Source organism: Neolamprologus multifasciatus, chromosome 18 (assembly GCF_963576455.1).
Source record: "Neolamprologus multifasciatus chromosome 18, fNeoMul1.2, whole genome shotgun sequence".
NCBI classification, from domain to species: domain Eukaryota; kingdom Metazoa; phylum Chordata; class Actinopteri; order Cichliformes; family Cichlidae; genus Neolamprologus; species Neolamprologus multifasciatus.
In genome coordinates, this window is record NC_140456.1 from 13,721,104 (window position 1) to 13,779,326 (window position 58,223).

The 58,223-nt window shown below is 39.0% G+C and overlaps 5 protein-coding genes and 1 long non-coding RNA gene across 12 annotated transcripts; 2 read left to right on the plus strand and 4 right to left on the minus strand.

Moving 5' to 3' along the window:
• Positions 1–369: 369 nt before the first annotated feature.
• LOC146497506 (uncharacterized) lies at positions 370–10,157 on the minus strand. The gene is made up of 5 exons (XM_085141627.1): positions 9,980–10,157; positions 7,644–7,982; positions 6,403–6,528; positions 4,111–4,443; positions 370–3,458 (listed from the first exon to the last, which is right to left on the minus strand). The coding sequence occupies exons 1-5, from the start codon at positions 10,014–10,016 to the stop codon at positions 3,394–3,396; spliced, it is 900 nt and encodes a 299-aa protein (XP_084997753.1). The 5' UTR covers positions 10,017–10,157; the 3' UTR covers positions 370–3,393.
• A 10,347-nt stretch (positions 10,158–20,504) lies between these two features.
• Positions 20,505–27,892, plus strand: LOC146497507 (uncharacterized). Its single transcript, XM_085141637.1, has 6 exons — positions 20,505–21,135; positions 23,042–23,083; positions 23,166–23,435; positions 23,536–23,775; positions 23,965–24,180; positions 24,263–27,892. The coding sequence occupies exons 1-5, from the start codon at positions 21,105–21,107 to the stop codon at positions 24,177–24,179; spliced, it is 798 nt and encodes a 265-aa protein (XP_084997763.1). The 5' UTR covers positions 20,505–21,104; the 3' UTR covers position 24,180; positions 24,263–27,892.
• A 339-nt stretch (positions 27,893–28,231) lies between these two features.
• LOC146497508 (tumor necrosis factor receptor superfamily member 5-like) lies at positions 28,232–37,057 on the minus strand. Its single transcript, XM_085141638.1, has 7 exons — positions 36,905–37,057; positions 33,584–33,676; positions 30,411–30,536; positions 30,136–30,294; positions 29,944–30,028; positions 29,057–29,212; positions 28,232–28,971 (listed from the first exon to the last, which is right to left on the minus strand). The coding sequence occupies exons 1-7, from the start codon at positions 36,927–36,929 to the stop codon at positions 28,920–28,922; spliced, it is 696 nt and encodes a 231-aa protein (XP_084997764.1). The 5' UTR covers positions 36,930–37,057; the 3' UTR covers positions 28,232–28,919.
• Positions 31,779–38,993, plus strand: LOC146497509 (uncharacterized). The gene is made up of 2 exons (XR_014870907.1): positions 31,779–32,867; positions 32,933–38,993. It is a non-coding gene; the product is annotated as an uncharacterized LOC146497509 (long non-coding RNA).
• A 1,924-nt stretch (positions 38,994–40,917) lies between these two features.
• Positions 40,918–45,241, minus strand: LOC146497510 (tumor necrosis factor receptor superfamily member 14-like). Of its 2 annotated transcripts, XM_085141639.1 has the most exons (6): positions 44,908–45,241; positions 44,687–44,779; positions 43,536–43,661; positions 43,264–43,422; positions 43,094–43,178; positions 40,918–41,250 (listed from the first exon to the last, which is right to left on the minus strand). In XM_085141639.1, exons 1-6 carry the CDS (start codon positions 44,957–44,959, stop codon positions 41,112–41,114), a joined length of 654 nt encoding a protein of 217 aa, XP_084997765.1. In that variant the 5' UTR covers positions 44,960–45,241; the 3' UTR covers positions 40,918–41,111. The 2 variants fall into 2 exon arrangements, with proteins under 2 accessions (XP_084997765.1, XP_084997766.1); XM_085141640.1 differs by lacking the exon at positions 40,918–41,250 and having other exon boundaries at positions 43,089–43,178; positions 44,908–45,240.
• LOC146497511 (tumor necrosis factor receptor superfamily member 14-like) lies at positions 44,687–52,684 on the minus strand. Of its 6 annotated transcripts, none has more exons than XM_085141632.1 (8): positions 52,391–52,667; positions 52,177–52,269; positions 50,765–50,890; positions 50,524–50,682; positions 50,352–50,436; positions 47,769–47,902; positions 46,273–46,345; positions 44,687–44,779 (listed from the first exon to the last, which is right to left on the minus strand). In XM_085141632.1, the coding sequence occupies exons 1-8, from the start codon at positions 52,431–52,433 to the stop codon at positions 44,731–44,733; spliced, it is 762 nt and encodes a 253-aa protein (XP_084997758.1). In that variant the 5' UTR covers positions 52,434–52,667; the 3' UTR covers positions 44,687–44,730. The 6 variants fall into 6 exon arrangements, with proteins under 6 accessions (XP_084997758.1, XP_084997761.1, XP_084997756.1 ...); XM_085141630.1 differs by lacking the exon at positions 44,687–44,779 and adding an exon at positions 46,002–46,185 and having other exon boundaries at positions 52,391–52,669; XM_085141635.1 differs by lacking the exon at positions 47,769–47,902 and having other exon boundaries at positions 52,391–52,684.
• Between the last annotated feature and the right edge of the window lie 5,539 nt (positions 52,685–58,223).

A 58,223-nucleotide genomic window follows, 5' to 3' on the forward strand; every position in this document is an offset into this window, starting at 1 on the left:
GAATTCATATCAATGGGAACTCATATCAATTCAATTGGCAGTCCTGAGTTGAGGTAATAGTCATATTAGTTATGTAGTAATAGGTATGTAATAGTTATATATAATAATATAATTGCTATTCGAAGATCAAAATAAGGAAATAATTTTGAAAATGAGGAGTGGAATCACCATTTTAAATAAATCTTTGATTTTTGAAATAATTTACTTACGTTGCTTTTTTAAAATGTATTTTAAAACAAAATTATGAACATTTCTTTTTTAAAAATGTGATTTTAATAGAAAGTTTAATTAATAATCATTAATGGATTAATAATTTATTTTGAAATATTTATTTATAAATATTTATTTTAAATTAAATTATTAAAGGTGAAGGAAAATCTTAACCTTGTTCAGGAAATCTAAAATAAATTGAAATGCGCACAAACAATTTGACTTTGTGGGGTTTTATTTTCCTTTGCAAAGGTTTCAATCAATACAGAGTAATACAGAGTCAGAAAGGCTTTTGACCAAGAAGAAGTACAAACAGAAATACCCACTATGGTCACAGAGTACAATCAGAACATTTCGTACAAAAGATAACTTGTACAGTTGAGGATATTCTGTATTAAAAGAGTATATAGAGATTGTTGTAAATAAACATTGTGCAAGAGTCTTAAATCACACTTATTTCTTCATATTTTGCTACCCAGGAGAAAGACTGTCGTATAGTTTTATAAAGTAGTTTGGAGCAATACTTCTCTAGGCTCTGTGTAGCTCTTTCATTGCCTTGGAAATGAATGCATGGCCTTATATTGGCATTTTCGTGCACTTTCAATCCAGTTATTGTACCTGACTGCTTTCAGAATTATGTTTTTCATTTGTTTAAAACTTAACACTGACCTATGAATCAACTTAGCAAATCTGTATCTTTAGGCACTTTACTACAATGGCAGCATGTTGCAAAAGTACACAATTTGTTCCCATTTCTGAATCTATATTACGAAACCTAACAATACAACTGGACTGACATAAAATATTTTTTGCACCTAAAATGTTATTCTCAAGGAGCTATTAGCTGAAAACCAATAAGAGCACAATACACACCATGCACGTTGCAAATAAAGGTCATGGTCCCGGTTCCGACGCCATTACCGCAAGCACTTTTGCAGTGTTGTGTTACATATTTTTACTTAAAGGTCAACAAGAGCCCATGTGAATTTAATGAAGAACTAGATGCATCTGATGCAGGGACATGAGTGGGGTGTTCACAGTTTTTTGTAAAATTCCATATTCTTGTGCCTTTTTTCAATCACTGTCTAAACTAATCAGAGTGTAACTAGTAAATGGGATTCCCAAGTGCAGCATCATCTTCAACACTACCATAGACACTGGTCTGTGGTAGTGTTGATACTTGAATAGCTCTACTCAGGACTGCAGACCAAAGCAAACATCACCTTAGGACCATGGCCTGTACCTATGACTCTGGTAATAGAGTTTGGTTGTCCTCAAAAGATATTCCATTAAAAATGGAATACACTGTGCACAACATGGGATCTGTCAATGTCTGGGATACACGTTACTGTTTCAGTTTAAGTATCATGCCACAGCTGATAGCAAATGTTAACATAAAAAGCTAGCTAGTAAGTGAGGATGAGCAGACTTAGGATTAAAGAAAGGTGAGATAGAGTCAACATTACATTGTTATAGTTTTTTTCTGTAACAGTTCCTCTCATTGAATTCACAGAGTTGGTTTCAGTTTCCTGTTTATACCACTGTTATGGCACAAATAATCAGAATCAACAGGGACAACTTCAGCTCTACAAAAACATACTTGTAACAGGCACTTTTAGTTACTTTGTTGTGACTGCTGAAAAATGAAAGAAGGAACTCTACCAGTTCTCTTTTTAAGGAATGACAATAAAATCCACACCAAGACCTAATGCGTGCGAGCATCGGCAGAGAGCACTGCATTGTTCCTGACAACAAATAAAGGTACAATCCTGGTTTCAAATTCAACGTTTTGCAGGCTCAGACAGGCACATACTTTTCTGCCACTCCTTACTTCCTCATTCATTAGTTCCTCAGTTAGCACATGTTTTCTGTAGATCCACCACAGCACAGTGCAACAGTCCTGGGTTTCAGGAGTTGCACAAATTGGACATACAAATTGGACTCTCTATAGAAAGCAGAGTCCAATTTGTATGTTTCCCTGAGAGTCTCCCCATTGACAAACAGTCTGAACACACACAAGCATATTTTATGTATGATCTACAACAGCTCTGAAACTCCAGAACAGCTTCAAACATCTGTTATACACAGAGTACCCTAACTAACCCTAACATACATCTTTTGTTTTCTAGGAAAACAAAACCAAAGTCAAAAATAACAAAAACAACCAAGAGATGCTATAACAATAAATAAATGACAAAAAATGAACTGAACTGGAGATTTTAGTCTTAAAGCTGAAAGCTGAAGCTCTAGCATGTTCCAACTACACTTTTCACATGCAGTATATTCTAAATAAACGAAACTAAGACCAAAGGAAAACATAATAAAAAAAAAAAGTAAAATAATTTTGAAAGAATAAATAACAATAAACATACAGAAATAAAATATTCTTTTTTTTTTATAAACAATGAAAGTCTTGATTCACTTTCATATTTTTTAGCACCATGTTTTTAAAATTTACATAGTGATACACACTCTTAATAATTTATAACAGCTGCTATTGACTAGTTACTAATTATTATACATTTTACTTTGCTGTAATTTAGTGATGATGTATCTGTCGCAACATTTTTTTCCACTGCATTCAGGCACTGTTCTAAACTTTTCCCAGAGAGAAATAAATGACTATAACTGATGATACATTACAGCAAATAAGGTTTTAGTAATTTAGATACGATTCATGCATGCCCAGTATAAACTGTTTGGGGTCCAGCACTGAACCCTGTTGAACCCCACAGGTAACCTTCAGTAAATCGAAATCAAAGTTAAAATAGTTAAATACTACAGTATCAATTAGTACAGACATCTGTCATCAAAGTAACTGTTTACCTTTGTAAATGTTAGATAGCTAACATTTTTTGAATTTTTCTATTTTATTCCTAAATAAATGAAATAAATCTTGAATTTATTTACAAATGTACTAAAAAACACTTTACTGCTATGCAGAACTTTAGTTTCAAGTGTGCACAGACGATCTGAATATTAGTTCAGGTTGTGCTGAGTGCATGTGTCAAGTGTTCAAACTGACTGAAACAGACATTTGAGAGCTCACAAACACACAGTAGTTGTAATGTGACTTTTCATTTGGTAATGACACTAATTACTGTGAGTTTCATTTGGAAAAGCTTCATCAAGAGATGAATCACATTGACTGAACAGTGAACAGATTCACCTTTGCCTTTTCATTCAGATCACCCCATTGTTCTTTCTGGCACACGGGAAGAAGCTTCTGATGGTTTTCAGCCAGCCCTCTGTAAAAGAGAAACACAGCATCAGGTCAGATCGCAGTCCTGACCAAGACCAAGATCACGTGACTGCGTATAGTTAGTATGAAGGACAGAGGATAATAGACACTCACATTCAGAGCTGTTCTTCCTGTTTCCTGAAAACATCTTTGCTGAAAACAATTACTTTGTACTAAATATAGTTATTACTTAGGACTGTAGTTTTATTCTCTATGATTTCATCTGCAAAAAAAAAAACTTCCCACTTCATGACTATTACTGGAGATTAATGCTTCAGTGGGAAATCTGCACAATTGCAACTGCATACCATTCTGAAATGCTATGAGGTAACCCATTTTGTAACCTGATGTGCTCTTCCCTACAAATGTAACTGCCTGTTGCATCAACACAGCTCACAACTGCTGTCACTTGCCATTTTTGTAGTTTACTACACAGGTTCTAAGATTCGTGATAGCCTGCATCCTTCTGTCTCTCACACTGCTTTTCATTTCCTGTATAACTCATCAGTTCTTCAGAGTTTTTTTTATGTGAAGACAGACCTTCATAGACAACTTAGTAATATGCTTAAATGTGACTGTAGATGTTTCTTTGAAACAAAGCAAGTTAACACACTAAGACATCATCAGGATCTTACAAGCTCACATCCTCTAATACTGACCTTTGACCCAGAGTGCCACTACTTTCTGTTTCAGGGCCTTTCCATGCGTGTCATACATGGTGCATATGTAAACACCTCCATCTTCAGAGCAAGGACCTAACAAAGTTAGGCTGGCGTTTCCTGTCTTCCATGGATCTTTTCTCATCTCTGTGCGGTCTGTGTGAGTTGTGTCTGTACTTTTCTGATCCTTCTCATACACGACCTTTATTTCGTCTTCTTGGATATGTTTCCACTCCACTTTGGCGGTCTCCGTACTCCTCAGTTTTTTGGATATGAAGGGTAGCAGGACAGACTCTGCTCCCTCTGTCACATCAACAACTTTCAGCTGGCAGACTGAGGGAACAGAGCAGAACATGAGCTGTGCCAAACAGAAACTGTTAATCACATTAAAAACAAACATTTGAAGTATAGTTGAGACGAAAATCAGTGTTTAAAATGTTTTTAAAAATCTGATTGAGGAATGGCTTGATGCATTTTCAATTATCCAGGAAAGTAACTCTCCAAAAGTTGATTCTGTTCATCTGGATGTAGCGTTTTGTGGGAGAAACGTTTCGTCACTCATCCAAGTGACTTCTTCAGTCTCAGCTGACTACAGGTTTCCCCAAATCTTATATACAGTACGTTTCCATAATGACCATTGATCAACAACCACTGACCAAAACCCACTGATCAATGGCCATGAGTACCATTCACAGAGAGTTTTTTAGAGAGAGTTGTCTTTTATCAGAGTTTCTGTATTGTCCTCCTCGGGTTTCTAATCCTTGTTTTGTTCATTGTTTTTTTTTTTACCCTCGTGTTCTTTTGGACTTCTTTTGGATTTTTGGATTTCAATGCTCTTTGAATTTGACTTTAATAAAGGTTACAATACCTTTCTTTTTGTTCTTTTGACATGAGGTTTAAATCTTGCATTCGGGGTCTTCATTGAGAGAAATGTGATTTAATGACACTGAGAGGTCAGTAGCTTTTTTCTGGTTGATTGCACACACGTTTTGGGTCTTTACGGGGAGCTGATGGAGGAGAAGTGTTTGAGGCAACCTGGCTCTTTCACTTCTCTGTTACCGTCTCAGCAACACTGTTTAATAAAACTGGTAAGTTGAACCGATGCAGGCTCCATCTTTCAAAAAAACATCTATTAGGAATCACTTATTTCCATGATGTACAGAGTTTAAGCCATAGTACATTTACTTTTGATAATTGATGTCCTTTTTATATAATTTTATGTGTATTGGGGTGTTTTCATGGTGTTTTATTGTTACTTTTCCGAAAGAAATGGTTTTAAATAAATCAAAATTAAATAAATAATTACATGACAACTATAAAGGTAATAATATTTTACAATTCTGCAGCCAAGAAGAAGTGCAGAAAGCATCATTTCTGGCAATCTTCCTATAAGTGTCACCACACACCGCTGCTGGACAGGCAGAAGGAATGCTGCTCAGGCTGATTCAGCTCTGCTGCCGAAGGACAGATACAGATACCACACATTTTTATAACACACCTGTCCAACAGAGACAGGTGTGTTATAGGTTTACTCTGTCAAGTTATCAATAATAATTTTCCAAAAGTATTTCTGGGGAAAACAGAAAAAAATTTATCTTATTTTTTATATCCAGTCAGAACATGTAGTAGTTGTGTTATGGAATGGCTGTGTGCAGGCAGGAATGGTGGACCCAAAGTGCAGACGCTCGGAGGCACAATGTAAACTCAAAAACAGCTTTAATGCTAAACTCAAAAAAGGTAACAAAACTAAGACTCCAAATAAACTCAGGCAAGCAGACAGAACACACAGCCTAGAAACCGGTAGATCACGACACAGACAAACTGAAACACAGGGCTTAAATACACAGAGGGAGCAATCAGGGAATGGGTAACAGGAGGGAAACACAGCTGGGGCAAATCAGGCCTAACGAAACAGGGGAAGCAAAACCAGATACATTAACATCAGACATGGACCTTCAAAATAAAACAGGAAACAACACAGACTGAACTAAAGACACAGACTCACACGCAGGCACTGCAACAGAGGGAACTGAGACATAAACCATAAGACAGAACACAGACAAAGAAACCAAAGACTAGAAATTATAAATAATATAATAAACTCAAACCTCTGGGTCAACAACCCAGGCATCCTAACAAGTTGGGGCTTCTGTAGAAACTTTGCTCGGTGACATCAAATGTAAAACTGAAACTGTAAGCACCGTTCCTTTAGGAGCAGGCCAGGTATGCAGCATTTGTTACTATGGTGATCTATAAAGGGCCACCCACCCACTCACACACTGCTACACCCACCTGCTGTTTTCTTCATCCTTTGATATACAAGACACATGAAAATACTAATGCCAATAGCCAGGACAAGCACCGGAACCAGGACCGCTGGGAGAACTTTGGGCCAGATTGGAGGAGGAGGAGGACGCTCTGTAATGAACACAAACACAACCTGAACATGATGCTGAATGTTTTGAAGAATTCATTTATAATTAATATAAATTAATTTGCAGAGGTCATACTAAAATTCATTTCAATTAGCATTGTTATTAATAACAATGCTAATTGAAATGAATAGTATGACTTCTGCTTCAAATGGATTTAAGATTTTTAAATCTTATTTTGATTGTTTTTATAATGATTTCTGCTGATGAAATCACAGTTATATGTTGGTTTATCCTTTTTAAACAGAAGTCTGACTTTGGCTGTGTTCACACTGCAGGCGAAAGCGCATCAAATTAGACTTTTCTGACCTCATGCGACCAATGTCTGATCATGGTATGACAGTTTGAACAACAAAAATTCGATATTTTCAAATCCGATCTGGGTCACTTTCATATGTGGTACTGAATCCGATACATATCTGATGTTTTAGAAAGTGACTGCTGTTTGAATGGTCATGTCGCATTAAATTCGCCTTTTACATCACTGACACAAGACAGACGCCAATTATCTGCGCCTGGCAAGACATCATGAACGCTTCCTGGCCATCCAGTGTAGCTGTTAGTGAAACTGTTTGGAAGACAACATTGGAGAAAAGTGAACATTTTATTTGTACTGTATAATCTGCAGATTCTGACAGAAATCTGCAACTATCCTTTGAAGCACTGCTCCTCTCTAAAACAGCAATAAGGATAATTATTAGGCCATATGTAAATAACAAAATAACTTTATTACTTAAAGCAAAATTGGGAAACATAAAGTCCGAAACAAGTCTTTATATCAAGGGCCATCAGTCAAACAATACTGTTTGGTCTGGGTCTAAACAGAGCACGTTGTGTGTGACGTCTTCTTTTGCGCTTTGAGGGCCGTGAATGGTTCACACTAGAGCGTGTTTGCTGTCACATTTTATTTGTAGTGTGAACAACCAGACAAAAAAATCGGATTTGATCAAAAAATTGGAATTGAGCATTAAGACCTGCATTGGGAACGTAGCCTTTGATCTTCTCTGGTTATGTTGACCGTTCCTGAAAGCCTTTCATCTTTGTAATGTTGGATGGTCACTTTGGTCTGGTCACTCTCTAAGGGGAATCTACAGCACTGACCTTTGACCTTTAGTTGCACTTCAGTCTGGTTCTGTTTTTGTCCATGCTTGCGTACGGTGCAGGTGTAGATTCCGCTGTCAGAGAATGTAGGTTTTCTCAGAGTGAGGCTGAGGTCTCCGGTCTTCAGGGCGTCCTTTTGAATGGATGTTCTGTCGACGTATTGTTTATTTTGCTCTGTAGGATCATCACCTTCCTCTGTGCGAACATGGATGATTGAAGGATTCAGGTCATCGCGTCCCCACACAACTACACCCTCTTCAGCTGGAACGGGAAGCTGGCAGAGCAGAACGACAGACTCCTCCCCCTCATACACCTCGACTCCTGAGACATACTGGGAAACTGAGGACGCAGAAAAAGGTTAAATCAATCTGAGTTCCATACTAAACAAACAATGTGAGCCGGTGTAGAATTATCTGTAGCTCAATTGTGCAAACACATGAAAAGAAAGTCCAGCTTTCCTGTTTCTATTCTGAAATTTAAGAAACTACAAAACGAAAACGGTAGTGGGTGAACTTCTGTCCTGAGTTCCTGAGGCTAAAAAACAGACTGGAGATCAGTTTCTGAAAGCAGATCTGAGTTTTGTCATAGTTAGGGGTGGATCAGGTGACACTGACTCATTCCTTAGTTATGAGGTCAGGCTGCTGGAGGCTTCCCATGATGCATTTTTCCTCCTTTCCCATTATTTTCATTCCCCGTGCATTTATACACCACTACAGGATGTCATTACCCTTGTCTTTTCTCTCCCTTTTTTGTTGTTGTTTTTCTTCCTTCACACAGTCACCAAGTGCTGGTCATAGGGGATCATCTGACTGTTGAGGTTTTGATTCTAATACTGTAGGTTCTTTACAATATTAAGCTCCTTGACGTGACTGTTGTTCTGAACTAGTGCTATATAAATAGGACAGAATTTAAATGAATTATCTTAATGTTTAAAAAACAAGTGGAAAAGTAGATACAGCCGAACTGAACCAGAATTGCAAAACTAGATTACAAAACTAAGACAGAACCTATAGAAATAAGCTAGAAAATATCTACTAAAAACAAAACTGAAAAAACATAACAATATACTAACTATGAATCAAGCAGGAATTAGTCAACAACAAACAGAACTCTTAGGTCCATAACTCAAAGATGGAGGACCATGACAATGTCACTTATTCAATATAACTATAGTATAAATCCTCAGAGATATACACACTGTGTGAAAACTCTGTCAGCACATGTAAAAACATGCAGGAGGAGCACAGGTGTGTAAATCGAGTAAAATAAGGAAATTTCCTGCCTCAGAGCCGCAGCGTGACATGACAGTAAGTACTATTAGTCAATATACAGCGATTCTCTGATGTTCATGCATTTTCTTTTGTGACCTTTAGATGAACAGAAATGTTAGTTATTGATTATCAATATAAATACAATTAATTTAATAAACATTAATAAACTAATGCTATGCTTTATACTGACATATAGAGAACACAGTCTGTTCAGGACCAAGTCTTCTGCCTAATATCATAATGTTCCACATGCATTGTAATTTAATGAAATATATTTTCAAGTAGCCTAATAAATGTGTCACTGCATGCACATCATCATCATCTGTCAAGTAAGAGAAGCAAAGTACAATTCAGTAGGCCAGGTTTCAACAGCATTGATGCTTATTGATGACCTGGGGTCGCCAGTTTCACAACGGCAGGGGAAGCCCAGTACAAAATGCATGCACGCAGTCAAGCAGTGGACTGGCAGGATTTTAATAGGCTACCGACTTTAATAAATACCCAGTATGACGCTGCACAATACCAGTACATTGGCATGTGCGTATTTACCCAAATGACACAGTTACCGTGTAATGCGGATGTGTGCGATGCAGATCATGTTTTGTTCTTCTGCACTCTGCGCCAGTAAACAACCCATATTTGAACGCAGAGCAGTCCTGCTTCCACCTGAGCTATCAGTTATATCTGTGTTGATATCTCTGTGAAAATTTGAATTTTCTGAATTTAAATATTTACCCAACTGTAAGTGAGGGAGAGGGATGACAGAGAGACAGAGAGGTTTTGAGGAAAGAATGAAAAACGTAAGAAAACACGCACACGGGAGAGAGCCGAAAGCAGCGATTAAGAACTGATACAGATGCTCACACAGACGACTTCATGTTCTTAACTTCATACTGGCATTTTAACAAGTTATATCTGAGTAATCTTAAGTTGTTACTGTGGTGAAATAACGTGAACTGGACGTGAAGAATCGCCACACTCGGTGCGTGTGTGCGCCAAGTGAGTATTTCAACTGTTGACTGATCAAACTGACAGAAACAGAAAGAGGAATAAAGGTGATGTTACCGAGCAGAAGGGAGACAAGCAGCACGGTTATCCTCATCCTCCTGGACGACTCCAGTTTAATCTGACAGACCGAAGAACCAGATTAAAGTGACCGAGAGGAAGAAAACAGATAAACAGACCTCCCTCACCTTGCACTAGTTTATCGCCCTTCCCACAATGAATCCACCTTTACTTTCGGATGGAACCGGAAGTCTGATGCTTTCACAATACAATACATTTTTTAAATTATGTATTAAGTAATTTCACTAAAGAATGTTCTGGGCTTTTATAAAGCCAGTGAATTCACCGCATCATTATATTTGACCGATTCTTAGTATTGTTATTCTAACTGTTTGATGTTTAGTAAAGACGCTGGATTCGTGATTCTTTGTAAGCATTTACTGTAACCGAGGAGACATTGCATGCAAACAGCATGACTCAGGGCTGGGGACCCAGCACAGTCCTGTCTTAGACATTGTTACTGGTGCATGCGCAGTGCACTATTTGCTTCGAACAGGTATGGGAAACCCCCGTTTTACAATAACACTGGTGAGATGTTCTTTCTTTAGCTAGGACTGTATAAATGACTAACAACATCTTCAGCATAATGCATTAACAATAGATTCTAGTTTATAGCATTATAGCTTGAAAATAATCATTCACTTCAAACCTGAAACTCTTTCACTGGTAAGAACATAATCAGCATTTCACTTTGTCATCATCAAGTTACATGTAGTTTCCATGAATAGCAATAGCATTTTTAAACAGTCCATCTTCTACGCCTTAGTGTTCATATGTGAAGTTTTGGCTTGCAAACTCTCCCAGATCATCTAATGTAAGAACTGCCAGCCAGCTGACAGGACTGTTCAGCCATCTACAAGCCTTTTTTGTACACCATCTGGAAGTTGTACCTTTGCAGTCTCAGCATCATACGCTGCAGTCTGGCTGGAGCTGACTGTATGGGCTTGTTTAGGATTGTGACTTATGGCTGATGATCAGTTTAGATTTGGAGCTGTGACGTTTTCTAATGTGTGGGCATCTCATTAATTGCTTTGGTCTTCGCTGGATCAGGCTTTAAGCCTTTGCCTGTGAAAACGTGTCCAACATAACAGACTTCTTTGAGTAGGATTTGCACTTTAGGGGTTTAAGTCCCAGTTTGACTTCCCTCGCACGGTTGAGTACCATTCTGAGATTCTGTTAATGCTCTTTCATATCTCTTCCACCAGTGATTACGTTGTCAACGATGACAGCACAGGGGTATCCAGCAAAGATCTGCTCTACTGCACTCTGGAACACCTCACTGGCTGAGTTGATTCCATACGGCATTCTGAGAAAGCAGAATCTGCCAAATGGAGAGTTGAAAGTTGTGAGCATGGATGACTTGAAGTCAAGCATTATCTGCCAAGAGGAGCATTTCACATCCAGGACAGAAAAGACTGTGAAGTTAGGCTTTTGTGCGCCCACTGCCTCTATGGTACGCATAGGGTGATGCAGGCGTTTCAGAGCTTTATTAAAATCTCTTTGATCAATGCAGTCTAATGTCATCTGAATTTTAGAGTAGAGGTTGTACAGCTTGATCCACTACAAAGAATTGCAGAGGGTATTCCTTGCCTCCAGAGTGACACGAGCGTTTAGCTGTGCCAGCTGTGTCAGCTGTTGGTTTTCTGTGATGGCAGGAGTTTTCCATCTTGTTTCAGTTGTACAAAAAGAACGGCTGGAATGTCATTACATTTAGCGCCGCTCTATTGGTTTTCTATTAATATGCACAGCAGTGAATATGTCATTCCTATACAGAAAACAGGGATTCACAGAGTCTTCATTGACCCCATTCACAAAGAACATTTCCTCATCACTGCTGGGTGCTTGCATCTCAACACTGTTTACAGATCTCTTTTTAAATCCCCTTGTTTGTGATGACTTGCAGCATTTCTGGAAGTGATGCCATTTTTTGCATTTATGACATTACTGTCATATGCTGAGCATTTATCTCTTTTTGCCATGTGGCTTCCTCCACAGTTGTTACAGTTAGTTATTGCATGTGCAGCACTCTGTTCTGATTGTGTTGAATGCTATTCCTTTCCTTACACAGTTTCCGGGTCTACACTAACCATACATTTACTTACATACAGAAATACATCTTTATCGTATGTATTTCTCCTCTTTGTTATTTATTCCTGCACAGTTGGCTTGGATCACCCATAATTTCGTTGCACATGTACAATGACAATAAAGGTCTATTCTATTCTATTCTATTCTACATTTAACATTTAAATATGAATAAACGTATACTGATATGGAGTCAGTTCATTAAAAGTCACTTATTTTCTCCTTCATAGTTTCAGTCGAGTGTTAAACGGTGGGTTAAAAGTTGCCTCTTTCAGTTCCGTGATCACACTTACAGAAAACAGGGTCACAATGACACAGATGTGTTATTAGGAGTCATTCTTTATTCCCACTACACTTCATAAACACTTTTTCTTTCCAGTTTTATACTGAATACTGAAATGTCTGCATTTGTTGAAACCATGACTCATTCAACCAGTAGAGGCTTGATTTTAACATTTACTGAGCAGCAACCTTCAAAATATATGCTGGGTGTTCACAGTAGAATTAAAGTTATATTGGTGGTACTGGATTCGGCTGCAGGTTGTGCTGTGCAAACACTGACCTTCTGTGAATGTTTTTATAGTCAAAGTTTTTTATATCTACTATTTATTGTGTTATTGTGTTCTCCTCATTCTCCCAAATAATTGATAAGTACTGAAAAAACCGTGAGAGTGACACAACAGTTTCTTGTTTGAAGCTGATGGTCAGTTGAGTTCTTCCGCTGTGGAGTTTCCCATCTTCTTCTTCCTGGTCCTGTGTTTGTGTGGGTTCCCTCAAGATACTCAGTCTTTCTCCCCCAGTCCAAAGACATGTATATAATGATAACTGCATGAATGGCTGTGGGCCTCTCTGAGAAAGAAGAGAAGAAGAAAAAAGAAAAGAAGAAGAAGAAGAAAATGGCAGCTGACAAACCGTATCCATGCAAACGCTACACAAATGCAGGTGTAAACATAGCAGGTTACCGAAAGAACAGAAGTAAGATCCAAAGTGTGAGTAACACTGTTTGTGTGGACTGAATAACGTCACCACACCATGAATATGAAACTGAGCCGAGCAACAACTTCTGCACCTCATTTCTGCTTTTCAGATCTTCACATCTGTTTTAGGAACCCATCATCACACTGAGCCACTTCAGTGCACATCATCACTGAACACATTGTGATGTTTTTTAAACCCACCTGAACCAAAGAACCTGGTTTGTTATGTTCAGAAAAAGAGATCCTGTCAATTAAGACAGAGGCAGACAGTGAAAGTAACAGACTGACACTGGACCAACTACAGCAAAATGAAAGCAAACACTGAAAAAAGGAGCAATAAGGAGAATCAGAAGTGGCGAGGACGTTGATTTTAGTGGCTTTAAAAGCAAAGGGTGTTAGCAGTCGTTACCAGTGATTTTGTGGTTCTGTGGTTCCACCTCTGCTGCTTCCATGAATAGCAGAGCGGGTTTGTGGCTTTCTCTTGTGTTGATGTTGTTCTGTAAGTGGGCCATGACTATCAGGTTCAGAGCTAACGGGTGATAGTCATTCATGCTTTTTACTGCTGCACTCATCGTACATGTCTTAAGGCACACTGGCACCAAAGCCTGGGAGAGTGAGATGTTATCTGAGTTTATGAGCACACTCTCTTACATTATTCTGGCCTGCTGCTTCATGGGGGCTGCTGCACTGCAGTGGCCTCGTCTTCACACTCTCCAAAGCTATTAGCCTGCTATTTGTTGTATTTAGTGTGAAAATAAGATCCTTTTAATTTAATTCATTCGAACAAACAGATTTCCCACTTTTGTGTTATGAGTTTCACCAAGTCCTCCCAATTTGGTGTTTCAAGTAAATGTGTACCACTGTGGACAGTAGAGGGCAGCAGAGTGCCTACCATGGGACTGCAATAATGATATGACTGTATAAGCTTGCCTTTCAGACGCCACCTCTCTAGGGACATCTCAGGCCCTTTAAGGTATGGAGGCCTATCTCCCCCACCACTTCCCCTGCCAGTGGCAGACGCCCTCAGACATCGGTGCGTTGGTGGTTCTTTGTGTCTGGGGATGGGCGTCCGGGTACCCACTGGCTCACTCCTTGGTGGCTGCTTGTCGGGGCCTGGAGCATGGGGCTCGCTCGGGCCACTTCGTGGGTGGGGTGCCCTCGGCCTCTCGGCCTGGGGCTCGGTCACTCTGGCACAGCTGGCTGCCGGCAGAGCACACGGGCACGTCACTGCAACCCCCCCTGGCTTCTGCTCCGCGGCTGCTGAGTGACCCCTCATCTGGGGCTCTCCTCAGCTCTTTCTGGGATAGTGGCGCAGCTGCCCCTCTGTTGGTCTTCCTTGGTCTCTTGTGTTCTGGGGGCCTCTGGATGTCTGGAGTTTTGATATCCTCCATACCTGCTTCATGCCCTGGAGGACGGGGCTGTGGCTCCTCACACCCCCTAGCAGATCATTACATGAAGGAACCTTTTAAATACAAGCGCGCTCATGCTCACAGGTGTACACACGGGTGCTCACACACACAAACTACACCCTTTTTGGCTCCTACCTCAAAGCGCACTGTGCGCTGTCGATCTTACGTGCTGCACAATAATGTTTAATATTTAGTTTTTACTGTTATATTCCGATAGATCATCGTGATGTTGTTTATTATGTTGCTCTTTTTTCTTTCTTCTGCTTGTTTTCTCTTTTTTCTTTCTCAACAGGTGATACAGGTGATTGATATATGTATTTTTTGTCTGCTTATTTTCTCTTTATCCCCGTCCCTCTTCCCCGCTGTTTTTCTTTCCCTTTCTTTTCCCTAGTCAAATCTGTCCCGTATTTAACAAGTGAAAATAAAATAAAATAAACAATAAAAGGTGAATCAAATAGACCATTACGGCAAGGCTGGGATGGTCCATTTGGTAAAGTAAATCCGTTGGGCATCTTTCTTCGCCTTTAATTCTGATGGCAAAAGAGCCAAACGGGACAGGCAAAAAAAAAGAAAAAAAAAAAAAAAAGGTTGCCTTTCTGACCAAACTGATCAGCTGATTGGCAGCACGTTTCATCTACTCATTATTTCTCCTTTTTTAAGGGACCTTAATCTTTTTTCATATCCGCTGTTATATGTGCACTGAACTGTTTCCAATATGCTGGATTATAGTCTCTATTAGGTATGTCCTTATGAAGTTATATTGGTTATTCATTTTATCTATTTATTTTAATTTTTTGACTTATTGTCATGACAGGTTATTGTCATGCACGTGAGTAGATGGACAAAGTTTGCTGACCTCAGCTGGCCAGTGGCTTCAAACCCAGGACTTTCTTGCTGTGAGGCAATGGTGCTAACCACACACCATTGTTAAGGCCTGAGAGCTGGTTGTAACAGTGCAAAGAGAAAATATTCAGTCAATGATCATGAGTAGAACAAAATGCAGATTTAGGGCAGAGACATATGGACACAAGCTTCAAAACAAACAGTTTTGGAGGAAATCGCAATATTTACTTTGTATTTGTATTTCTGTAATACCTTTAATCCCAGTGCTGCAGAAAACCTAAAATGAGAGGGTTCTGCACCCTTGTTGAGAGGTGACTGGGAGGTCCCAAACTCTCTGCTCAAAGCTGTTCGCTCCCAAAGACGATGATACTGGTTTAAGAATACTGGACATTTCTTTAAATTAGTGCTAAACTCAACACAACTCATTGAAACATGTTATGTTTTATCTGCACGACAATGTCGTTTTGTGACTTTTCTGTAGTTTTGTGTTCCTGGTTTTGGAAGAATACAAAAGTTTCTAAAACAGATGGACGGCTTCTGTAAAATATTTTTTCATTTGTGATCGACTAATTAACTTTTTGTTCTTTTTGGGGGTTTTTTATTTTCATTTTCAATTAATTATTTAATAAGAACCTTAATTCGGAAACTTGGTGGGAGATGTTTAGGAGACCTAAAAGAAAATGGATTTCTTCCAAAACCACAAAATTACAGGTTATCATTGCTAACATCCTTTATTTTTACAGCAACTACAATACATGTCCCCACCACTATTTACTCTCCTTATTTTGACAGTTAAAGACATCAAAAAGTATCACCATCTGTAGTCTTGTTAGTCTGTTCAGTGATGTTCTTTGCAATCTCGCTTTATGGAAAACTGAATTAAGCCGATGACCTGAACCAAAGCATTTGTTTTTTCCTTTTTTAAATTGATATTTCTGTAAATATTTGCTTTTATTTGCTGTGGATGACCCAGTGTCAGTCTGTTAGTCTCACTGTCCACCTGTGTTTTTATGCTCTGTATAGAACAAATACAGATGCGCAGGGTCACCTGATGCTGTCTGACCGTTACCCAGCTTTTTAATGTTAAAGAGGGATCACAGAGTGAGTATATGATATCCTGATGTGGTTTAAAAACGCTGCAGTGTGTTTTTGAAGGTTCAGTGTTGATGGTGTTGAAATGTCTATGAGTGAGTGTGGTCAGAACAGATGACGATCTGAAAAGCAGAAGTGAGGATGAGGAGCCCGTCCTCAGGTCAGCTGCTTTTTTGGCTTTTCCAGTAGAAACGTGGGATTGAGGAGCTCAGAGACTGAGCTATGGGAAAGTTGGGGGGCACTGAGAAAAACTAGTCAATCTGAATAAGGATTTTCATTTTCTTTCTTTTCTTTTTTTAATCATCTTTCTATTTCTTTTCTTGTTCTTTCTTCCCGTTTGCCCTTTTCTCACTCAAGTAAAGGCAATATGTATCACTTATAGATGGTTTATCACCTGTTTGTCTGGCATAAGACATTGTTCTGATTGGATATTATTCCTATTGGTCATGTGACCTATCACAGTTGATTTAAGATGGTACTGCCCTGTGCTTCATGATGGCTGCAGCCCCTGGATTTTGACAAACCTTATTACTGATGAAGAGTAGGTGTGCTTGAAATGTCTGAGAAGATGCAATAAATAAGGAAACTGGAGTTCTGCAGTGAGTGAACTGTTATTTCTTTTCTATTCCCACAAACTTAACGACCCGTTTCAGCCACAAATATGATACTTTATGGAAAAAAAGATTAAATAACAATTCAGTTTGATTTATATGACAACAATACTCTTCTCAAGGTGTTTTCATGGAAGGGTAAAGACTCTACAGCACACAGTGATAAGCCAATCTCCTTTTAACAGCACTCCTTTTAAAGTGGGGAAGAAGAACTTTGAGCAGAAGTTTAACAGCATGAGACTCAAACGATCATCTAGGGGGTGAAAGAGAATCTAGAAAGTTGCATTTGCTTCCTGGTAGTCAGATATCGGTGGAATCTGTCTCCAGATGCACTGTAGAAATGAGCAGCTGTGTCACAACTTTATTAAATGCTGCCTGTAAATGTTAAACTGGGGAACCAAATGTCAGATTCACACAGCCTCCTCCAGCAAATGTTGAAATGTGTCTGAAAACCATTTAAAGTGACAACATCATGAAGCTGGTTAAGATTCTGCAGAACAAGTCAGCCTCCTTTCAGGAAATATGAAACAAATGCACGTTTACATAAAAGGGTTCGTTTTTAAACCCTGAAAGAGAAAGTATTCCTAAATCCTAAATGATGACCCCTTATAAATATTAAAGGGTTTGAATTTATGAATTAATGAGATATATTTTCATGTATTGAAACTTTACATTCATATAATGTCTTTATACTACATACTGACACAGGTGATCATAAATACAATAACCATACAGTATGAACTTCAGTTTCTTGTAAAGCATTTAAAGTCTTGTAAAGTTAAAAGTTGTGATGGACTCAAAGCATTTAAAGGTCTGTTGTCTTCTCCTCAAAGATGTTCACAGATGGTAGCAGAAAATCTTTTTGTGTTTCAGTGTAAAAAAGTGTTTATGTGCTAAAGAAATAAATATTAAAAATAACACATAATGCAGTTTGTTTTTCTCAGAGGTTATTAAAGCAGTGATGAGTGAGCCTGTCGTTTTACCCACACTGAGGTCACACAGGAAGCTGTGTTAGTGTAGTGCTGATTTCTGATGCTGCAGATATTTGAAGCTTTAAACTGCACTCAGAGATGACGTGAACGGGTTTCCTGACAGTTTCTGAGCTCTGACAGTGAAACAGAAGCATGGAGCTCAACCTAAGGACCTTCATCTTCTTCATTGGTAACTATTTTGTGAACATGACTGATGTTATCTGCTCACAGAAAATAAAAGGTGAGCTTCAGTGTGGGTGCGGTTTTAGAGCCTCAGCGAATAAACGTGAGCAGAGCTCTTACTGAGGGAATCGTGTTGGTGCTTCATCGAGGACAGACACAGAAATGGACTTAAAAAATTTTTATGTGATGGGTTTTCGATGATATTAAGTTATATGCTTGTGATTAGCTCCAGGTAAAAAGATAATTGATTAGATATGAGGTAGTGCGGTTCAGCCTTCAGCTAAACTTACTCGTGTTTATTGCTGAAGTGAAACAATATGGTGGACGGGTTGAGTTTCATACCTGTACCCTCACACAACCTGCTCGCATTCACACACGTAGCAGAGGAGCGGCTTCTTCATGAACACACAGAGGGCTGACGCTAAATAATGTTCTGTGTTCTGCTGTGTGTCCCACACAGACGCCAGGGTTATACAGAACATTAGTTTATGATTACCATCATTATAAGATATATGGTTTTATCTACATTACATAGATGCAAGAAGGAAATTCTCATATCTGTTAATGTGCATGTTAGCTGAAGCTGAAGCACTCAAGGCCAAAATAATTAAAATCTTTAAAAGAGAAACATGGTGCAAAGTGAGCACAAACCTTCAAAATGAATTAAATAGCTTTATGTGAGAGCATCCAGATAAATTATAATGAAAAACATTGCACATTGACTAAAAGTGAACGAAAGCTTCAACAATACCAATACTTTGTGTTTGTGGCTGACCTGCACCCAAACGAGCTGCTCACTCTTCGACATCTTTTCAATCCTCTCCTGTTTATCCTCCTGTTTGACTTTCTTTCTCTTACCGAGAGAGCCTCTCTTTATTTCCACCAAAGAGTTTAAGCTCATTGAAATTTAGGAACAACAATCTATAAGCAAGGCTGGTATGTTTGCATTAAGTGACTGCTTGACTGCTTGACACATAATGCTCAGATATGTAACAGAGTTTTGAGGGGATACATGTCTTCTCTCTGCATTTTGGAAATGAATGTGTGGTTTGGGATTATTTCTCTTAGGGGGTTTGTGTAAAAGATAAGTTAGTGTTTATCTGGTCTGCTCATTGATATTCTGAAATAAAGCTTCAAAGAGAAAGATTTTATTCCAAATTTAAAAAAAAAAAAAAAACAATCAGTGGATTTAAATGCTTCCTTGAAAAGTATCTCTTCTACAGTTGTTTCACAGTTTTGGTGGGCATTGGTGTTGACCTCAGCTCTGTCTGAAATGAGCCATGTTACTTCCTTTTCTTTTAAGATTACGTGTTCATTTTCTGGTTAGTTGCTCCTTGTAAGCAGAAGCTTTGTGTGCCTGAGACGACCACAGTGGATATCCACTCTCTAAAATTTTAAATTGTTGTATTATTAATTTTTAATACAAGGGAAACTGCTGTGGATAATGAAGCTTAACAATTAATTTGCTTATGTTTTAAGGAATAAAACATTTTCTGGTTAAAGCATAATAATGCATTTGATGCTGACTTCTTTCTTTTACTTATTCTTTTATTTGTTTTTGTTTTTTTGGCTGTCCTCGCCGGCAATGTAGCGATCAGAATTGTTGTCTGAAGGTTAAGCAAAATGTCCAAGTGGAGCATTATTGCTTTTGCTATACTAGTCCACTTGATATGCATACTTTATTAGACTTTTACAAACATCTTTTTATTTTGAGTTATTACAGCCCGAATAGACAAAAAGGAAAGAAGAGAGAAAGAGAAGAAGAGGAATAGAGAGAGAGAGAGAGAGAGAGAGAGAAACTGAAAAAAAAAAACAAGCAAAAAAAAACAAAACAGCAGGGAAACCACAGAGACAACCAACATATGCATACGTAGCAGTAAATAATAAATATTAAATGTTACTGAGCAGCACACAGTGTAAATGACACATGACATGTTTAGAGGCAGCAGCCGACCAAGATACTGTGCATTTGTAAGTACCTGTTTAGACAGCTGCGTGAATACTTGTGCAAATGTGCAAACCTGTGTGTGTGTGCTAATAAGGTTTCTCCAAGTACTTAATGGTAGGTGTGGCCCCAGCCCTGCTCCCCAGGACATAAAGCAGGCACGGAGGAGACCCAGACCCCAGACTTCCATAGGTCCCCCAGAGCACAAGAGCCCCAGGAGGACCTGGAAGGGGGTCACCAATAGTGCAGACACTACAGGGGGCCCGCAACAACCCCGCAGGCTCTGCAGGCAGCCGGCTATGCCCTAGCAGACTAAACCCCGGGCTGGCTCCTAAAGTCTGCATGCCAAATATCCTAACAAGATACTACCCCCAAGTTGCTCTCTGATGCATCCGTCGGAGTATGAATGTGTGTGAATGTTAGCTAGAAAGCATTTAAAGCATAGAAAAAATGCTTGTGTGAATGTGGCAGGTTGTATAAAGCACTTTGAGTGCTCAGTTAGAGTAGACTTTATGTGAGAATCAGTTCATCTACCAAATCAGTCCGAGGTGGGTGGGGGCACAGGCCACTGGCAGGTAGTGTGGTGGGGGTAAATAGGCCTGACAACAACTACTATAACAAGAGAGATTGATCTAATGGGGCAGCAGAGGCTGTATCAAGACTAATATGGTCCAACAAAGGATTTTAATTTTGATGGTTGATAGTGGGAGATTTCTCCAGTGTTTCACATCATCTTCTATTGTTCTCTGGACTGGAAGGAGAATAAATCTGACAGCCTGGGGGAAATGATAACACAGATGAATGCGATGCTTCCCACTTCTAAAGGATAGCGCTGTCCTCCTGAGACATTTAAGGAACTGAGAGAACCTTTAACATGGAGCACTGATACTGAGGTCACAGAGAGGAGGAAATAAAAGTCCCAGTAAATCCCTAGATGTGCTAACAGGGAAGTGGGGAAGCTGAAGTTGTTTATCTGCTCAGTGTGGAGTTAAATCTTCATTAAGACATCATGAAAACTTCATCTGTCTCTCTGCTACTCGGTGAGTCAAACACAGAGCTTCTATCTTAGTCATTTATTAATTAATTCAGTATAGATCCAGCACATATGAATAAGGGAAAACACATATTTTCAGAGACAGATTAAAGTCTCCTTGAGATTAGTTGAACTTCTCTCTCATACTATCTGTTTGAGGTTGAGGGTCACTCTGTCTCTAAAACACAGAAATATGTTTGTTTTTAGTTAATACTGCTTTGAAAAACATCTAACATTCACTATAACTTTAAGAGGCACATTTTATCTTCAATTTTCTACATTTCTGTTACTGTTATACTGTTGCCTCACAGCAAGAAGGTCATGCATTTGAATCAGCCATCTGATGGGGTCTTTCTGTGTGGAGTCTGTATGTTCTCCATGTTTTGTGGGTTCTCTCCGAGTACTCCAGATTGTCCTACCATCAAAGGGCATGCATGGGGTTAACTGGTGATTCTAAATTGCCTGTATAGGCTGGTATAGGCTCCAGCACTCCCACAACCCTGAAATGGATAAGTCGATTAGAATGAATAGATGGATAAAATTTTCCAGCACCTAGTGACGTGGTGATGTCATCAATTAGGCTGCTGTGTTAAGTCATACTTTACCTGACTCACATGTTATGGGAAGGTGAAAGAAACAAGTTTGTTATTGGGATATATAAAGTTGTGTTTGTATTTGTTTTAGTTGTATTTGTATGAGCAAAATTATATAATAATTCAGTTAAGTATTAAACCGAAGTTAGACGAAAGACAGTTTTTGTTAAGACAAATGTTGTAACATTGGTCATTACAGTCACAAGGAAAGATGTAAGGTCTGAAAAAAATGAAGTGAAATTTGGCCTTAAGGAAAAAAACAAAAAACATGAGAATCGAACCAAACCTTGCTATGTTAAGGTAATAATAAAATAATATTAGTAGATGGGAATCCAAACTTTATTTTAGTCTAAATTTTAATTCTAATAAATATTCTCAGCTTGAGTCAGTTAAGGTGAACAATGAAAATAAAGATTTGCTCTATTTTCTGTTCCTACTTTGTAGAGGGTGACTTTGCCTCTAAACAGAAATTGTGTACAGTCAGCGGTTAAAGTGAGATACAGCAGGTGGGAAAACCCCAAAATCAGTTAAAATGTCTTAGTGTGCAGAAAAGAATCATAACTTACAATAATTTCTATTGCGAATTGCGGTAGATTTTATTTATTTAGATTTTGTACAGGCTGTGATCAGCTGACCTGCTGCTGCTCTGAGGTTTACTGCTCTTTGTGGATTTACACAACTAAATTTATCAAGATGAAAGCAGATGTTTCCTGAGGAGTTCTTGTGAAATTATAACTAAATGTCAATACAGTTCAATAAAATCTAATGTAGACAGCTCCAAAACACAAGAATCAAGGTGCTTTACATTGTAAGATGAAGATTCTTCAATTATACTGAGAAAACATCAGATGAGACGGTCATCTGATGAGTGCGCCATCTAGTGAGGAAACATCAGAATTGCAGGGAAAATAAAACATTAACGAGGTTAATTTATTAAATTTTTTTCAAGTTTGGCGGGCCGGATCAAAACGTTTAACGGGCCACATGTGGCCCCCGGGCCGTAGTTTGCCCATGCCTGGTCTATGAGCAAGTGTGGGGAAGGAGACGGGACCAAAGACATGCTGTGGAGGAGCCACAGAGTAATAATAACTAATGAATAAATAAACGAGGGGAAAAAAGATGACTCGAGAAGAAAACCTCACCATGATCGTTGGGGTTTTCTCTGTCAGTAGGTGACTGTTTTGGTATTATATAAATAAAATGTAACTGAATTGAATAGTCATCCCACAGCTGTATTATTACCCACAGCAATTTTAATAACTACTAAAACTCTCCTGTCTCTCTGACCTTTGACCTTTATTGACTGTCTTCATGTTGCAGGTGTGTGTGTGCTGCTGCTGTCTGCACCGACTGTTTCTGCAGGTGAGTTTATGGAAGTGAAATTATTCACTCGACCAATAATACAAATACATTTACTCTGTCTGTGTTTCTGTCTGTCCTCCAGTCTCTCTGTATGTCAGCCCAAACCATCAGCAGTTCTTCAAAGGAGACCGTTATGTCTCCCTGAGTTGTGTCAATGATGGTCAGACAGCTGATGGATGGACAGTAAAGAGGACCAGAGGAGTATCCACTGAGGGCTGTAATACAGCTGCAGACTTTAGAAGGTTTAATAATTCCTTCTGTGTTCTGGATCTCTCCGTCTCATCTGGTGGAAGTTTCTGGTGTGAAAACTTATCTGGACAGAAGAGCGATGAAGTCTCCATCGCTGTTTCAGGTACAGAAAGCGATCTGTTCCCATCTGTCTTGCTGTCTCTGTATGACTCTGCTTTGTGGACCTCTGTCTCTAAATGACTCTGTTTGTCTCTGCTGGTCAGAAAAACAGTTGATCCTGGAGATCCCGGCACTTCCAGTGAACACAGGAAGTAATGTCACTCTGCTCTGCAAACCCAGAAACGGTTCAGCAAAAAAATCGTATTTCTTCAGAGATAAAGTCAAACTTGGACATGGACCTGAAGGAGAACTGATTCTCCATAATGTGCAGCAGTCTGATGACGGGCTCTACTCGTGTTCTACTCTTATTCATCAGTCTCCTCAAAGCAGGCTGAAGGTCAAAGGTCAGAGCAGCAACATCACTCCTGCTGTAAAGATATGAGTCGGAGGGCAAAAAAAATCTAAAACTAATCCCTCTCTCTCTTTACTCCAGGAAGTGAGAAACTTAAAATAAGAAAAGCATTCATTCATAAGCATAAACTAAACTGCTGACCTGATAATAAACTGAACCATCTTCATCATATCTCCTGCAGAGCCTCCTCCTCCCCCTCACACAACCATAATGTACACTCCTTCACCTTCACCCTCACCCTCGCCCTCTGGTAATACTGAGCCTTCGGCCTCTTCCTCGCTTCGTCCTCGTTCACCCTCTGTGTCTGTACTAAGACTCTTCTGCCACCTGCTGGTTTTCTGTCCATACTTCATCTCTACCATCCTGCTGCTGTTGATCTGCTGCAGCAGGAAGTGAGGTACACTCTCTTATTTTATTTCAACACATACGCCAATCATCCACTTCAGTTCTCCATCCTGATTTCTTAACTCTGCCCACAGGTAACAAACACGATGTATCCATGGAGATGACCGAGGAAGAGGATTGAAGCTGCAATATTTTCAGTGTTTCAGTGATTTCTTTTTGAATCTGTTGCATTGATGTGTGTGGGGTTTTTTAAGGTTCATGATTACACTAAAAAATCAAACATTTGTGAAATATGAAAATACTGGGCTAATATAAGTGTATTTATGTTTGTTAAATGATTTATAATTATTGGTTGTATTTGTATTAAAGGAAATTCAGATCAGCACATTATCTTTTTTAAACACCCGCCATATGAAACACTTGTAGTTTGAAGAATCATGATCTGATTGCTTTGTTGTGCGAAACACATTCGCTTTTCCAAGAGAAGCACTATGGACTCTCTGTAGGCTCCTTTTATTAATATTTTTATTGTATTTATTAATTATTTTTATATTATCTGTGTGGATATTATGCTGGAGCAGACAGGAGGAGAAGGCCATGTTGGCAAAAGATAGAAGGAAAAAGAGGAACAGACAAAAAAAAGGGACAGAAAGAAAGAGAAAAGAAGTGGGGTGGGGGATGAAACAAGCAGACATGCTGGTCTCCAATTGCTGCATCTGTAGCAAAGCACACTTATACGCAGTGCCTGAAAGAGAAAACAGGGAGAGCCAGAGGCAGAGAAGAAAGAACCAGGAGACTCCGGCCATCTGGAGTCCCCCATGAGTGCTGAAAACCCAAGGCCACACATCGCTATCACAACTGTGCCTCCACCCCAGCAGGGGGAGATGGAGGCACCAGACAGAGCTCCCACAGCCAAGAGTAGGAGAGCCAGGGCAGTGATGACCAATGAGGAGCAACAGAACACAGGTAAACTGTTAATTTGGTTATAAATTCAGCTTTTATAGTTCAGAAACAGTGCTCATACATTACATTATATTATATGACTACTGTTTTGAACTGTGAATGTTAAATACACTATTTTCATATCTCATAAACCCATATTTTATTTATATTTGAAGAAAAAAAATTCAATGACAACAAGAGCTCTGAAAAACATTGCGATTAGCGCAACAGAAGGCTGAAGAAATAAGTAGCAAGAAACGGAAACAGCTGGAGGACCATTATACATTTAGCAACAGGTAAGTATCATTGCATTGTTTTTATTTATATGTTGAACATCTTGTATGGAATTGTGGTTGTAGTTGTTTGTGACTCTTATGTTCATATTTGAGCTCGTCTTGTTGCAAAATGAATACGGGACCAATGAGGTGCTTTCTCGAGAAGAATAAAAATGACCTAAAATTAATGGTGAAGTCTTGATTTAGTTCACCATAAATATCTCTGAACACTTGGACTCGACAGTATAATACATGTACTTAGCGTGAGGCATGTGCAGGAAATCATGTATATTGTGTCAGGGCTTCAAAACAAACAGAACAGCAAAAAACAAACAAGAAAACAGAACAGATGGACTGACACCTCCACGTCCTCTAAAGTCATCATAAAGGCTGATTTTTAAATGCACAGTAAGCAAAGCGAGGAAGAAGTTTGGGAGTCTGAAAACTAATACCTTACTTATGTTAGTACTTTACAGTTCAATTCTTCAATTATGCTTGTAAAACAAGGACACAGTAGACAGGAGAGTAAGTAAAATTTATTTACATTTTGTAACTTTTTACAAATAAACTGCCTCACAATTATACAAGAAAGAAAAGGATAACATATCATAAAGATATAATACAACATAAAATACCAAGCTTTGAACAAAAATGTGTTCTGCTGCTCTTTTAAACGGTTAGCACAGGGGTCGGCAACCTGCGGCTCTTTTGTCCTTATACTGCGGCTCCCGGTGGTTTGGGAAAATAAATTAGAAGTATTTAGCTGAAGTGTATTTTATTTGTGTTTAGTTCTTTTTTTTAACTTGTAGTTCTAAATTGGAAGATTATTGTGATTTTGAAATATAAAAATAAAATTCTATCTTATTATTTTTTCACCGTTCAAAATAAGCGTCACACTCGCGGAAGCCGGTATACCCGCCGAAACGCCGTGCATTTATCGAGACTTTCGACCCCAGGTAGGCCAGTTATGGATCTTCGGATCCACATTATGTCAGGAGCTCCACCATGAACTATGTTAAAACAAACACCGTTCACGCCTCACAGATGACAGCTTACAGTCCTGCGTAAAGATGAAAGCCCCGATGTGCAGATGCTGTGCACAGAGGTTCGGGACCATAAGTCTTATTGTAAACATATCACGGCAGACCCGACGATGTTTGCATGAACATGCTTTTCAGCATCTCTTTACTGACCACTTTTCACACACGGTTGCTGTACGCATACAGCCGGCTGTAGCTTTTCAGCTCACAGCCCGACAACACAACAGCAGAGAGAGCGCAGACTTTAAGGCGGCGAGGCGTGATTGCGGGTGCCGCTCAGGTGCGTCCGCCTCCCCTGCAGCGGCACTGCAGACCACGCCCCGCCGCAGACGTTAACCAGGTAAAATACATATTTAGGAAGAATTTTGCAAATATCTATTTTTTTCAGCAGCATAGCGCTTTTTTTCCAATTACTTTTTAAAAGTCAGGTCAAGGCTCCAAAAGCCCAAAGGCGATATAAGGGTGGCGGCTCACAGCAGTTTTTGTTTGCTACATGGATCATTTTAGTTCAGCTGGGTGTCTTTCCTTTTGTTATATTTCTTTAAGAGTTCAAAATGTGTTAATTACATAAATAAAATGTAATTTTCTCTGTAGCAATTCATGGATTTCATATAAGCAACACACCTTAGTTGCTCTGTGGATTCTTTTAAAAAGCAGTTAAAAACTTTTCTGTTCAAACAAGCCTTTTGTTGATCTACGTATTTTATATTCTTTACATTATTTACATTTGATCTTTTACATTGTGTATAATGTCTATTGATTGTATTGTTTATTTTAATATTTGTGTACAGCGCTTTGTGACTGCCTGTCTGTGAAAAGCGCTTAATAAATAAACTTTACTTACTTACTTTAGTTGTTCACACAAAGCATAAAAGTAACAATATATAAAACAATATATACAGTATTATCTTCATTTTAGATTTCAAAAAGTATTTGCGGCTCCGAGTGTTTTCCTTTGCGTGGAAACCGGGTCCAAGTGGCTCTTTGGGTGTTAAAGGTTGCAGACCCCTGGGTTAGCAGAATCTGTACAGCATGAATGAGTTCTAATATTTCGGTCCAGAGGAATCACATGAAGCAAACAAGGAATCTGACCCAAAACAGATCCCTGCGGTATCCCAGAAGGAACAACTGTTGTTTCAGAGATAACTGAATTCATAAAAACACTAAAAGATCTCCCAGACAGACATGACATGAACCATTTTAAAACATCACCAGTAAACCCAAACATGTCCTTAAGCCTGTTTATCATTAGCTTAATTACAAAACAGTGCAAAAACTTATTGCACTCAGACTTTAAAAACACTGGTACGTGAGGAATATTGTGAGAGAAAAAATTGTTAATTGTATCAATAAGAGTTTTCTTTTCTGAAGCAATAAGATGTGAAAAATAGTCTATTCTGGCATTTTTTGACCTGTCATTTAGTGATGAAACTGATTCTTTAACATGTAACTCATGAAGCTGGAGCTTGGACACCTTCCACAAATGTTCCAACTTGTACAAATACCTCCTAAAATAATAAATATGTTCATTTTTCCAAGTACAAAAACTTGAATATTGGACAATTCTTTGTTTTAGGGGTCCTAGTGGGTCAAAAGTAGACCTACATTCATTGTTAAAGGACAAAATAAATGTATGAACGTCACTATGAGTCATGTTGGCACCAAAAAAGGCAGGGACCCTCTCAGCAGGATTGTGATTTATAATCCACCTTTGAATCATCAATTTATGAAGTGAAGGATCCAGAAAAAATCACAGACTAAAAAATATACAGCTGTGGTCTGTCACATGTACATTTTTCACACATACATCGTTTGTTTTTAAACCCAGGGAGAAAGACCCAAGATCCAGTGTGTGGCCTTTTATATGTGTGGAGCCAGAAACATGGTGCTTAAAGTTCAAAGACTCAGCAGCTGAGTTACAGGATCCATCGATATGAAGGTTAAAATATCTCAGTATTACAACCTTCCCCAATGTAATGATAAATGATGAAAGGTCGCCGGATTCAGCTGAAAATACTCTGGCAACACCAGGAAGTCGGTAGACTGAAATACAATAAAAGGTTTTCAAAGAACCGACCCTAATCATCTGTAACTTAAATGAAGAAATAGAGTCTGACTTCATCAGCCTGCATGTGAGTCTGTGCTGGTACACAGCAGAAAGTCCTCTGCCACATCCCCAAAGACACCCAGTTACAATGACGGAAATGCCAGCTGTGCAGATCTCCTCAAAATAAACATGATCCATGTCCTGCTGCGATGTCTCAGTCAGGAGCATGAAGTCTGGAGACTCCTTGATGAAGAGATCATTTAGAATAAGTGGTTTGTCTATAATGGAGCGAGCATCAAGCAGAGAAAACCAGATTGGTGATGGCTGGTCAGCACCCTCAACAGACGACTGCAGCATCACTTTAATTAAACAGCTGTGCACATCTGTGTAAGTGCCGTTGGACAGTGAGTCCCGAACCAGGTGAAGCCATCATCGATGTCAGGACATCAATCCTGCTAGCCAAATGGAGGAGAGATGGTGAACATTCTCAGGCATCATCGGTAGTCCCTGAGCAATTTTTTTTGCTCTTATCTGGTTTCCTGAAAAAACAGAGTTATTAACATGTTAGTGACTGTAGGTGCTGTGCAGAGTGAGAAGATTTGACACTGGTTAGATGGCACTTACGTTGCTTTCACAAATCCTGTTGTCACAAGGCAAATTACTATTATTGGGAAAGGCACAACAGATAAAATTAAAAAATAACGATGTCTTGATGCGCTTCCACAGACAACATCTCTGGTTGAGCTTCCTTCTTCAACTTTAATCTGGCTCTCAGAGCAACTGTGGCAAAAAAGAAATAAAATATAAATAAATCATTATTATCAGTGTTTACTTGTGTTTGCACTGTAAAGATGTTTGTAACAACATGACCATCAATATTAACTGTTTAACTCGTCGTCTGTCTGTGGCTCAGATATGCAGGACAAACATGTCCTGGAATGGACCCAATCAACAAATAGCTGGTTCCACTTTAATATCTAGTTACCTGTAACTACCCAGTACTCTATCTGCGATTACCCAGTTCTCATCATTTTACTAACATTTTATTGGCATGTCATAATTCAATTTTCACACAAATCATGTAAATAATCATTATTGCAATATCTATAGAAACACAGTCAACAATCAAAGTTTTTTAAACCTTTACTTTGTCTTTGTGGCAAAATAATTAAACTAAAAAAAAGAGAGAGTATAAGAATGTAGCAAGACTGTGTAAAACAAATAATTAGACAATTATTTGTCACTATGTGACTTTCACACTATAGATATTATATTATTAAAATCATGATTATCATCAGTACATGATGACAAGAGAACATGACCACATGGTGTTGCTATAGCAATGATATTCTGGTATGACACTAAATCACATGGAAATTTATGTTGGTATTACTGCAGGCAATGTGATGTGACACAGCCCAGGATGTTGGAGATTCAATTAAGACACTGATGATCAATAGCTGAGTATATAATACACCTTTAGAGGGATTTGAATATAAATTATGACCTACGTTTTCCAACCTGTGCAGTTCACACCGTCCTTGGAAAAAAAGCCTGGCTGACAGTCTTCACATACTGTGTCACTTCTGCTGGTTCCTGAAAGAAACACATTCGTTGTTACACACAATCCAGAAGAAAAAAAAACTAAAATCACAGTTTATCAGTTCATCTAAAAAATAGACTTAGACTTTAAACTTTCTTACCAGGTTCTTTTATCCTCTGACCAGCTGCACACTGTGAATGTTTCTCTGCCAAACTACATCCGTTACTGTCTGTCAAACCTTTGCAGTAATATCCATTGAAAACGTCACACACTGTGTCAGTTGTTGCTGTACAGTTCTGCCTGACAAAGAGACCATGACCTAAAAAAACAAAAAACATTAGTGTAAACTGATGTTTCTGTAATTTACTTTTAAATGAAAGCTTTATATATTTTTTTCAATCTAAATTTGACAAAGGATTTCTCATCTGACTGTACCTGTATCACAGGCAGTGCAGGGGAAACAGTTATACAGGCCATTGGGTTGGTTCATAAAGGTCCCCAGCTCACAAGAACGGCACTGAGTTCCTGAATATGCTGTGCAGTCTCTCAGAACAACTCTACCTGTTCAACAGAACACAACATTTATGTCAGACTTTTAGCATTTAACCCAGAGTGAATCTACAGTTGTGCAGTTGTAGTGTTGGGTGTTATATACAGTAAGTCAAGCAGCTACAACATTACAGATCTACAAATTAAATGTGGCCCAGTTTCCTGATCCAGTATCACAGCAAAACGTGTAACAGACACATCGGTCCACTGTGTCCCTTTCATGCTTTACCTCTCCAAAGTGTGAAATGGACACTTATGCAGAAGCTGCAGTAACAGCAGAGGGAGATATTTTATTTCAAGCCAACATGAAAATAATCATGTTTAAACAGACATTACTAACACATTTACATGTAAATCTTTCTTAATTTTTTTAAGAACCATGGAATGTACTTCATAGGTTTCTTGGTCACTACCGACTTCTTGCCTTTACATATATTGTCTCCCGTTGCTGGTGATGCAACTTGTGCTTCATTTTACTGCTTGTGATAAATAATAATAAAAATAATAAAACACATATTTCTTCTTTTAAATTTAACTGAGATGCAGGAAGTCAATATTAATTACCTGAATGCAACATAAAATATGTAATAATAGACGGGCGGCTCTACACTGGGACAAGAGGGGGCTTAAACAAACGTCCTGCCCCATTAAATCAAACTTTCAGAAACTGAGAAAGAAAAAAAATAGATTACCCACAAACTGAATATGGACAAGATTTACTACAGCATCTGAAAAATGCACTGGAAAAGGCACAAATGTCATGGTTTCACCTCTTGTTCGCTCTTTCCCTTCGTGCTCCGTTTTTGCACAGGCTCACACAAAACTCAGCAGAAAACCCCCTCTCACCCTCCCCCCAGCTAAACATCCAATCACTGTTAGTATATAAATGATAGGTTTCTCAGTAGGCAGAGCAAAATGAAGCAGCAAATGTCTGCCATCAAAATCACAGCGACTCGTCAGATAATTAACAACTAAAAAAATACATCTATTTTAGTCAAGCTCAGCGATTTTAGTAAAACTCGTTTACTTTTCACCCCAGCTTCCAGCAGCCCGCAAAGGGAAAGTTAATGCTGTGTGATAGGTCCTAACCTCCTAACACAGACAGACTATGCTTACAGGATGTGATGTTACAACTCTAGTGAAATATTAATGTGTCATATATTTGTCCAAGATGCATTTCTTTGTTATGGTAAATAAAATTAAAATCACGAGTGGTGACTTCTATAACTTTCAGTATGTAATTTGGCATTTTCTACTGTTGTAGGCTGAAAATAAATACATAATATAATTTCATTCAGTTTAAAGGTTTATTTGCAAGATGCAAAAACAGACAAAATTGAAAGTTACAAATGTTTTGTGCATGACACAAATTCAGACGTGGTGCAGATGTGTGTGTGTCACAAGTTAATCTGGCTGTAGGCTAAGGCACTTGGCCACAGGTGGCGATAGTTGACTCGACTCCATTTGAGTATACACAAAGTAAACTGCACGCTTTAGTTATGAAGCGAAAACGCTGAAGTCGGAGTGATAAAACATACGAGGGGAACGATAGCGAAGACAAGATTCTCCAGATCGATTACTCTTGCTGTCCTGTGAACAGCATTTCGTCTATTTTTGTCTATCGTGTCATTTCAAAGACGAAGCCAAAAACGGATCAAATATCAATGTCCCCTTATCGATATGTGGTTTGTGGGGGGGTTTCCTTCTTCTATAAAGCACCTGCTTTGGAGGTTTGTGCACATTTGCAGTAGTGATGGGATTTCCGGCTCTTTTTAGAGAACCGGCTCTTTCGGTTCGGCTCACTAAAAAGATCCGGCTCTTTCGGCTCCGAACCGACTCTTCGGGTTGTTTTGTTGCTTTAATTAATGTATTATTACAATAATATAAAATTATGCACAAAAGGAATTACTAATGTAAAAAAAAGTGGTTTTATTTATATATGTTTATATATAAATATATGCGGTGGCCCCTAGAGACAAAACACGTACAAACTCCAAAACACATTTCTAGCATGAACTGAACTTCCAAAACAGAGCTACCTAGATCACTTAAATTACACAATTGAAAGCATGAAAGCATCTGTGTATTGTTTGTGTATTTATACACAAGCATTCATATATAGTCAAATAATTTTAAAAAAAAAGTTCATTTACCTGTTATTACCACACACCAAATCCGGTCGTTGGTACTTGCTGGCTTGTGTAGCCACTAGGTAACAAAAATTCAACACTGCCCTTAGCATCCTGGAGCACTTCTGTTGTCTTTTGTACGTGTTTTGAGTTTTTATGTGCTTCTGAGTTTTTACATGTTTTGGAGTTTGTACGTGTTTTTACGTGTTTTGGAGTTTGTACGTGCTTCAGGGTTCGTACGTGCTTCGGAGTTTGTACGTGTTTTTACGTGTTTTGGAGTTTTTACGTGTTTTGGAGTTTGTACGTGCTTCAGGGTTCGTACGTGATTTGAAGTTTGTATGTGCTTTGTCTGTAGGGGCCACTGTAAATATACCTTTATTTATTCACTCCACATAAAATGTAATAAATAAATCATATAATACAAAAATCAACTATTCACATTTCAACTTTAACTATTTAAATTTTCAGCTTTTTCCTTTTACAAATTTAAACAACACAAAACACTGCAAACCACAACACAATTAAATATAAATTATACTATGAAAACAAAAAGAACATGCATATTCTCTGTCATATGGACCTGCATGAATAAACTTTCTGAATCCTTTATCATCTGCAACTGAAAATAGTTGTGGATGATTACTATACCTTTCTAATGTGACGTTGTTGTCCCTGGCTCTCTTTCTCTCTCTCTCCCTCCTGCTCTGTTCCTGTGCTACTGTGTAACTACCGCCCCTCCCCCCTCTGCCCAGCGTAAAGCACAAGGCTAGCGTGCGGAGTGAAGCGGGAAAAAAGTGCGAGAGAGGGTGAGAGAAAGAAAAAAAACACGGCTCGCGATAAGGGGCCGGCTCTCATCGTCCACGTCAAAGATACGGCTCTTTCGTTAGTGATGACCCATCACTAATTTGCAGTCATCGCCTTTCTTCCTACCTTTGTTGCAAGTCGGACAGCACTGTCCATCATTTGTTTTATACTCCTTTGGTTGACACGATAACACGGGCACCGTAAAGACGGCGGCATATCCTACAGGAAAACACAAGAATATTAATATCCTGGGATAGACAAATAGCTCAGTTAGCTCACTACTAGGGTTGCCAACTCCCTGAGAAATAAATAAGGGACACCTCGTGGCCAGGGCCGGGCGACCCAGTTGTCTTCACCCTTCCCAGTGTGGTGAATTTTTTAGCTCTTTTTTTGTGTGTGAAATTATTTTTTTTAACCATTTGACTTGAATTTGATTTAAGTAGATGCGTATTCTTTGTGATATCAACACATGGGAAACAAAAATCATTTAGCCATTTATTTTTAGCTCAAAATGACAACATTAACACAATAAAACAGGTCTCTTTCTTAAACAGAAGCCTGTCATGCTTAACTTTTGATAATAAAAGTAAATCTTTCTTTAAAAGAACTCTGTCCTGCTTAACTTAAAATTATATAAATTAATAGAAAACAATAGAAAGAAAAATATTCTTGTAACAGTGCACATTTAGTGCAATTGGCTTCAGCAGAGGCATTATTTCAGCTTTTGCTCCCGTTTGTAAACCCACTTGTTCCCATGATTACGCATCATAACTCATCATCATTATTCATCTATGTATTACTTTTATGTATTACTCATCTATTTGTTGTAATCATCTATCCTTGCAGTTGTTTATTACACAAAATAAATTATATTATCACACTTCTGGCCACATAGCGCTGATATTCACTGCACATGCCCATTTTAACCTTAACCAGAGGGTTTAAAAACAAACAAACCAGTGTTTACCATATCTGGTTCTGCCGTGGCCTGGTAGACAAAAATTGGTTAAGGGTTCCCCGAGCTTTCACGCCCCTCATGTTCTTCATGTGCCCACCATTAGAAGCATGCCTATGGAAAAAGTGCGCCGGCACACAGTGCAGTGCGCTTTATAGGTGTTATCGTGCACTTTTCCAGCCAGGTGTTTTCCTTTTCCCATTCTTCCCTGCACTTTTACAGCCTTTTTTTCTTTCTCTGAGAGGAACAAACATTGCTGGTCTAATGCTGGGCTCACACTGTGCGATTTTTGGCCCATTTTGAGCCGATTTTTGAGTCGTGCGACCAATTTGGTGATCGGCCCGATTTTGGCCTTCATCGTGCATCGTGTAGTATACGTGGGGTAACGAGAAGCGATTAACACCTCACGACCAGCTCCCGATCATCAATCGCTCGTGAGGGTGTCACCGCAGCCGCTCACACTGCTCACGCGCAAACACGTAAACGTCGGTGAAAAAGACGGAGCAGCACGGCTGTGCAGCGTGTGATCTGGACACAAGCGATGGAGGCACAACTTGTAGAACTTTGGAAAGCTCATCCGAGCCTTTTCGATGTGGCATCACCAAATTATCACGACCACAACAACCGTGAAAATAGTTGGATTTACATTGCTGCTCAATCACAGCTGCCTGATCATGTTTGTCATTAGTAATTTAGCAAAGTTGATGGCGGTGTGTGTCTGTGTGAGTGAAAGACAGAGAGGGAGAGCGAGCGACAGATTTTCTGTTATAACCTTCATTTTATGGAGGCACAGTGTGACTCAGGTCGCATCAGAGCATCGGGCGGTATAGTGTGAGACCCTGCATCGTGACCTACGAACTTATAACCCATGCGAGCCAATCGTGCAGTTTGAAAATCGCACAGTGTTTGCCCAGCTTCAGGTGTACTGTCGTCTGAGACTTGCACCGCAGTGTCGGCGTTTGTTTCCCTGTTGGCCATGCTTTTTGTTGTGGTCATCTGTTGTCTTCCGGTATTTTCTCCGCAAGCGACCTTTCCTCAACCAATGAGATGAGCGGTAATCTGAATTGTCATACTCGAATTGTCATAAGTGTGCTGTCAGCTCATTGGTCACAAAGCAGGGGCGGGGCTGGGAATTATGGTTTCAAACAAAGCGTTAATTGACCCTGTGCACGAGAAAATGCTAACTTCCTGGTTTGAGACCGGATGTGGGGTTGTACATTTCCGGTAGCTTTACTTTGCGGTCAATCGCTACTGCAAAGATATACTCCAAAATTGATGTCCAAAACTCGAAAACGGAACGATCGCGTTAAGTTACAAAGAGGAGAAGGTGGGAACACTCACCACTGTTGTGTCATAAAAATCTAATGATCAATTTTGACGTTTAAAGAGTTTAGATCGATCAGTTGTTTACATCACTAAACACAAGCAGAACTGCATCACTGCAGCAGAAGACACATCGTCCACATTCAGAAGCACATCTGTGTATAGTGACTAGTCTTATGATTTAAACAGGCAAATGTTTAGCATTCAAACTACAGGTGAACAATAGTCAAACCAGATGTTTTCCGTTATGTCGATATCAGCTAGTCAAGTACACACCTACACAGCATGTTAACAAACCGTGAAAAAAAACCACACAAAAAATTAATGATTGCTGGTAAGGGTTTCTATACATTAGTATTTACGAAGGGTATGTTGTGACTTACCTTCAAAATTACAGCGGTCCCTCGCTATAACGCGGTTCACCTTTCACCTCGCTGTTTCGCAGATTTTTTAGTGCAAGTTTGCATGCTTTTTTACGTCCTGCGTCCTGATCGCTGCAGACGATCTCCTCCGTCTCTCCTGTACAGTACAGAATCGCTGCATCTATGCTAGCAGTGTGACTCTGAAGTGCAGTGCTGTATGTCCACGATGTACACGAAACGTTTTGCACCGTCAAAAAATAAAATTGTCTACTTGATTTCACCTATCACTGGTTATTTTTAGAACATAACACCCGCGATAAACGAGGGACAGCTGAGAAATATAACATTTGAATCCATTTTCTCTTTTCCCCTGAGGCGTGGGGGAAAAAATATCGACAAGTCGATGAACATCATTTACAAATATATTGGGTAAATGCCCAAGACATCTATAGAAATGTAAATCACCGCTTTATTTATTTATTTGCTTAACTTGTTTTGGACCGTAAACAGGGCGCGAATAGGACACCGGAAACAAAGCTCCCCACAGGAGTTTCCGCACCGGAAGTAGCATATGCTAACGTGCACATAGTCAATTACATTAAAACTTATAGACTACTTTTGATTCTCACTGTATTACGGGACAAAGTGCGTCCCTTATTAGCTCAATACGGGACGTGTACTTTTGTTTCTAAATACGGGACGATTCCGTTTTTTCAGGGACGGTTGGCAACCCTACTCACTACCTAAGCTAAAGGTTAGCTTAAGCTAAAGGCTGTGCCGTATACACGAAAATGTTGCTGTACTTACCGAAGATAAGCCACGCAGACATCATGATATCACATCCTAACACGCTGCTCTGTAATACATTTGTAGGCTTTATTTCACTAAAGTACTATACAAATCTAACAGAAACAGCTAAAGTGCGTTACGCTTTCGGTTGTGATGTGGGCGTAACAGGAAGAAAACTTAGGGAACAAAGAGCCAAAGTCCATCCCACTGACGATTCGCGTGACTTTTGTCGACAAACTGAAGATATTTTACTTATGTTTTATAAGGATCATCTTCGTTTAGACAGAGACAATAAAACAGAGAGAGTTTGAAGGAAGATGAAGGAAATCGTAGGATTTAATGTTTAATTTGTACACATTCCAGCGATTGTTTTACTACTGAACCCGATGAATATGTATGAGTAACACGAGACAGACTGAGGATCGCGGAAGTATTCGTAGCCGAAGATTTTACTAATGAATAATGAAGCTGGGATTTCTATTTGAACCTGTACATGGATTCGTATTTGCCAATGTGAAGTAAAAAGTAAATAATTTATAGCCACATAGATGGTTACCGTTAATTAATAATATTTAGGTTTTAAGAGTAATTATTTAAGAGGGATTAGTTTGGTGAAACGTAATCGCCAGATGATGAGACGTCGTGGTGTATTCACTGCAAAGAGTTGAAAATCCAATGATGGATTGGATTAAAGAGCACAAGAAGTAAAACAGTTCAGTACTATCATTACTTCAAGTATAAATAGATAAGACAAGTAAAAACAAACAAACAAAAAACAAATGAGTGTCTTTATATAAAATTGACAGTCACCTCTTCACTGGTATTATTAAGCAGCATCAGTACAAAGCAGTGATTGGAGAAAACCAGCAGTTTCAACAGCTACGTTATCTTTCAGGACATCCTGATGTCTCCCTGTCTCCATCCTCACAGTCTCCTCTTCCATTTGATTAATCTTCTTTGTATGTAGACTCAAATAATTTGTGACCTCATAATGATCAACACGGCAGTAGCTTCACTTACACTGAATCTTGGAAATGTGAGGATGCAAGAAATGAAATAAAACCACCTGTCTGTGATACCAACTAACATGTTAACTTTTTAAAATGATGTAAACTTTTTAGAAAACGTGTCCGTGAATCTGATGAAGAACTACTGTACGTCTGCTGTACACAAGTTTGTTGAAGGTTTTCTTTATTGTCTCTATTCAGTCAACCTGTTTATGAAATATTCCCCATAAATACATTACAAGGATAAATATGAACTTGTATCTACACAAACATCTACAACGAATTCCACAGAAAATGTGTATAGCAAAGATAAAAACATTACAAACTGCTCCCCTCATTTGTTCCATAATGCTGCAGTAAAGGTCTGATCATCTCATAAATATCGCAAAGTGCTTCACTACAGGATGCTGTCATGGTTCTCAACATCTGGAGAGGTTGTGGTGTGTTTGTCTTTTCTCCCACCAGGGCAGAGCTGGACCTTGCTTCCCCACCTCTGAGCCCGCCCTCAACACATACCTGTGGCTTGTTTACACTGATGCTGCTCTGGCTTCTCATCACACGTATTATTACTGACAAACTACTTAAAACGGCAGGAGAGGCTGCTTCCTCACTGTATTGTCACACTACCTAGCGTCAGTGTAGCCTAGCCCTTTGAGCATTCTTTGTGATTTCCTAGAGCTTCCTCCTCACATTGTTTCCCTCTGTGAACAGGCCTTCTGGATTCCCTGCCCGTCTTCCCTGCTGTCTGGATTCCTGTGGATGTGTGTGAGTGCGCATGAGCATTCTGGATCGGACTATCTGAGTGAGTTGTGGATTCAGTAGAAGAGGAGCATGTGTGCGCCTTCCTTGGACTTTCCCTTCCCTTCGGAACCCCCTCCACCCCCCCTGGAGTCCCATGTTATTTGTCTCACTGTATATATGCATATATCCTCACTTGGTGCCACATTGTAAATAACTCCTTCACCTTCTCTCTAAACTTAAGAGTCCTGTGAGTGAGTCCTCTGCTTAATAATCTGTGACAGATACTAAGAAATTAAAACACAAATTTACCCAAAAGCAAGTTTAAAAAGTTGAGTTTTTAGCTGCTTTTTTTTTTTTTTAAATAATCTACAACAAACACCTCACTGCTGTCTTACCTGCTCCTTTGACCCATTCAGTACCTCTGTTTCTTTTCCTTCCTTCACAGAAATAAAAAAAGACATATAAAAAATGTCATTTCCTGTGTTGTTTTGAGTTCCATTTTTGTCTGAGGAAAAAGTTATTGACAGAAAATATAATATAAATCATGATGTTGGTGTTCTTTGTCATCCTTACATTGCTTTTAGATTCCAAATTTAATCACTCCGAGTGCAGCTTCAGGTTAAAATCACACCACAGAAGGCGAATAGGCTTCTATTGGACAGAACACTGAACTTGGCCAACAGATTATTTCATCCAGCTTGTTTTCACTGTAACTTTTACTCTTATTGCAGTTCTTTTCCCCAACTGCTTCTCCCACAGTCTTTGCTTCTTTTCATCAGGTTTGCTTTGAGCTGTTTGCCTGTAAGCTGTGACTTAAAGGGCCGTAAATGAAAAGTGAACCAGCAGGTCACTAGTTAGTTATGGTCCTTTCCATTTTACTTCAAATTAACACAATATTCAGACTTTATGAAACATGGTATGTTCCACAGTTTCAGCATCAACCAAATGCATCATAACAGCCATCAAATCTGTTAGTTTGATTTTAAAAACTTTATACAAGACTGAACAGAATGGTATATGATTTATGAATATTTATATTTACATTACATGTTTGTATCAATCTGGTACTCTGGTATGTCTTATAGCAAGAGAATCAACCACGCTGGCTGATGTGTCCTGGTTTACAGCTCCTGTGTTTCTGTGTCTTCGTGCAGTGAACACCTTTAGATTCAGTAAAGTCCCTCCATAGACTTATCTGATGTTGCTGTACATGAACTCTTTTCCTTCAGACCAAAGCCCATCAGCACACACAGTACAGAGGATACATTACATTTCTGCACTGTTTAATGTGATACTCTACATCTTAGTCCTTTGTGACTAAATACAGCCTCTGACTTTGGACACATCTGTTTTCTATGGTTAGTTGTGGTGCCAAAAAAGTGATTTTCAGTATTTTCCAAAAAAGTGATTGCCCCCATTTAAACTGTCATTAATGACCCGTTGGCCTATAATGTGTAAAAAAAAATATGTCAAACGTTTCCATCATGAATGATATCGAGTCATTTTGAACCACAAACAACATTGTTTCCACAAGGTAGAAGCTGCAATCAGTTTTTGACAAAGTGTCTTTTTTATATGCTTCATGGATCCAGCTAAAAAGCCTCATAGCCATTAAAAATGTCTTTTTAAAGAGAAGTTGGTTCAAGAGGCAGAAATTGCAACAAATATAACATAATAGTTTTTTAGACATTTTAAGTGGCCAACAACCAGACTGATTATAATTTGGGTACAATAATGCAGTCATAAAGATATTTGCAAAACAGGTAATTTCTTTATTTTATATACAACTCCTTCATAAACCGTTTTGACTGCAGTCTACCTTCCAATATAAACAAAGACATTACACATACATACAGAAACACCAGAAATCACCTTTTGGAACAACACCGTGATCCAAAAGCACCTGTTCAGTTGTCAATGCTGGGTCTTCTGGCCTTCCCAGCTAAAAGTCTACTAATGGTATAAATAAATTGCTCATGGTTAGTGAGTTCAATTTTCTTTGTAAAATGATTTTTTTTCCTTCCTTCCTTTTCTTTGGTTTATTATCACACAAAGAAAATTAGTGTTACAGCAGGAAAAAAAACCCTAAGCAATAATTAAAAGACAACACTGTGTTGTTAAGGTAAATGGTAAATGGCCTGCATTTGTATAGCGCTTTTCTAGTCCTTAAGGACCCCAAAGCGCTTTACACTACATTCAGTCATTCACCCATTCACACACTGGGAATGGCAAGCTACATTGTAGCCACAGCTGCCCTGGGGCGCACTGACAGTGGCGAGGCTGCCGGACACAGGCGCCACCGGGCCCTCTGACCACCACCAGTAGGCAAATATGGGGTTAGTATCTTGCCCAAGGATATTTGGCATGCAGCCAGGAGGCAGCCTGGGATCGAACCACCGACCTTCTGATTAGTGGCTGACCTGCTCTGCCACCCACAAGGCTTTAAACTGAAAAATCAACACAATGCAGACGATGCACTAACCTGTCACAAGGCTAGCAAATGCTACTGAGCAAAGCAAAAAAGGTAAAAACACAAAGTAATGTTGACTTGATGTTCTCCCACAGACAACGTCACTGGTTGAGCTTCCTCTGACCTTTATCTGTGTGTTTGAGCAACTGTTGGAAAGGAAAAGTGAAAGAGAAAGAAAATCCAAATAAATCCACATGACGGAGCAGGACCATAGAGAATTATCAAGATAATAATTGTTATAATATTTTAATATCCTGTCATATGTTGATGAAAAACTGAATTATGCAGGTCTAAATATCACATCAGTACTGCCAACTTTTAAGTTCTAAGTTAATTATTATTTTATTTTATGAGCCTGACATCAAATGTAACAGTGTACTGAAATCTGTAACGTGCATTGTACAAGTACATGGACTACAGTTAGTGTTCCTAATGACAAACATCTTGTGTTTTCACTCTAAACACAAGGAGTTTATGATAAAGCAGAGCTCCTGTTTACATCTGTAGATGTGTTTGAATGTGGCCATCAGGATTAACTGATGCCACATCTGTGCTGTCATCTGTCTCAGTCTATTGAAGGAGAGGTCAGAGGTCAAATGTGACATGGTGTTTTACATTTTTGGCAGTTGGCAACTCATTTAATTAGAGCAGATAGTTGTACTGCCCTCTAGTGGAAGATAATGTAATTGTTCTGCCCGTGACTCATGCCAGACGCTTCGAGTACTAATCAGGTGGAACCAGATAATCTTCCACGGCACACCTGATCACTTCTCATGGCACACTTATGTGCTGCGGCACAGTGGTTGGGAAACACTGCTCTAAGTTATGAGGATTTTTGTCAGTTCTACACTCCAACAAGGTTTTATTAGAAGTCACTCAAAACCTTTCAAGCTATCATGTTTACAGACAGAACGGCACACATGCACACACACCCTATTAAAAACATGACCTCCTTTCCAGAGGTAATCATGTTTATCTTCTATACACAGTAACTGAGACACCAAGATGTTACTATTAATGAATCTCTGATAATATATGACTGTATTTTAAATTATACAAACTTTATTTTCAACAAATTCAAAGTATTTATTCTACAATTATAACATTAAAATCAAAAGTTGGCTAATTTTCTGTTTAATCAGCTGAATCACTGGTTCTCAGGTTACTAAAGGGGGGCAAATCCCAAAGTCCCGTGTAGAGGTGGGTAATAACCCATCTCATCACTGAGATATGAAAATATAGAAAAAAAAAAGCATTGAGTTTTAAAATGGTTGCAGGTAGCAGCATTTATAACTGTAGTGCTACCGTCATCAATGTCAGACTGCTTAAACTGAAGTGTGAATCTAACAAAAGAAAACATAAGTTCAAAAGTAGCCCAGGTAGTATTTTCCCTGGAATTTTCAAATAAAGTATAAAAAACTTTTAAAACTGTTATTAATAAATCAAAAAATATAAAAAGAAAAAATATTTTCTATCGTGTCAGGATTTTAACCAACTACTTAAAGTCCTGCTTTTCCATCATGTTACTGCATCACTAATTTCCACACATTGTTTGCTCCTCCTGTTATATACAGTCTAACTAGCGAGTGCAGCTAGTGACTGCTCCTGTCTCCTCATGTGTCTTCATAGCCTCGTTCTACTCAACGGAGTGTTTTCCACTTTTTACAAACAGATTTCCTGCATGTTCTCCTGTGTTTGCTGTAGGCTGCTGAAGTAGCTCCATTTTTAGTTACTAAATCATCATTGAAACACTGCTCTTACATTTAGACATGCATGGTTTTGACTCCTTGTCATAAACACTAGGAAACAAACACATAATGTTGCTATAGCAACACACAGTATATAGTGTAATACCGATATTATTGCAGATGATATGATGTGGCACAGCCCTAGTCCCAAGTATATGAGAGATTCCATTAAGACATTGATGATCAATAACTGAATATATTAAACACTTTTAGAGTGATTTTATTATAAATTATGACCTACACTTTCCAAGCCGTGCAGTTCACACCGTCCTTGGAAAAGAAGCCTGGCTGACAGTCTTCACACACTGTGTCACGTCTGCTGGTCCCTGAAAGAAACACATTCGTTGTTACACAAAAAAAATTCTAATTTATCAGCTCATCTAAATAGTCTTAGACTTTAATTTTTCTTACCAGGTTCTTTTATCCTCTGACCAGCTGCACACTGTGAATGTTTCTCTGTCAAACTACATCCGTTACTGTCTATCAAATCTTTACAGTGATATCCATTTAAAACGTCACACACTGTGTCAGTTGTTGCTGTACAGTCCCGCTTGACAAAAAGACCATGGCCTAAAAAAAACAAAACAAAAACATTAGTGTAAAAATATTCTGTAATTTACTTTTAAATGAAAGATTTATTTTTTTAATTTAAAATTTACAAAGGATTTCCCATCTCACTGTACCTGTGTCACAGGATGTGCAGGGGAAACAGTTATACAGGCCGTTGGGTTGGTTCATGAAAGTCCCCAGGTCACAGAAACCGCATTGAGTTCCTGAATTTACTGTGCAGTCTTTCTGAACAACTCTACCTGTTCAACACAGCACAACATTTATGTCAGACTTTCACCATTTATCCCAGAGTGAACCTAAAGTAGTGTTGTAGTGTTGGGGTGTACTTTACGGTAGGTCAAGCAGCTTGGAAATCACAAGTGAACTGAGCGATACAACATTACTGATCTGCAAATTCAATGTGCCCCTTTTTCCTGACCCAGTACAGTAAAACATGTAATAAACACATTGGTCCACTGTGTCCATTTCATGCTTGGCCTCTCCAAAGTGTGAAATGGACACATGCAGTTCCAGCAACCTGAAGTAACAGCAGAGGGATATTTCACTTCAAGCCAACAAGGAAACAATCACAGGAAAGTGGGTAAACAGACATTGTTAACACATTTACATGTAAAGACATACTATCCATCTTGCTTAATTATTTTAAGAACCCTGGAATGTACTTCATATGTTGCTTGCTCACTACCGACTTCTTGCCTTTACATATTTTGTCTCCCGTTGCTGGTAATGCAACTTGTGCTTCATTTTACTGCTTCTGGAAAACATTTTGTGAACTGTGTCAGTTCTAAGTATCAATAAATTTATCTGACTGTTGGAAGAAAAAAAAATGAAGACAACAGATTTTCTGGGTCAATAACACATAAAACACACATATTTCTCCTTTTATGTTTGACTGAGATGCAGGAAGTAATTAGTAATTACTTAAATGCAACATAAAATATCTATTGATAGATTGTGTTTTCATTTAACAAATGTTTAAAACGTTTACAAAAAAACAAGGTTGTCATCTGTATAAGCAAACCCTTCATTTCATGTTAGAAACACTTCTGTCTATCGTGTCATTTCAAAAACGAAATCAAGCAAAGATCAAATATTAAAGTCATGTCCTCTTTATTTATCTGTGGTTTGTTTAGTTTTTTTTTCTTTCTTCTATAAAGATATTATGTTTCAGAATGATCTGCTTTCAGGTTTGTACACATTTCTGTCAAAACAATAGTTTAAATACTACAAAGAGTTTCATTGCTGTCATCGCTTTTCTTCGTACCTTCGTTGCACATTGGGCAGCACTGTCCGTCATTTGTTTTATACTCATTTGGTCGACAGGATAACACGGGCACTATGAAGACAGCGGCATATCCTACAGGAAAACACACGAGTTTTAATATATAGTGGGATAGATATATAGCTCAGTTAGCTCACAAGCTAAGCTATGGTTAGCTTAAGCTAAAAGCTGTGTCGTATACACGAAACTGCTGCTGTACTTACCGAAGACAAACAACGCAGAAACCATGATATCACATCCTAACACGCTACACATTTGTAGGCTCTATTTCACCAAATTTCTATATAAATCTAACAGCAATGATCGCTTTTGGGTTTTGATGTGGGTGTAAACAGGAAATCAATTCATTGTGGGAAATAATGAGCATCAACGGTTTTTGTGGCTTAAAACAGAAACCGAAAACAAGCCATTTTATGTCGTTTGAGGGCAGATGGGGATCAACTTCGCTTAGATAAATACAAAAAAGGGGAGACGGCTTGAAGGAAATCGTAGGATCTAATAGCTGTGTCCCAAAACCAGGTATCCCCGACAGACACCGCCCTTCGCGGTCTACGTGGGCCGGGTCATTCGAAGACCGAGAAGGCCGGAAGTGCATGGCTGTGAAACTGGAGATGTGAGGGTGCAGGAAATGAAATAAAACCATCTGTCTGTGATACCGACTAACATGTTGGGTCCTTAACTTCATAAAAAGATGCAAATTTTTTAGTGTCCATGAATCTGAAGAACTACAGTCTGCTTTACACAAGTTTGTTGAAGGTTTTCTTTATTGTCTCTGTGCAGTCAACCTTTTTTTTTATGAAATATTCCCCATAAATACATTACAGGGATAACTATGGCAACGTAAAATGTTACGCTTTGGGATTGAGAACGTGTTGACTATGAACTTTCATCTACACAAACATCCACAACCAGTTCCAAGGAAAATCTGTATATGAAAGATAAAAACATTAGAAACTGCTCTTCTTTGTTCCATAATGCTGCAGTAAAAATCTGATCGTCTCTAAATATCGCAAAGTGCTTCATTACAAAATTCTAAGACATTAAAACAAAACTTTACCCAAATACAAGTTTAAAAAGTTGAGTTTTTAGCTGCTTTTTGAAAAAGATCACAGAGTCCACAGTGAACATTTCACTGTTGTCTTGCCTGCTGCTTTGACCCATTTAGTGCTTCATTTTCTTTTCTTTCCTTCTCAGAAATAAAATAAAAAATATAAATACTTTCATTTCCTATATTGTTTTGAGTTTTATTTTTGTCTAAAAAAAAGTTATTACTTGACAGAAAATATCTAAATCATGATATCAGTGATCTTTGACATCCTCACATATATACATCTTTAAAAATGACAATAATTAAAATCACTACAGCTATGGCAATCATAACTAAAACCACCACACAGCCAGTGATGGTAACAATTTTTCCCCCTTTGTTTCCAACATTGAGCATAAGCCCTGGAGTTATCATTTGGTTTAGTGACTCACATCTGGAAGGTACAGAGGGGGGAAAAAATGAAAAAGTTGTTGCACTGGAAGAAATCACGTGTCCATGTCTGCTCTGAAGTGTCACTTACTTAGTGCGTGAGTGACAAGGTGTTAATGTTCCACTGCTGCAGTCAGAGCATCCACTGTCTGTGGAGGCTGTTCCTGCAAAACCACAAATATACACCGTTTTATACTTACAGGTCATCTTATGAAGGAGTGTCTGTTATGACCTCATCTGAGTCATTCTTTCATTCTGATATAAAAAAAACTCTGAAACATCTAAAAACATTTCTTTGTTTTTCTTAAGCTGTAAAAGAATGAGCGAGTGCAGCTTCGGGTTAAAATCACACCACAGAAGGCGAAACAGCTTCTATTGGACAGAACACAACAGATTATTTCATCCATCTTATTTTCACTGTAATTTTTACTCTTATTGCAGTTCTTCTTTTCCAACTGCTTCTCCCACAGTCTTTGCTTCTTTTCATCAGGTTTGCTTTGAGCTGTTTGCCTGTAAGCTGTGACTTAAAGGGCCGCGAATGAAAAGTGAACCAGCAGGTCACTAGTTAGTTACCATTATACTTCAAATTAACACCATATTCAGAATTTATGAAACATTAATTAAGGTATGTTCCACAGTTTCAGCATCAACCAAATACATCATAACAGACATCAAATCTGTTAGTTTGATTTTAATAACTTTATACAAGTTCAGTTATTCAGTAAAGTCCCTCCACAGACTTTATCTGATGTTGCTGTACATGAACTCCTTCAGACCAAAGCCCATCAGCACACACAGTACAGAGGATACATTACATTTCTGCAATGTTTAATGTGATTTGATACTCTACATGTTAGTCCTTTGTGACTAAATTACACTTTTAATAAATATATGACTTTGGACACATGTTTTCTATAATTAGCTGTGGTGCCAGAAAAGTGATTTCCAGTATTTTCCAAAAAGTGATTGCCATCATTTAAACCGTAATAAATGACCTTTTGGCCTAAAATGTGTAAAAAGTATGTCAAACGTTTCTGTTATGAATGATATCGAGTTATTATTAACCACAAACAACATTTTTTCCCACAAGGTAGAAGCTGCAATCAGTTTTTGACAAAGTGACTTTTACATGTGCTTCATGGATTCAGTTAAAAAGCCTCATTGACATTAAAAAAGTATTTTTAAAGAGATGTTGGGCCAAGAGGCAGAAATTGCAACTACTTACCAATATAAGCAAAGACATTACACATTAAAAACAAAACAAAAAACATACAGAAACACCAGAAATCACCTTTTGGAACAACACCGTGATCCAAAAGCACCTGTTCAGTTGTCAATGCTGGGTCTTCTGGCCTTCCCAGCTAAAAGTCTACTAATGGTATAAATAAACTGCTCATGGTTAGTGAGTTCAATTTTCTTTTTAAAAGGGCATTTTTTTCCTTCCTTCTTCTTCTTTGCTTTATTGGTACACAAAGAAAATTAGTGTTACAGCAGGAAAAAAAAAACCCTAAGCAATAACAAAAAGGCAACACTGTGTTGTTAAGGCTTTAAACTGAAAAGTCAACACAATGCAGACGATGCACTAACCTGTCACAAGGCTAGTAAATGCTACTGAGCAAAGCAAAAAAGGTAAAAACACAAAGTAATGTTGACTTGATGTTCTCCCACAGACAACGTCACTGGTTGAGCTTCCTCTGACCTTTATCTGTGTGTTTGAGCAACTGTTGGAAAAGAAGAGGTGAAAGAGAAAGAAGATCCAAATAAATCCACGTGAAGGAGCAGGACCACAGAGAATTTTCAAGATAATAATTTTATGTAAATTGTTATAATATTTTGATATCCTGTCAAATGTTGATGAAAAACTGAAGTAATTTTGCAAGTCTGAATATTACATCAGTAGCTCTAACTTTTAAGTTCTAAGTTAATTATTATTCTATTTTATGAGCCTGACATAAAAATGTAACAGTGTATCAATATCTGTAAAGTGCATTCTATACGGGCTCCAGTTAGTATTTCTGCTGACAAGCATCTTGTGTTTTCACTCTAAAAAACGGGACACATGCAGAGGTTTCCAGAGGTACTCGTGTTTATCTTCAATACACAGTAACTGAGACACCACCATGTTATTATTAATGAATCTCTAATAATCTATGACTGTAGTTTAAACGATTCAAAACTTTATTTTAAACAAATTCAAAGTTTTTCTTGTACCATTACAACATTTTTAAAATAAAAGTTGGCTAATTTTCTGTTTAATCAGCTGAATCACTGGTCCTCAGGTTACTAAAGGAGGGCAATTCCCAAAGTCCTGTGTGGAGATGGGTAATATATGACAACTGAGATATGAAGATATAGAAAAAAATACTGTACGTTTTTTAAATGCTTACAGGCAGCAGCATTAATAACTGTAAGTAGATGAAGCATCCTTCTTTTTGTCACGATCATGGGTCTTATGACCCAGTGTTTTGAGTTTTAGTTCATTTTGATGTTTTTAGTTTAGGTTTAAGCTCATTAGATTTCTATGTTCATTTGCTTATTATATTCCCCTTGTGTTTTCAACCCTTGTGTTAAGTCTCCTTTATCCTTCATGTGTTTCATGTCTGTTTCTTATGTTGTCAAGTTCATGTAGTCATGTCAGTGTTTCATTGCTTCCTATTTTATTTTTGAAAGAGGTCCTGTGCTTTGGTGGTCTGTTTTGCTCTTTCCCTGTGGGCGTCGTTATGTTCATGTTGTGTCTACCTTGCCTTTCTGTCCCATGTTTCAGCTCCCTATGTTCTGTCTCAGTTGGTGTTAAGTTTACATGTTTTGAGTTCAGTCAGTGTGTTTCCTGTTTTACTTTGAAGGTCCATGTCTCATGTGAGTGTTTCTAGTTTTGCTTCCCTTGTCTCGTCCAGCCTGATTACTCCCAGCTGTGCTCTCCTTCTGTGTTTCATTCCCTCGTTATCCCTCTGTGTATTTAAGCCCTGTGTTTCTCTTTGTCAGTGTCGTAGTCTCCCTCATGGCTGTGTTTCCCTGTGTGTCAGGTTATCCATGCCCCAGTTTAGTTTTGTTATATTTTTCGGTCCATTCTGCAATAAAGCAGCTTTTTTGAGTTTAATTTCATTGTCGTGAGTTTTGCGTTTGGGTCCTTCTCCTGCCTGTACACTGCCGAAACATGACACTTTTCCAGGGAGCTAGTCTCACCAATGTCAGACTACTTAAACTGAAGTGTGAATCTAATGAAAGAAAATGTAAGCACAAAAGTAGCCTAGGTAGTATTTTCCCTGGAATTTTCAAGTGAAAGTATAAAATAATTTTTAAAACTTGAGTTTGACAATAACTAAATGGCCTTACTCTTGTAAAATGTTAGGAGCTGCACAATATTGTCATATTGTTACGACCCGGCTAAAAAGCCGCAACATAAAAAAGGAGACGAATACCAGAGTGTAGGTGAACAGAGGTTTTATCTTAAAATGGAATATCAGGTTGGCTAAAATGGCTAGTGCCACCAAAGCAAAGACTAGTGAGCTCCCTGGGAAGCTTGCCTCAGGTATGCTTTTATCCACACCTGACTAGGTATGGCCAATTAGCACCAGCTGAACACACTGAGCAGATTAGAGGCTGCAGAGGGACGTAACACATATATTAATATTAAAAAACATTTTCTGCCTTGGTCAGTCTATGCTTAAAGTGTATGCTTAAAGTCCTGCTTTTCCATCATGTGACTGCATCACTAATTTCCATCCACTGTTTGCTCCTCCTGTTATATAGAGCCTAACTAGCGAGTGCAGCTAGTGACTGCTCATGTCCCATGTGTCTCGTTCTACTCAAAGGTGTGTTTTTACCCTCTTCTACCAGTTTGTTGTTTTCACTTTTTTCCAAACAGTTTTCCTGCATGTTTTTGTCCTGTGTTCACTGGAAGCTGCTGAAGTAGCTCCATTTTTAGTTGCACACTGCTCTTACATTCAGACATGCATGGTTTTGACTCCTTGTCATAAACACTAGGATACAAACATATATTCTTGCTATAGCGACACACAGTATATAGTGTAATACCGATATTATTGCAGATGATATGATGTGGCACAGCCCTAGTGCGAAGTATATGAGAGATTCCATTAAGACATTGATGATCAATAACTGAAAATAAAATAAACACTTAGAGTGATTTTGTTATAAATTCTGACCTACGTTTTCCAAGCAGTGCAGTTCACACCGTCTTTGGAAAAGAAGCCTGGCTGACAGTCTTCACACACTGTGTCACTTCTGCTGGTTCCTGAAAGAAACACATTCATTGTTACACAAAAACATCACAATTTATCTATTCATCTAAAAAATAGACTTAGACTTTAAACTTTCTTACCAGGTTCTTTTATCCTCTGACCAGCTTCACACTGTGAATGTTTCTCTGTCAAACTACATCCGTTACTCTCAATCAAATCTTTACAGTGATATCCATTTAAAACATCACACACTGTGTCCGTTTTTGGTGTACAGTTCCGCTTGACAAAGAGACCATGACCTAAAAAAAACATTGGTGCAATTTGAAAACCTTTTTATTTTTTAAATTAAAAATTGACAAAGAAGTTTCCATCTTACTGTACCTGTATCACAGGTAGTGCAGGGGAAACAGTTAGACAGACCATTGAGTTGGTTCATGAAAGTCCCCAGTTCACATGAACGGCACCGAGTTCCTGAATATGCTGTGCAGTCTCTCTGAACAACTGTACCTGTTCAACACAGCACAACATTTATGTGAACATTAAAGCCACATTAAAGGTCAAGAACTCAAATGCACAGTGTATTAAATCTGGGGTGAATCTTTTTAGACACACATTTTAGAAAACTTTAAACATCACAATAGACTGTGTAAAGTTACTAAGCAACCACCAGCTGGCAAAATAACTGCCAGAATATAATAGTTTCCTCTGTACTCCTACTATAATTTGAAATTTTTTATATTTCAAGAACAATTGGTATGCGCAATTATTGCAAAATACAAAACTGCGTGCATGTGCTGTGGAGCAGATAACATTATGCACCACTTACAACTTTTTCTGATAGTGGAGGAGCCTCTGCTCTGTGAACCATCTGCATATTTCACATAATTATTACAACATAAGATAACACAGACTAGTAGCTTACCTAGTCATCTTTTGGGCATTATGAAGAACTAATTGTTGATAGATAGAGAAATGTTTCATCACTGTTTCAACTGTACGTGTAGATGAAAAGAATCAACTTTTTTCAGGTACTAATAGATGGGTATAAGAAATTGCCTTGTTTAGAATTGTACAATCCTTGTGTGCATCATTATTTTTTCACACAGTAGCAGTTTCAAGATGTGACCAAAAGAGGTCATTGTGTGTCTCTTGTATGTATTACTGTAGGGTCTACCTTACAGTATAAACTGCCTTGAGGCGACTGTAGTTGTGATTTGGCGCTATATAAATAACATGTGAATTGAACTGTGAATATGGGGATCAAGTTATTTTTAAACCTCTACAGCTCTGGTACATTTGAAATGGTTATAGTGTGCCACAAAGCCTTGCATTACCCCACACTTCACCCTGTGCCAACAGTGCTGTAGAGGCACATGCTCAACACATATGATCATATGAAATGACGTTTCAGTATGTGTAAGATGAACTGAGTCGAGGTGGACTGGAGGTATGAAAAAAAGGTTTATCTCATCTGAACGTGCAGCTTAATAACTTGTTTGTGTCCTGCCCCCTCAGACAAACAGTTACAATTTATTTACAATACTTGTGATGTTTCCTGAAAGCTATTATTTGAACTGTGTCAATTCTAACTATTTATGAAGGTTAGTTGACAGTTTCAGGGGAAAAATGATTTAAAAAAAAAAAGAGTCAGCAGTTTTTCTGGTTTATTAACTTAAAGAATTGTGAGATAAAAGAAGCAGCTGTAACATCAACTAAGATAGACGGCTCTTTATTTACTCTTTGTTACACATAATGTGGGCGAGTTTACTTCTAGAAAGGTTTTCTTAACGTACCTTCTTGGCACATCGGGCAGCACTGCCCATCTCTTGTTGCATACTCCTTTGTGTGACAAGACACCGCAGAAACCACGGAGGCAGCGCGACATGCTGCAGGCAAGCACAGGATCAAGACGCTGTGATAAGCATCCTCCACACAGGCTACAAGCTAAGCTAAGGTTAGCTTTACATAAAAGGCGTACTGCAAACACGGAGCTGTTGTTTGACTTACCAAGTACGAGGAACAGAGAAACCATGATATCACAGGCTAACATGCTGCCTTATATCGCGACTAAAGCAATTCTTTTTTAAATAACAGTAACGCTTTAAAATTCTGTAGTGAAAGTTAGCTTAAACGTTGCTCTTCGTTTAGTGTGGGCGTTCATGCTGAAAAGCTATCAGTGTTCTGAATGGTTAACTCTGGGATTGTGAGGCTGCTCCGACGTTTGCGAAATCTCTATTGAGGGACCATTTCTAATGAAAATTCCGAGTAAAAAACTGGAAGAAACTTTAAACGTAATCTGGAACGCACCGGTTGTGGCGTACTGGGTGGAGCACGACGACGTGAATTCATGGTGCGTTTTTGATTAAATCAGAATTATTGAACTAGGGCGTATTCCGACTTCCAAGATGAGTGGATGACGGTTTGTAGTGGGACAGGGCCAGAAAGACGGAGAAACAGGTGATGGGATGGAAGTGTGGTGGGGGCACAGTGCCCCAGTTTAGAAGTAAACAGTTCAGACAGAGGTAGTATAGTACGGAAATACGGAGCCCCGCAACAGACATTGGAGAAAAAAATAATAAAGATGAACTTTTGCGAGATCTCGCAAAAGTTGAAATTACTCACAAGGGAATATGTATGGTTCCCATATTTTAAGAAATGTATTTATTTATGCAAAAAAGTGAATTAAAACTAGTAATAAGTGGTTAGTTTGTGATATTACTCTGACCTAAATTTGCTGTTCTTGTGTTTACGTTTTTGTCCCAGTGGTAGGTGGGTCACATTGCATACAACTGGGTAGTAATTTATAGCCAATACCCTGTGCTGTGTATGTTTTTTGAATAAAAATTTCAAGGAAATGCATCACTTTGTCTTGAATTTTTATTAGTGTAAATGTACGATTGCATTTTGGTAAAAGGAACACACAAAATATTATAATTGAAACCTGGACAAGAAACAAAAGTGCCAAAGTAGTACATTTATATTCATCCTAAGACCAGTCTGGTACTTTGGTCCACCTCTCTCTGTACTACTACTACTACAGTATCAAAGGAAGACGTCAGTGAGGGGAAGAGGCTGCGATATACCAAGCTAAAGCAGAACAGGAAATGGATGGACAGTGGATGTCGACTGCTGGGTTTCATCACTACAACCACAGACACACTTCCCAAACACCCTCAGGGAAATTTCAGGGACTGCTGAGCACTGCAGTCTAGGGCTGGATGAGGAGAAAAAAAAAACCATCTGGGCCCTGAGATGTTACGGTAAACACCCAGATCTGAACAGCCTGAGGTAGGCCTCTCTCAGCAGAGGGTGTATTGTGAGTAAAATACACTCCCTACTGAGGGTGTATTTATGTTGAAGGACACAACTGAGGAGGGGAACAACTGACCAGTGAAATTGTCTGAGCATCCAGTTAGCATTAGCAAAAAAAAAAAAAAAAAACACTAGTAAACCAACATAAATAATGGAAATTTTAAAAGAAATTTCCTCACATTGCAAAGCCATGACATAACATCAATCCTGGACCAACGTTATTATAATAATGGTAGAACAAAACCAACACAGGGATCTCAGATCAGTAACCACCATCCTGTAATAACTGAGATCGAACTGGGTGTAGAGGAGTATGATACAGGGGGTGCGCAGAAGTGGTGTTTCATTTCTGCTCAGGCTTTTTAGTGGCCAGGAAATGCAACATAGTTGATATGAATGTTTATGATGTGTATAATCCTGTTCTACAAGCAGCAAGCTGACTATAAAGAAGGAAGTGAGAGCAAAAAGAAGATTGTACCAAGGTGGACAAAGGAATGTGATAAAGTAATTAAAAGCAATTAAAAGCTGAAATAACTTTTTTTTAAAAAATAAAAATAAATCTTACTCAAAATAAAAGGTCACAAGAAGAATTATTAAAAATGCAAAGGGAGACAAACACGGTAAGGAAAAAGACAGAAATTCTTGAAGTCTGATCAGTGGTTAAAAGGATGAATTCCATTAAAAGAGAGTATGGTATCCAGTATTAAATGTCAGGGTAGCTACATGATAAATGGACTGGTTCTGCTTTTCTACTCAATCTGAGCACTTAAAGTGCTTTACACAACTTTCCTCACTTTTTGTCCTATCTAACATTCACACACATCGGAGAGCAGCTTGGGATTAGTATCTTGGATATCTTAGGATACTTGGCATACAGACTGGAGTAGCCAGGGATCAAACCACCAACCTTCTGATTAGGAGATGCCCTAAGAGAATGATGAGAATGATGAAGCTATGACGGCTATCTGGATCTATGTTACGGTTCCATAAAAGGTGCGTACACATCTGTGGCTGGCCCCGCCCTTGGATCCTCGGATCACAACATGGTGCATCTCCTGCCAGTTTATAAGACTGTGCTGAGAAGAGAGAAGGTGAGGAAACACCACATAAAGGTTTGGAGTGACGACGCCTCTTTAGCCCTGCAGGGCTGCTTTGACTGTACAGACTGGTCGGTGTTTACAGAATCGTGTAGAGACATTAATGAACTCACTGACGTTGTCTGCAGCTATATCTCCTTTTGCAGAGACATGATAACATCAACATAGATCCAGAGCCTTAAGAAGCGTGTGGGACAATTCACATACTGATATAAACTGCTCAGTGTTTTCTTCACGTCGCAGTGACTAAAACCGAAGTGAGCAAAGCAGAAATCTTCTGTTCACCCCTGTCCTTGGGGATGCGGTTTCTCTTTGCACAACAGCCAGCATGATGCCTGCCCTGTCTGGGGATCGTCTGCGCTAGGAGATCGTAGACGGTGCCTGAAGCCTGGTTTATGTCCCCGCAGTTAGCTGGGCTTACCATATGGAATGTGTTGAGGGGTCATGCAGGAGCATGGTTCCCAGCACGCTTCCCAGGAAGACGATGACGTGCTGGACATCAGCCTGGACATCTATGATTTGTCACCATGCTCCAAACGTACCAGGCAATGTGCCTGGCGGAGCTCGGGTCGCTGGTTCCTGATGACAGCCCGCTGGCACCAGTTGTTAATGTGGTCAGTCCCGCTGTGCAGCGCTCTCCCTGGGAAGAAGGATGGCTTTGACAGTAGTGGCATAGGGGCACCTATGGCTGACCCTCTCTGATGTCCCGGAGAGGGACAGGGCTGTATATATGGATGAACCAGTGTCTACAGCTGGGTTATTCAGACATTAGGTTTGATCTGAGGAAGAAGCAGACAGAAGCTCTGTGCAACATCATTCCCAGACGTCAGGCGAAGCCCAAGCCCACAGCTAGCTCTCACAGGCCCGCCACTCCTCTGCCGACTGGCAAGAGACCGGCACCCACTGTTGCAGTGGGTGTGCCGCCAGCGGAAGCACATCCTCCAGTCTGATCTACACGCCAGTCAGCCTGGAGCAAAGGGCACCGGCGGGACCCGACGCCAAGGAGGAAGAAGCCTCAGCCCTCCAAGTTCTGGTTCTAAGTGAAGAAAGAGTCCAGTGGCAGGGAGAAGCTGCTTTTACTCCTCTGTCGCCGTCCAAGTTCTGTTCAGGTTGTCAGCCCCAAGCACAAACCCCATGCCTACAAAATGCCTAAGGCTGTAATTCTGGAAGGTTGCCTGCACCAAAACATATGAATGTGCATATTCCCATGTTACAATCAATAAAGAGTGTTTACTGTCAAATAATCACAAATACTCAGCATGCAGGCAAAATGAGCCAGGTAAGGCAGGTGATGCATTCCCCTGCAGACACACTCGGGGACGACATGCCCCACCGACGGTGCTGCACGCCTGCTGGCTGGCTGCTCACTTCCCTCAGTGACACACTTGCGCCCTCTCCGTGGGTGCTGCAAACTGTTGCTATGGGTTACCAGTTGCAGTTCCAGGTCAAGCCGCCTCCTTTCTGCAGAGTTGTAAACACTACCATTGGCATCAAAGCAGCAATGATACTGAGGGAAGAAATAAAGGCGCTATTGCAGAAAAGAGCAATACGAGTGGTCCCCGCGTCAGAGACATAAAACGGTTGGTACAGCTGTTATTTTGTTGTTCCGAAAAAAGTTGGAGGACTTTGTCCCATCCTGCAAGCTGCGAGTCTTGAACAAGTATCTATGAATGTACAAGTTCAAGATGCTAATACTCAGACAGCTCTTGAATGCAGTCACCCGCGAGATTGGTTTGTAACAATTGATCTAACAGATGTCTGTGAAGGTTCTCAGTCATCCAGGTCATCGTAGTCAAAGGAGCTTGCAAAGAAAAGCGTCTGGACTTCTTTAAGTTACTTGAAGATGTTTCACCTCTCATCCGAGAAGCTTCTTCAGTTCTAAGGTCAAATGGTGGGGAGTCCCAGATTTAAACCTAGTGGGAGTGTCCCCCCACAGAGGGACAAAAGGACCCCCTGATGATCCTCTAATCGCCTGAGCCAAGGTGTGAAACTGGGTGTGGGTCCCAATCAGCCAGAGTTTCGGGTGAGCTCATTGTGAAACCTGGCCCCACCTTATCATGCGAATTCCTGAGGTCAGACGGCCCAGGATGCGAATTCCTGAGGTCAGGAATTCGTGAGGAATCCTCAGGAATTCGCATGATAAGGTGGGGCCATTGTTGTTTTGTTAATATGTTACCTTCTTTGTCAGCAAAACCATTTACCTTCAGTGACAGCCTTCCCTGGAAACTCTGAACTGGTCTGCATTTCCTGAGAAAGGAGTGCTTTACATCTGCTCTGGCTCTAACTTACCACTCTCTCCTCGTCCATCTGAACTGTGTCCCTAAAATGCCGGTGACTGATGAGTGATCTTCTAAATAAACTTTTTGGGAAACAAGGAAGAGTCTGTTGTTGGGTTGTGCTTTTGAATTCAAAAACAGTCAAGCCGATTCCAGCTCATGACATAAATGAGGCCCCTGAAATAAAATTGGCTTTAGTTCAATTAAAGTCTGTAAATCTCACACGATCTCAGCAGCTGAGGGATATAAAAACAACAAAATGGGCCAGCAACATTTATGTGAGCTAGGGTGATGAATACTACATTGCTAAATTAAATTTATGAAGGTAATTTCAACACTTGGTTCTTATACTGTGGTATTGCTACTTTGACTGAAAGCAAAAGATGATGAATTTAAAGTAAAGTTTGGGATTTAGACTGGGAAGACAGCAGAGGTTTTCTTTGTGTGTCTTTGGCGAGACTTTCATGGGTCTTTGAAATGTTTGCCACTAGAATGTGGGACAAACAAAGGCAGGCCAAAGAAAACCACTTGTGACAACACTGTTGAGTGAAAGCTAGATGGAACATTATAATACTATAATGCCGAATAGTACTGCTTTTGCATATGTTAGGGATTTCCAGTTGCCTCGAACTGAGTGGAAAGTTTTTAACAAAACTGGAACAAAGTTTAAGAAAGTGATTGACTTTCAGAATAACGAGTAACAATAAATCTTTTTTTGGTACTGTGATTTCTCAGCCCTGAAACTGAGGTCAAACTCAGGTCAGTGGTTGACTTTCATTTACCACCAAATTGTTCCTCTTAAGACTCAACTTGTTTTATTTAATATCCAACTGATTTCCCATCATCACTGCTCGGAAAAGTGTCAATTAGTGTAAATATCCAAAATATGAAGTTTAAAGTTACATCACTGTGAAATCACACTAGTCTATACTGAAACGATGTTGAAATCATGACTGAAGGTCAATGGGACTTCAATGGTATGAAAACCAACTGTCAGGTTTAATTTAACTGAATATTTAATTTAACCAGTGTTGGGCAAGCTACTTTGAAAAAGTAATTAATTATAGCTACTAGTTACTTCTTTAAAAAGTAACACAAATTATTTGTGCCACTCCCAAAAACAATTTCTGTCCACTATAAAAGAGAACATCACAG

What these genes read in the sequence shown, in the direction of transcription:
- LOC146497506 (XM_085141627.1), bottom strand. Translation starts at nt 10,016, where the DNA reads ATGAGGATAACCGTGCTGCTTGTCTCCCTTCTGCTCG. An exon ending in GCTTGTCTCCCTTCTGCTCG is followed by an intron (nt 7,983 to 9,979) that starts GTAACATCACCT and finishes CTGCGTCCTCAG; the next exon opens with TTTCCCAGTATGTCTCAGGA. An exon ending in AGTGCAACTAAAGGTCAAAG is followed by an intron (nt 6,529 to 7,643) that starts GTCAGTGCTGTA and finishes TGTTCATTACAG; the next exon opens with AGCGTCCTCCTCCTCCTCCA.
- LOC146497507 (XM_085141637.1), top strand. Translation starts at nt 21,105, where the DNA reads ATGAAAACTTCATCTGTCTCTCTGCTACTCG. An exon ending in ATCTGTCTCTCTGCTACTCG is followed by an intron (nt 21,136 to 23,041) that starts GTGAGTCAAACA and finishes TTCATGTTGCAG; the next exon opens with GTGTGTGTGTGCTGCTGCTG. An exon ending in TGCACCGACTGTTTCTGCAG is followed by an intron (nt 23,084 to 23,165) that starts GTGAGTTTATGG and finishes TCTGTCCTCCAG; the next exon opens with TCTCTCTGTATGTCAGCCCA.
- LOC146497508 (XM_085141638.1), bottom strand. Translation starts at nt 36,929, where the DNA reads ATGATGTCTGCGTGGCTTATCTTCG. An exon ending in TCAGAGGATAAAAGAACCTG is followed by an intron (nt 30,029 to 30,135) that starts GTAAGAAAGTTT and finishes TGTTTCTTTCAG; the next exon opens with GAACCAGCAGAAGTGACACA. An exon ending in ACAGGATTTGTGAAAGCAAC is followed by an intron (nt 28,972 to 29,056) that starts GTAAGTGCCATC and finishes CTGTTTTTTCAG; the next exon opens with GAAACCAGATAAGAGCAAAA.
- LOC146497510 (XM_085141639.1), bottom strand. Translation starts at nt 44,959, where the DNA reads ATGTGTAGCGTGTTAGGATGTGATATCATGGTTTCTGCGTTGTTTGTC. An exon ending in CTGCCCAATGTGCAACGAAG is followed by an intron (nt 43,662 to 44,686) that starts GTACGAAGAAAA and finishes TGTGTTGAACAG; the next exon opens with GTAGAGTTGTTCAGAAAGAC. An exon ending in TCAGAGGATAAAAGAACCTG is followed by an intron (nt 43,179 to 43,263) that starts GTAAGAAAAATT and finishes TGTTTCTTTCAG; the next exon opens with GGACCAGCAGACGTGACACA.
- LOC146497511 (XM_085141630.1), bottom strand. Translation starts at nt 52,433, where the DNA reads ATGTTAGCCTGTGATATCATGGTTTCTCTGTTCCTCGTACTTG. An exon ending in TTCTCTGTTCCTCGTACTTG is followed by an intron (nt 52,270 to 52,390) that starts GTAAGTCAAACA and finishes GCTTGCCTGCAG; the next exon opens with CATGTCGCGCTGCCTCCGTG. An exon ending in CTGCACTACCTGTGATACAG is followed by an intron (nt 50,683 to 50,764) that starts GTACAGTAAGAT and finishes TGTTTTTTTTAG; the next exon opens with GTCATGGTCTCTTTGTCAAG.